At 41.2% G+C, this 71896-nt stretch overlaps 4 protein-coding genes and 2 long non-coding RNA genes across 6 annotated transcripts; 5 read left to right on the forward strand and 1 right to left on the reverse strand.

Annotated features, from left to right (window-relative positions):
- The first annotated feature begins 12589 nt into the window (after nt 1-12589).
- LOC143117575 (B-cell receptor CD22-like) lies at nt 12590-14544 on the forward strand. The gene is made up of 6 exons (XM_076279277.1): nt 12590-12633; nt 12917-12977; nt 13248-13559; nt 13757-13804; nt 13914-14162; nt 14267-14544. Exons 2-6 carry the CDS (start codon nt 12917-12919, stop codon nt 14542-14544), a joined length of 948 nt encoding a protein of 315 aa, XP_076135392.1. The 5' UTR covers nt 12590-12633.
- Nucleotides 14545-17749: 3205 nt separating this feature from the next.
- LOC143123934 (uncharacterized) lies at nt 17750-19276 on the forward strand. The gene is made up of 3 exons (XR_012986960.1): nt 17750-17821; nt 19005-19041; nt 19191-19276. It is a non-coding gene; the product is annotated as an uncharacterized LOC143123934 (long non-coding RNA).
- Nucleotides 19277-36508: 17232 nt separating this feature from the next.
- On the forward strand, nt 36509-40230 carry LOC143123551 (B-cell receptor CD22-like). Its single transcript, XM_076285002.1, has 7 exons — nt 36509-36592; nt 36695-36781; nt 38551-38630; nt 38865-39176; nt 39382-39429; nt 39539-39790; nt 39934-40230. The coding sequence occupies exons 2-7, from the start codon at nt 36771-36773 to the stop codon at nt 40218-40220; spliced, it is 990 nt and encodes a 329-aa protein (XP_076141117.1). The 5' UTR covers nt 36509-36592; nt 36695-36770; the 3' UTR covers nt 40221-40230.
- Nucleotides 40231-40969: 739 nt separating this feature from the next.
- On the forward strand, nt 40970-45364 carry LOC143117591 (cell adhesion molecule 4-like). The gene is made up of 6 exons (XM_076279278.1): nt 40970-40979; nt 41026-41295; nt 41378-41462; nt 41554-41590; nt 41752-42029; nt 45099-45364. Exons 1-6 carry the CDS (start codon nt 40970-40972, stop codon nt 45160-45162), a joined length of 744 nt encoding a protein of 247 aa, XP_076135393.1. The 3' UTR covers nt 45163-45364.
- Nucleotides 45365-49327: 3963 nt separating this feature from the next.
- LOC143123662 (B-cell receptor CD22-like) lies at nt 49328-51998 on the forward strand. The gene is made up of 6 exons (XM_076285010.1): nt 49328-49566; nt 49671-49940; nt 50023-50107; nt 50197-50233; nt 50524-50660; nt 51813-51998. Exons 1-6 carry the CDS (start codon nt 49368-49370, stop codon nt 51874-51876), a joined length of 792 nt encoding a protein of 263 aa, XP_076141125.1. The 5' UTR covers nt 49328-49367; the 3' UTR covers nt 51877-51998.
- Nucleotides 51999-54986: 2988 nt separating this feature from the next.
- LOC143123912 (uncharacterized) lies at nt 54987-59546 on the reverse strand. Its single transcript, XR_012986954.1, has 3 exons — nt 59000-59546; nt 57674-57873; nt 54987-55454 (listed from the first exon to the last, which is right to left on the reverse strand). It is a non-coding gene; the product is annotated as an uncharacterized LOC143123912 (long non-coding RNA).
- Between the last annotated feature and the right edge of the window lie 12350 nt (nt 59547-71896).

The raw sequence follows: 71896 nt of genomic DNA on the forward strand, positions 1-71896 counted from the left end.
ATTATCTTTCTCCAATATCACCTTTGACAGAGAGCAGGCTTCTGTGTGGAGGTCACTGAGATGATGATCAAAACTTTCCTCCTCCTCATAGTCATCCTCCAAGGTTAGCAGTAGTCTCATGTTAGTGGCATCACTTACACATAACATCATTTTGAGATGACACTTTCATTTTTTTTTAATTGAAACTAGTCTTTGAGTTTGTAAATATTGTTTCATGAGAGGTAACACAGACATTCACGGTAAATGGGTGTTTTTCTTGCAGATGTCAATAACAGTGGTGCAGCAGATGAATGGGTGACCCTCCCTGATCAGAACATCTGTGCTCTGAGTGGGTCATCAGTGGTCATGCCCTGCTCATTCACTCATCCATCAGGTCCCACTGTCACTAAAGTGTTCTGGCTGACTGTCAGTCAGTGGACAAATGAAGCCCCTGATCTGAAGTCTAATGTGTCTTACAAGGACCGTGTGCAGTATTTATGGAAAAATGACACCAACTGTGCCCTGCAACTAAACAAAGTGAAAAAGATGGACAGCACAAATTATTATGTGAGGATTGTGACAAATGATGAGCAACATAAATGGCTAAGCAAATCTGCAGTTCAGTTGGCAGTTACAGGTATGTCTCACAGTAATTGTGTATGACAACACACCAACACATTTATTTGCTTTGCCTGTGTGTGATGAATATTTATCTTGTCATTATTTTCATAATTTCTAATGTGTTATTTGTTTACTTGTATCTCACTTTTCCTCCAAGGACTCAGGATTAAGGAGTCAGGATCAATAAATCAGAGGTGATTGAGGGAGGTCAAGTGCAGCTGAACTGTAGCACCACCTGCAGGCCAAATGGAAATCACACAGTGATATGGAGAAAGAATGGACAAGATGTACCCACTGAACAAACAGCCAACAGTGAACTCAAGCTACTGAATGTCAGTGTAGATGATGGTGGCAACTATTCCTGTGCACTGAAAGACCACACAGGACTTCCTTCTACACCAGTGGAGATAACTGTCATGTGTGAGTTTGAAGAAAGCCACTCGTCAGTCAGAATACAGTACTGTAGCTCAGTACTAAATGATACTAAACAAAGAGGCATATTGCTCACAGGGAGTTATTGTTGTTAGTGTTTGTTCTTATGTCCCTGTTGTCCCTGATGGAATGCTCTGTGATCATATTAATCAGATGAGTCTATTAATTTCAATATCTCGTTCAATATCTCCAGTCTCTCCAAAGAACACCTTGGTCTCTACTTCTACTGATGTGATGATTACCAAGGGCAGTTCAGTGACTCTGTCCTGCAGCAGTGATGCCAACCCACCAGTGGAGAACTACATCTGGTTTAAGGTGGATGAGTCCACTCCAGTAGGATCAGGACAGCAGTACACCATCACTAACATCAGATCTGAGGATGGAGGACAGTACTACTGTGTGGCCAGAAATAAATATGGAGCTGGGAACTCATCTGCTGTGTCCATCACAGTCACAGACCTGGGTATTTAACTTTCCCTTTGTGTTTCTGCACCAAGATTAGCTGATACTATTGAGTCATTAATGGAACTGTTTGTCCCTCACAGGAGCCCGTAGTCCTGTATTGTATGTGGTAGCAGGAGTCTCAGTCTGTGGAGCTGCAGGTCTGATCTGTGTGCTGGTCTGGATCAGGTCAGTACTGATCACTCTCACTTTGCCATTTTATTCAGTAAAGTCTCTTCACAAGGTGAGCATCTATTACCTAGGAATTAGGTAATCATAATATGTTGTGTAGTCGTTAGGGCTGAGACAATAAACATTAGACTACATGAGAAACTGTGGAGAGGGAGTAAACAGGTTTCTGTAATGGATACCAACTGGTGACCTAATGTAGTGCAAATTGGTAGCAACATCTTTCATTGTATTGTACGAGACAGAAAATAACCATTAGTTACATAAGACTAAATGATGTGCTTAACTACTTATTACTATTGCTGTGAATTAAAAGCCAAAGATGGACAACCATATACAAACCTATGTGTCCTCATGTATTACACTTCTCAGTGTGTGTGTGTGTGTGTGTGTGTGTGTGTGTGTGTGTGTGTGTGTATGTTCCCACAGGAGGAAGAACAGTACCTCCAGCTCAAACTGTTGGAACACAGACAAGAACACACAGGTGAATATGTACCTGTGTGGAGGGGGGGGGGGGGGGGGTCCTTTGAGACGGTATGTTTGGACACAGCAGTTCAACTTGGGGACAAAATTGCTACCAACACCAATATATTGGGTTAGATACACACAACATGCGCATGCTGATGAACATGTTAATCTATCACCAGTATAATGTTTTGTTATTTTTTTATTATAATGTGAATTGACTATGTTAATAGTGTCTCATTGGAGAGTATCTCTTTCTGTCTTTGTTTTAGGATGATGTGGATGATCCTCGGACAGGACACACTGATGCCATCCAGATGAGATCAGTCCAGAGACCTGATGCAGTCTACCAGACCCTGAACCCCAACACCACCCAACCTGATGCAGTCTACCAGACCCTGAACCCCAACACCACCCAACCTGATGCAGTCTACCAGACCCTGAACCCCAACACCACCCAACCTGATGCAATCTACCAGACCCTGAACCCCAACACCACCCAACCTGATGCAGTCTACGAGACCCTGAACCCCGACACCAACCAACCTGATGCAGTCTACCAGACCCTTAACCCCAACACCACCCAACGTGATGCAGTCTACCAGACCCTGAACCCCAACACCAACCAACCTGATGCAGTACAAGAGCCTTAACCCCAACACTGTGGATTGTGATGGAGTTTACCAAAGTCTGAATGAACTCCCAGCCTAAGTAAATTTATTTTTTTCATTTGTTTTCCCTTAATAACTATTGTGTGTCAAATTTTATTTCATGGTGAATAATTTCTTTCTGATATGTCACTGTATTCATATTCCGAGGGGATAATCTGTGGTCTTCATTGAAGAGGTCTATTACCACATATTGCATATTATATTATTACTTCTAGTCCTTTGACACGTTTTTGTATGATGTGCATTTGCTTGACACCATGTTTGCAAAGCTTGTTGCTTTTTAATATGAGATAGAAAGTCTGATCTAATTTTCATGAAGTATTTTTCAAAAATATGTTATTCACACTTTTGTAATTTGTTTTGTGCATCATGTTGTTGGCCCTGTTCTCAACATTCACAAGTCATTATTGTACAGGTCTGTGCAAGTTTTTGGGTTTGTCAAGTCTCAGAATAAGCTTGAATAAAAAACCTTTGAACTCATAAAGCATTACAGCGGTCTGTTCTTTATTTATTTATAGTCATCAATCAAAAATGCTACAAAATCTAAACATACTTCAACAAACCTTTATGTTGATTACAATTGCACAATTGATAATATATCTATAAAGCATGAGTAAATTAGGTCTTAAAATCATTCAACTGACTGGCTATAGTTAGAGGAAGAGTTGTCTGTGAGCTGTTTATGATTGTGTCATTTCACTTCTAATCCAGCAGAGGGCGCTCTTTATGCTGTACTCTGTAGGTCAGTGGAGGCTCTGTTAGAGTCCCTTGTGTTGCTCCATAAAGGTCAGACGTTAGGGGGCAGCCGTGGCCTACTGGTTAGCACTTGACTGGAGGGACTGGAGAGTTGCCGGTTTGAATCCCGACCAGTAGGCACGGCTGAAGTGCTCTTGAGCAAGGCACCTAACCCCTCACTGTTCCCCGAGCGCCGCTGTTGTTGCAGACAGCTCACTGTGCTGGGATTAGTGTGTGCTTCACCTCACTGTGTGTTCACTGTGTGCTGAGTGTGTTTCACTAATTCACAGATTGGGATAAAGGCAGAGACCAAATTTCCCACACGTGATCAAAAAAGTATATACTTATACATCTTTAGTGAAACATCTTTAGTGATGATCTTTAGGATGACACATACTACTGCTCATGAGGTCCTTTTGAGGGACACGTTCAACTCAAGAATCCTAAAGGTTTTTGTAAGTGGGTTGTAAGTGAGTTATCTTGAACGTCTCATCATGCCCATGATGTCACTCTTGCTTGCCTTCCTGTTTTTGCTTCAGTGACTTGCTAGCTCCTCTTGAGGCACAAACTGGTATTGCGAGGCCAGGGTCATTACAGGCCAGGGTCAGCATGTTTTACTGTAGTAGATGTCACGGAGTAGCACAGCTCAGGTTGGGTTCTTTAGAGAAAATGAATTGGCTCCGCCACAGCAGCACTTAAGTGCAGGATGTTTATTGTAAAAAGTGCACCCGAACGTCCAATAGTGTCCAAGAAAAATTGTGGCATGTAAACAAGACTGGCCAATGACAAAAAAAAATATTCAATAAAGGGAAAAAAACTAATTTTAAAGAGTCCAAAAATAACTGTTTAAGTCCAACAAGACAAGCAAACGAATATTCCAAGGTAATCCAATTACAGCCACAACCTGCAAAAACAACTGTTTACCTGAGCTGGTATTTGTTGCTTCTCCCTCACTCTTTTCCCACAGAATGCTCAGAGCCCAACATTTAAGATGCTCAACCCCTCCCACAGGTCATACTATCTCCACAGTTAACAACAAAAATCACTAATAAACACTTTTAAACATCACCCCCACAGTCAGTAAATAGTTCCTCAAGAATACACTCCATATGTATCATATTCATTTCACTTTTCCCCTTATAACCCTTATTACTACCGTATTTCATGAAAAACCCTGTAAAACATAGTTTGCCCCGCACCCATGCTGCACTGCGCAGACCTGAGGCGCTTGAACTAGCCCTCAGCCCCACTGCTCGGGTTAAGGCCTCGTTATACTCGCCGCACCGGACCGGTAGCGCGAAAACGTGACGTCAAAATGACGTAGATCTCGCTGGCGCGCCAGGGTTTTGGCCGTGTAGCACACGGTAGCGCACCACTCATTTTTTTTCAGACGAGCGCGACCAGGCGGAAACAGGAAGATGGACTAGTTCGAGGGCAAGCCAGTTGCAGTGTTTTGTTACAGTCGTGAATTTTTAATAGTTTGCTGGATAAGTTAACAAAGTTACCAGTGAGAGTTGCAACACATGGAATTAAGAGGAAAGAATAGAAACGATTTATTTTCAAATAAAGGATATCTATTAAGGCCTGAACAAAATCTCTTTCCACTTCAGGAAATTACACAAACTCAGCCAGCTGCTAGCTAGCTAGCCAGCTAACTAAACTGTTTAAATTATTAAAATTTCCCTCGGGAGGATAAAGTACCTATCTATATATCCATCTATCTATCTATTTATCTACCTGTGCACACACCTTGGAAACTACATGATAATGATGATGGTAGTTGTGAATAGTAGCAACCAAAGTCTGAAGTACCATCACAGAGGCTAGCTACTGGTGTTTCTTACTGCAGCTTCTTCTGCTGTGTAAGTAGTTAACGTTAGTCTTTTCACAACAGCGACACCTCTGTTCAGGAGAATATTGCAACTAGTGTCGTGACCACGACGCGCGAGTATAAATGGTTACGGCGCTTCTGTGACGTCACATTGTCGCGCTACAGGTCGGGTGCGTCGAGTATAACCGGGCTTTAAATCAGCTGATGTTCTCTTTTTATTAGGGCCTAAGCAGCAATGCTGTGTAGCAAGCCATTGTGTTTCTACATTTTTGAGAGCCAAGCAGCATAGCTGAGTTCCCATAGTGTTTCTACCTTTTTCTAAATATTAGTGTGTTAGTCTTTCTATATCTAATCACAATATTGATCTTCTTAAATTTACTAATTATACATTTACAGATCTAATATAGTTTCACTCTTTTTTTTGTACTGAATTGTTTTCCACTATTTCATGAATAAAATTAATTCAACTGTGTGTTTAACTGTACTGAGTGTATTTCTTGTTCACTCGGATGTTAATCGGTTGCTAAAGTACATGTGTGCAGCTCTGGAGTATTGGATGAGGGCAGGGAGTGTTTGTGGTCTGACTCTGGAGAGACCACACACACACACCCTCACATGAAGTGTCAGCTTGGGGACAGGCGTGGCCTTTGACACTCTGAGTTGAGAGATGCAAACACTTTAAATATGAGATATTACATTTCAGAACAAAGTGGGATAACGGAAATCACCCAGGCGTGAAATGAGGAACATTTTTAACCCTCTGCACCCTGATTAAAATGGCAGGCAAAATGCAATCTATATCAACAAGCAGTTCTCATACAAGAACTACAACTATTGTGTGGCGTGTTGATGAGCTGACTCATCAATGTCTGCATTTAAGGCTTGATGTATTGTGTAATATGTAGATATTGCCTATAGCTGTTACATTAAATGTAAAAAAAAAACTATTTCACTGTATATGTGTTCATGGTTATTCTCGAAATAGGAGTGTATGGAGGATGGAGGAATTAAGGAGAGACAAAGATGCCCTACCCACTCACACATCACTTCACAGTAATAGACGTCAATTACTGATGATGCGGCAACACATCACCTCAGGCTAGAATAAACAAACCATTGTCAGAATATGAACTTATACCAAAGCCTACTAATACCATGTGAACATGGACTATTCCCAATTATTACAGCACAAGCTGGAGGACTGAGGACTGCAGGGAAAGCCGCTTTGGGATCCACCCTCTGTGTTACACCATCTGACCTCCAGCACTGGCAGTGTCCCCTTCCATCTGGTGGTGAAAGTGAGAAATTGCATCTGGTTACAGAACTTTAAAGGAATACGCCACCCCTAGGTGAAATTGGGTCTCTCCCCGCAGTCCCTAGAGTTGGATGAGTGAGCCAAAGCGTTTTATAGCCGACCCAGCCATTGTCCTAATCTAGAAACGGCCCGGTTAGCTTTAGCTTAGCGTAGTCGCTGTAATCCGGCACTGCCAGCTAGCATGTCGTTGCAAAAGTGAATCAAATAACTCAAGATTTTTTATAATTATTTCTCGTAACCTGTACATTCACATAGTGTACAAATATCAATGCAAATTAACACGAAGGGATTTACTAGACCAATTTAGATTTGGAACTATTTTCGGGCATAGCACCGGCAAAGCACCGATGCCAGGCGCAAAGACATCACGCAGCATATGAAAACCCTCAACTTCCGGCAATACACCAGCGTGATACCAAGTTCTCTGCTACTAGGCTGACACTGACAAGTGGGCTTTCCCTAAGAGTTCTAATGGCGATGAATATGGAAGATTACACGATAGACGAAGATGATGACTTCGACTACCAAGATCCAAGACCCTAACTTTTCTAACCTGAGTTCACTGAAGAGGAGTTGCGAGCTTTGGATCTGGGAAGAGAGAACGTTGCGACTAGTCAAGGCGAGTCGGATGAGAGAACGAGAGCAAACACGAACTGGTGGTGTGAGTGTGGAGTGTGCCAACCCATGCCGACTGAAATGGAGTGTTTGTGCTGTGCAGAGTGGGATAAAATACTGCCATCGATGGTGGGCAACGCTCCCGAAGAGATGCTGCGTGATGTCTTTGCGCCTGGCAGCGGTGCTTTGCCGGTGCTATGCCCACACTTGCTATGCTTTCTGCACAGCACAAACACTCCATTTCAGTCGGCATGGGTTGGCACACTCCACACTCAAACCACCAGTTCGTCTTTGCTCTCGTTATCTCATCCGACTCGCCTTGACTAGTCGCAACGTTCTCTCTTCCCAGATCCAAAGCTCGCAACTCCTCTTCAGTGAACTCAGGTTAGAAAAGTTAGGGTCTTGGATCTTGGTAGTCGAAGTCATCATCTTCGTCTATCGTGTAATCTTCCATATTCATCGCCATTAGAACTCTTAGGGAAAGCCCACTTGTCAGTGTCAGCCTAGTAGCAGAGAACTTGGTAGTCACGCTGGTGTATTGCCGGAAGTTGAGGGTTTTCATATGCTGCGTGATGTCTTTGCGCCTGGCAGCGGTGCTTTGCCGGTGCCAGGGGCGGAGCCAGACATTGTAAACATTCGGGGCTTAGCCCATTTAATTTTTTTTTTTAAATAACCCCCTAAATAATGACTTCTAGTGAATTTTGTGTAAACTAATGGACACATTGAGACTTAAAAAATGTGAAACTAACATTCAACAGATTCAAGGTATCTGACTGGCACAACACTGTGTAAAATTATAGTTTTGGGTCTTTCAAGAGGCAATATCTGTTCATATCTGTTTAGCATGTACTTAGTTAATTAAGCGTTTCTTATGGTTTGTATATTATAGTATTTGTTTATTTTCATTAGGCTATTGTTTGATATGACATTATTGTTTATTATTGCTATTCTCCTTCTTTCTCTTCCCTGATCTCATCTGTGTGACAAATATATAGAATATCTTAAACTATAATATACATAATATTATGATATAATTACAGTATGGCCAGTCATCATGTTACAAGGGTATTTTAGAAGGAATACATTAACATCTTGACATAGGCATTTCTAAATTATATTAATTTTGTAATTTAGCAAGATTATTCATAGGTTTCATCAGGCACCTTTACACAGGTGCATAAAATCAAGCACCTAGATTATGAATGCAGACTGCATGGTGCTTGATTAACACACTTATGGAAAGGGCCCTTTCCTCTCAATATATCATTGTAGCCTAATGTTTTTTTTTTTTTTGTTAATAATTAGTTAGGCAGCCAAAACAACATAACATGACTTTTATATTTATGTGGACTCTTGGATTATAAGATCTGTGGTGGTGGATAGGATATCAACAAGGTTTTAAGGTAGGCTAACAGTTAACATATGACACTGAAAAGTTGACATGGGCAGATAACTGTTAATGGGTTTTTCTGACATTTCAAAACAGTGTAGCCTAATTTATTACAAGACGAGGATCACTTTGTTTTTGGAGCTGGAATTTCTTATTCTGCAGTAGTCTTAGCTAGCCTATGAGAGTATTGAATTTGCCTTTTCCGCCGACGAACGAGGACATTTAACGTTAACGTTAAAAGCATGTTAGGGAGCTAGCCAAGTAGCCTAACGTTAGCCTGCCTAACTGACTAAAAGCTCTTAACGTGAAATCACTAACCTGAAACAAAACCATCCGTCAGTTCACTGGGCGATGCTGTTGCTTGAACGGAGCTGGGTGGTCTTTTGAAAAACTTTCTAATATCCATAACGTTTCAACAACATGTAGCCTACACAAAGTGTTTTATCACAGACTGTAAAAGTGACAGACTTCTGACAGAGGCTTTTTGGAACACCGAAGCCATGACGTAGCGTTGTCAAGGCAGCATTTTCACTGGATCTAAACAAATCAATCTAACCAGATAGCCCAGAGACGTGGCATAGATCGTGTAGCAAGTCAAATTATTTTTCAATATTGGGCTTTGAAAATAAGGGATATATTTCTTCAGTAATAGAGCATTTGGTGACATTTATAGAGAAACCGAGGGGGAGTTATATTGGAAATAAGAGTTGCCGGGAATTTAAAACACTAAAAAAAGATTCGGGGCTTTTGAAAAAAGATTCGGGGCTTAAGCCCCGTAAGCCATCCCCTAGCTCCGCCACTGGCCGGTGCTATGCCCGAAAATAGTTCCAAATCTAAATTGGTCTAGTAAATCCCTTCGTGTTAATTTGCATTGATATTTGTACTCGATGTGAATGTACAGGTTACGAAAAATAATTATAAAAAATCTTGAGTTATTTGATTCACTTTTGGAACGACATGCTAGCTGGCAGTGCCGGATTACAGCGACTACGCTAAACTAAAGCTAACCGGGCCGTTTCTAGATTAGGACAATGGCTGGGTCGGCTATAAAACGCTTTGGCTCACTCATCCAACTCTAGGGACTGCGTGGAGAGACCGAATTTCACCTAGGGGTGGCGTATTCCTTTAATATGTTTTGAGGGCTCCCTCTGTCTGAGAAAGAGATAGAGAGAGAGAGAGAGAGAGAAAGAGAAAGTATGGACATTATCTTACATTCAGCATTTTCTCTTTCTAATCACACTAAACTGTTCAATGCTGTTAATATTGTGTGTAATGTTGAGGCTTTTACTGTAAGCACCCCCCCCCCCCCCCCCACCAACAACTATAAGCGCCATTATTTTCTATTTGTCTACCTTTTCTGAATCTAGTTGCTGTTCTCCTCTGCTCACCCCCCTCCCCATTTCTTTATTGAAGGTTTGTCCATCACACAGGAGCTTATAGGTTAACAGGTACAATATGTTTATCAGCCCTTTTTATTTATGTATATACTGCAACAGCAACTGGGGTGTACCAAAGTGTGATTAAAAAAAGACTAAAGAGACACAAAGACATCATGACACATGACTGCTGAATTGCTGCATGCTGTTGGTTGGGCGTTATGTGTGAGTAAGGCCCGCCCTTCCTGTGTGGACGTTAGAGTTAGCGATGCGGGCAAGGAGTGTTTAAGTGCACATGCGGCCCTCACATTCCCCTTTTAAACACAAATGAATTAAAATGTGTTTCTGCACAGCACTGCTCGCATCAAGTGAAGAAAAGTGCCCCTTCTATTCTCTAGCTGGGTCGAGCTTGCAGCACGGTTTGAGATGCGCATGTAAGGATCCTAATTACCAGGCTGATGATAATCTTTTTAATCATATATGGACTCTTGATCAACTACTAAGTGTGGGCCTATCGTGGGCCTACTGTCACATGTCCACAGGAACAGTTAACTATAGGGACAGGAAATGTAATCAAATGTACCTTGTCATGCCGTGATTGATTCACTCTCACTACAACAATGGTCTCAAATCTCATCAAGCTCCTTTTATTTCCAATATGCTAAATGTGTAGAAATGTAATTCAAGTGTTTGTGAGATTTTTGGAACAGTTCTATGTGATAGAGAATATATTTGGGATTAGCATGGCTCAGTACACTCTGGAATAAAATAACCCCATTCTAAATGTTTATGGTTTTTAATATGAATCTATTTTTATTGCAATAGGGCAACATTATCTGTTAAAAAGAATACACAAAATGCTCTGGATAAGGGGCAGCCGTGGCCCACTGGTTAGCACTCTGGATTTGTAACCGGAGGCTTGCCGGTTCGAGCCCCGACCAGTGGGCTGCGGCTGAAGTGCCCTTGAGCAAGGCACCTAACCCCTCACTGCTCCCCGAGCGCCGCCGTTGAAGCAGGCAGCTCACTGCGCCGGGATTAGTGTGTGCTTCACCTCACTGTGTGTACACTGTGTGCTGTTTGTGTTTCACTAATTCACCGATTGGGTTAAATGCAGAGACCAAATTTCCCTCACGGGATCAAAAAAGTATTTATACTTACTATATAAACTGTATTCAGACTGTTGTTGACTGAGGATGGTGTTCTTACATTTTATGTCCAGCAGAGGTCTCACTTTACTGTGAAGGTGATTGAAGACTCTTGTAGGGACCATTCTGGGTTGATGCATGCATTATTGTGTGTGAGATGACCTTTCTCCATTGTTTTCAACGAACTTGGGTTGATCAAATTACCACAGTCTTGACTCAAACCTGGGTAACCGTGGAAACTGGATGCAGATGCTTCCTCCTTCCATAGAAAGGTAGCTCATGTATACAACTTTTGTAAGTATTTGAAAGGAGAATGTGTAGGCTATGTGTGTGTATAAATCTATGCAGTAAATACACAGATCCCACAGACCCTTTCCACACAACATACAGTCCTATGCAAGACCCAGAGGATGACAACTTGTAAGTAAAACTGAATTTAATTTGGTAGTGCTTGTCAACAGTGTACTTTTTATATCCTAACACGAATGTTTGAACATTTTTAGAAAATTCTGAGAAATTCCATGTCACACTCGGCATAACACATACTCCCACAAACTGCAAAACAGTGTGAAAGCTGCAAGTGCAGACCAATCACCTCTGATGCCACTGGGTGTCTGGAGGGAAGAACGTGTGGTTGTGTGTTGGTGATGTTATCTGGGTGCTGTAGCCTTTATTGGATAGAATAGTGAAGAAATCTAACTTTGCAATAAAAATAACTGTCTGGAGGGAGACAAAGGTGTGACTTGTGTGGTTGGTTGGTGATGTCGTTCTCCACATGTTCAATTTCAATGTTCAATATGTTTGGGTGCTGTAGCCTTTATTGGATTGATAGAATTCACATATTTACATGCAGCGCTGTGTCCATGTTGTTGTGTGTTGTGTACATACTAAAGATCAAGCCTACACCCTTTTTCATAAGCTACAATATGATAAGAAGCGCTGTGTCCATGTTGCTAAGATCAAGCCTACAACATTATCATAAGCTACAATATGATAAGAAGTATCATTATTTAGCCTATAAAACATAATGGTCCCACATACCTTATTGGTGCCTAGAGTATGATGATAGTTCAGAGAATGTAACATAGACGATGCCCCAGAAAACACAATGCATAGAGCAGGAAAAACACACATGCAGATATTCACATCTTTGAAATAATCCCTTACTTGATCAAGAAATGAAACAATCCTGCCACATGTAAGATAATTATTTCAACAATGGTATCAAACATGTGTTTAGAGAATAACCAAAAATAGGAAGTACAAAAAATAGTGTCATAGACATCAGCATTTTAAAAATAGTTTGTTCCTGTACATCAGTTGACCACAGGCATCTGAATATATTAGAGCTTCATGTTTCTACTAATGCTCAGAGCTGCTGTTAGTGTTCCTCATGCACAGTACTGACTGAACTCAACAAGCAGCACGGTAAGTCTCAGGGCCAGTTGTGTCTTATTAATTTGCTAAATTAACTTAACAAGCAGCCTTGTCTTTTATAGCATGGTAAAATTGTAAAAGTGTTAATGGGCATGCATTGATCAAATTCAATTTTGAAATGTTTCATTTCAGTTCTATATATTTCACACACACACACACACACACACACACACACACACAAACACACACACACACACACACACACACACACACACACACACACACACACATTGTGCAAAGGAGCAAACCTTTGTGTGATTATAATATTGTACAGATGATGAAGGCTGGACTCTTTCTCTCTCTGGTAATCCCTCTCATGATTGTCATCATAAAAGGTCAGCACATTTCAAACAGAAGATAAAGACAGTAGAACATTCTTTTTTTTACCTAAACAAAGTGAAGTGATCTTCATAATAAATGTGTGAAAGAAAAGAAAGACATTTTGCATTTTGATTAATGTTATATAATCTACTTGTTCTCTTCATCTCTGTATGAGACAATCATCTTGAAAACAAATGTGTGTGGATTTCTGTATGATTGTGCAAATATGAAATTAAGTGTCCATAAATGTGTCCACATTCAATTGTACATGATGTATATTTCAGATGCCCAGAGTGCAAGCAACACAAAGGACTGGGTACACATGACTCATTACCACATCTGTGCTGTCAGTGGATCATCTGTGGTCATGTCCTGCTCATTCACTCCCCCTGCTGGTCACACGGTGACTAATGTCTTCTGGGTGATTAACCCCAAAGTGGGTGTTGAACCCCCTGATCTCTATGACGACCCATCTTACACAGGCCGTGTTCAGTACTACTGGGATAAGAACAACAATAAGAACAACTGCACATTAAAACTCACTGGAGTGAAGACCACAGACAGCACTGAATATAAAGTGCGGATTATTGCCAATGGTGAGTATGTCATAATTTAACAACCAGCCTTCAATATTAAAAAAGATGAATATACAGTAGTCTTCCAGTAACATTTAATCAAATTACTTTATCCAACTTGAATCTTACTGGATTACTGTACCAGTGGACCATGTAAACAAAAAGTAAGTGGCTGAATGTATCTGATTTCAATCTTACCTTCTGTATTCATATACCAGGCAACACAAACAAATGGCTGAGTCATGGTGTAGGATTGTCAGTCACAGGTGAGTCTTTCACGATTTTCATGATGTTTTCACCAACATTCATCATGACATGCTACATTGTCATCCAGTAACATAAATGTTATTATATAACTCCACTTTTCCCTCTTAGGCCTGACTGTCCTGGTTTCTAAGCCAGTGGTTGAGGGGCGTAAGGGGAAGATGAGCTGCAGTTACACTTGCAAATCAAGCAAACCCACAGTGATATGGAGAAAGGATGGAAAAGTTTTACCTCCTGACCAAATTAAAAACTCTGAGCTTATTTTTACGAGTGTCAGAAAGGATGATGAGGGAAATTATTCCTGTGCTCTAAAAGGCCATGAGGGACATCCATCTAAACCAAGGAAGCTTAATGCCATGTGTGAGTATTCAAAGTTATTCAGTAATTACAGATATACAATATACGTGAAGTAATTGTATCACATTGCTCATTTGTATTGTTTTATTCTACTCCCTTTCATGCAGTCTCTCCTAAGAACATTTCAGTTTCTCTCAGTCCTGCTGGTGAGATACATGAGGGAAGTACAGTGACTCTGACCTGCAGCAGTGATGCCAACCCACCAGTGGAGAACTACACCTGGTTTAAGCTGAATGAGTCCACTCCAGTAGGATCAGGGCAGCAGTACAGCATCACTAACATCAGCTCTGAGGATGGAGGACAGTACTACTGTGAGGCCAGGAACAAATATGGAGCTGAGAAATCATCTGCTGTGTCCATCACAGTCACAGACCTGGGTATTTAACTTTCCCTTTGTGTTTCTGCACCAAGATTAGTTGGGACCAGAGCCATATAAAGGTAGAGTTGCGACAATGGGTGTTCAAAATTCCGTTGGTCACGTGGTTTGTGTAAACCTCAACTAGTTCCCGGAAGTGATTGACAATGGATTAGAATGCATTAAATAGGCTACTGTTCAATAGACAGAGCCACGATTTTGGGTAATTGACAGTCAATAAATGCATTGATATACAATATTTATAACACAGTGTAATTATTGTGTAAACTATGTAGTTATCCTACCATTACAACACTATTAAATTAAATTCCAGACCTTATATCTTAGCCTGCTATATAAGGTGACCTTTTTTTCCGCCCTTTTACGTCAAGTGAGGTCAGTTTTATTTGTATAGCGCATTTAACGTGCACAGAGTGCAACCCAAAGCATGTCACTTAATATTAATTTCTGTACAAAATCAAGACGGGAGATTCTTTAGAAAACGCAATTGCATCCACCCCATAAGTGTATCTAAATTATCGCTATATAAAATAAATCACCTCGTCAATGACTCGAAAAGTGATTGAAGAAGTGTTTTTGAGACTGCGTGTAGCCTACAAAAGCGCATCCTGTGAAGCTCGTTGCAACGAGAAACTGTAACACAGCTAGTCTAACATTACTTGTTTGAGTTTTCTACCCCGCGTTTCCTCTGGTAGTCACTGATCTGAGCTAATGAGCGAATTACCTAGCCAAGCCTAGCCTATCGTCGCGGGACAATAAAAAAAGTTTAAACGTTTTTTAACATCGCCAGTGTAATGGTGGGCATTCTAAGTTAACCGTAGCATTAGGCCTACCTATTAAGTAACCACATGGTAATGCAAGTGATCATAATAAAATATAAAACGTGACATGTAAGTCCTTCGATAAATAACCAGGCTATGAACTCATAAACATGAACAGCATTTTGTCATCGTTTGTCATTCACCGTGCTGTGAACAGCATTAAGATGCTAGGCTAAAGAGCTTGAGATTCAGACAGGTGAGCACCTGGGAATGCAGTGCATCGTGTCAGAAAATAGCAATTTGATTAGTGATCATGCATCATCAGCGCAAGCTTGGTTTGAAACTTTCTGGGGATGGGGATTTCATTTTACACGATCCTTCATCACTGGGCTAGCCATCACTGGGCTAGTGTGCCCTGCTGTGTTAATATGACCGCGCTGATGCTAACAGCAGCTCCCTCAAATCTAGGTTCTCTCATGCATATAAGGCCAGCTTTTGCCAATGAAAATGAATGCAAAATTAAAAAAAAAACAGTCCTGCTCCTAACTGAAGAAACGTTTACCAACAACGTTAACAACAAACTCAGTTGCAAGTACAAAGTTGGCTGTAAATATGCTTAGCCATATTAAATGTTAACGAACCAGCTAGCTTTGTGATAACAAAATCTTACCTTTTATGTGTTTAGTCCACTGAAAGTTATCCACATATCAAACGATTAAATCCACAGTTGTGGGATAAAGTGCAACTGCTTCCCCAAAACAATTCCTCTGCTGCCCTTTTTAAAATGAAACCACTTAAATCCATAGCTTAGATGAGCATTGCGCATTACAACTATGTTGACATGATGGTAAAGCTAAATGCCCAAGACACGTCAAAAGTTGTAGGCTACAAATGCAAAAACTTAATGACAGCTCGTTAGTGGTGTTGCCTAGTGCTGCCTGAAATGGTATAGGCAAGGTTTATCTTATATTAGGTTATTATCTGTGGCACATTTATTGGGCTTTAGCCTCTTTTAATTTATTTGATAATAGGAACTGATAAAAACTGAGCAGCAGAAAAGCTGTCATAGTATACATAAATAGTTTATTATTATAATTAGGTTATTAATACTATTACTTTACTACTATTGCTGTTGTTACTGTTATTATTATTATTCGGATGAGCCAATAATGTAAATCTGAGTCTGAAATGTTGGCTACAAACAGTCTGTAACTGCACTGCTGCTATTATAAATTGTTAACTTTCGGGAACTATTTTACGGAAGCTTATTGCTGCCATACTAAAAGAAATAAAAAGGCTCAGTATTATGTAATTACGTGAAAAGTTTCTTGTTATAACAATATCTTTTTCACGTTTTAACAAGATATGTATCACGTTATTACATGAAATTATCACGTTATTTCATGATAATGATATTTTCACGTTATAACATGAAAATATCATGTTATTTCAAGATATGATTTTTTCACGTTTTTACAAGATATTTATCACGTTTTTACATAAAATTATCACGTTATTTCAAAATAACGAAACTAAACGAAACAAGGCCACGAGAGCTCATGGCTGGCATAAATGATAACTAGTGTCCATGAACTTGCACCCTGACTGCTATTACAGTGCTGCTTGATGAGTGTTTGTTTTTGTGCATGTGTGTATGAGTGTGTAGTCTGTGTGTGTGGTCAATTCCCAGCTGACTGAGGAGCAGCGAAGAGGGATGTGTGTGTATCGGCAGAGAGCTGCTGAAAAGGAGGCCGATAGAGAGGTTCTATGCAGGATAGCCTGCTCACACCATAGACTGTATATATATGGCTCACACAGCCTGATAGTTCTGCTTTATCTTCTTATCAACACAATAAATAAAACTTTCGCTAACTTGACGCAAGAGGGAGAAAGGGCTTTGATAAATATGCAAATCTTCACGCAATGTGGGTGAATGTATAGCCTAGACCGCTCTGGCTCGGTAGCCTGCATGTCAGGTCATCGCTGTCATTTCTAAGGCTGTGGGGAAGGGTCAAAATATCAGTATCTAATCAGTATCATGAAATAACGTGATAATTTCATGTAATAACGTGATAAACATCTTGTTAAAACGTAAAAATATCATATCTTGAAATAACATGATATTTTCACGTTATAACGTGAAAATATCAGTATCATGAAATAACGTGATAATTTCATGTAATAACGTGATAAATATCTTGTTAAAACATGAAAAAGATATTGTTATAACAAGAAACTTTTCACGTAATTACATAATACTGAGCCTTTTTAATTCTTTTAGTGTGGCAGCAATAAGCTTCCGTACTATTTGAGGCTTCCATTAGCCGCCATTGTTGAAAAAAAATGGAACATTAGCGTCAATGGAGTTGTCGCAACTCTACCTTTATATGGCTCTGGTTGGGACTATTGAGTCATTAATGGATCTGTTTGTCCCTCACAGGAGCCCGTAGTGCTGTACTGTATGTGATAGCAGGAGTCTCAGTCTGTGGAGCTGCCGGTCTGATCTGTGTGCTGGTCTGGCGTAGGTCAGTACTGATCCTCATGAGGTTACTGGTCACTTACATTTTGCTATGTGATCCATTAATATGCTGTTAATTCATCACATTTTAACTAGAGATGCACCGATATGGAATTTTAGGGCCGATAACGATAACCGATATTTATTGGTTTGTTGTGGCCGATACCGATACGATAACCGATAATATTACTCTTGAAACAAAATTGTGAAAAGTGATTTGGGGAAAGCATTTAATAAGCATAATTTTATTGCAGTAATTTTACCTACCACCAAATGATGGACAGAACTCATAATAGTCCTCAATAGTACAGCAGTCAACATAACAGTAGCCTAGCCCTACAGTATGTGTGGCTCCTTTAAGTGAACCTGACGTCAGTGAATTGCGAGTGAGTGGCTAGAGAGTATGAATCGTTTTCATTTAGGACTAAACACTCATAAACGGCTCAGCTGGGAATAAGCTACAGTATAGCGACCAAATCAGAGTTTGTGAGGGAAACTTAGGTTTAGTTTCAACTGCGGGTAACTGAATAAAGCTGCAACTCCTCAGACTGTATCTTATGTCCGTCTACTCTGTTGCGCACAACCTGCTGCAGCAGAAATGAAAGGGGTTAGCCCCGAAGGTTTTAATAACTTATTATGATGACCTGTCTGGAACTGAAGCAGGAATGGTTAGCATATTTCTAGGTAATAATACAAAACCCAAGCTAAAGTAATGCAAATATAATACTAAAACACAACTTAGAACTAGGCCTACTTATGTACTCGTCCCACTAACGAGTTTGTTTATTTGTTTCCCCGACCAGCGCGGTAAAGTGCAAACACATCAGAACAAGAAGACTCTAGATAGGTCTGAGCTCCCCTCTGGTAAGGTTAAATGGCGGATAATTCACGAGAGGATTTTGAGATGCACAGATTCCCAAATGAACGCATATCCACAGATTTTGTTAGAGTGGTGAAATACATTCACACCGCTGACATTATATTGAGGAAAAAGTATAGCCAACCAAGCTCAAGTAGCTCAGTGTAGCCAGATGGACCTTACGTAGGCCTAAATTAGGACTTTAAAAAATATCGGCGCAAATTATCGGCCATAATTCTGTTATCGGACCGATAATAATATTTTAATTTTTTCACTTATCGGCCAATAATATATCGGCCGCCGATATATTGTGCATCCCTAATTTTAACAGATACCACAAGACCAACACACAAGCCAGCAAGAAAGAGGTGAGGTGATTTATATCATTGTAAAATATATCAATTATATTTTCTTTGTTGCACTTATTTGTAAAACGTCTCAATTTGGCAGTGTTTATGCTGATCCATGTTTGTTAGTGTTACAATTACTTTGACTGATACATTTCACCTCTAACTAGCATGACAAAGATATTCACGATCAGGATGTTCAGTGCTCCAATACTGACCTCCTGAAGTCAGATCAGAGCAGAGCAACTGGTCCCCCCAGTGCTGAGGATGCAGAAGGAGCAGAGGATGATGGTCACTATGCCACCATCCAGTCCACACAGACTGCACAAGCTCAGGGGGATGATGTCCAGTATGCCAGTGTCCAGCCCAAACGCTCCAGACAGACTGCAGGAACTCAGGGGGACAACGTCCACTACGCCAGTGTCCAGTTCAAGAAGGCCGGAGCTGGGTGAGTCTATGGGTGTGTTCCAAACGGGTAAAGTTGCTGCCTTTTAAGATATCTAACTGGGGAGCAAGGCAGCAAGTGCGGTTCGAAACCGAAAAAAACAAATTCTGCTGCCTTTTAAGATATCTTAGAATTCCCAAATAAGAATTCCATTTTTGAAGGCAGCATCGATGCACACTTCATGCTCCCTCCTACCCATAATCCCTTGCGGCAACGTCTGAAACAGCTGTGAAAGGTAAACAAACATGGCGGATGACATCGGTAATGGCTGCTGAATCTGTTTAAAATGTCATTTGTGTGACCTTATTTTGCTTAGATTTGTAGATAAGAGATGAAAAATAAACAACTTACTATCTGATTATGCCATTGTTGTAACCATTAATAGCGTCTGGTCTGATATATCTGCCGGCCGTGAAAACTAATTTATACCGTTAGCCTGCTAGCTTACGTAAGCTAATTTAGTTTAACGTCAGGCCTTTGCTAACGTCATACCGTAGTGTTAACCAAAGATTCTAGAGTGCTACGCTCATTTTTAAAAGATGCATTTAATCCAAAGTCATGTCTAGTGAGACAGCTCTCTATGTAGGGAGGGAGGCAGTAGGCAGCTGTCTCCCGTTTCGAACACACCCTATGACTTTCAAGGATCAGAAAAACACTACAATCAGACTTTAAAGGAACACACCACCAATTTATGAAATTGGATTATTCACCATCTCCCCTAGAGTTAGATAAGTGAGAAAAGGCATTTTTGTTTCTGTGCATACATTGCATATTCACAACCAGTATAAATGGCAATGCAGATTAAGATGAGGCGATCTTCTAGGCAGATATTGACTTCGGACTATATTGGGGTGAATCACTGCTACTTGGGAACAGAGATATCACGCAACACATGAAAACCTTGTTTCACTAGCCACAGCATGGACAATATCTGTGCCCAAGTAGCAGTGTCTGTGCTTCACCCCAATATAGTCCCAAGTCAATACCTGCCTAGAAAACCTTTTCGTCTTAATATGCATTGTCATTTTTACTCGTTGTAAATACTAGATGCTATGTTGGGGTAAATTCAAACTATACTCAGTACATTTTTGGATAATAAATAAATAGATAAAATAAAAAACAAATCCTCTCTGTCATTGTACTGTCTGTCTTCCTGTAGTTCTCCTGACCAACCAGAGGGGGAGCTCTCCATGATCTACAGCAGTGTGGAAACAAGAGCCTGGGGAAGCTGTGCTGAATCAAAGTCCTTTTAGGCAAGTCCCTTCACTCGGCGGCCATATTGCAACGCTTTTTTCGGGCACTTATCAGGCATCTATTTTAGAACTGCGCGTGCGCAATGCTTCACGAATCGCAACACACCAACCTCGCTCCAGTGTAGCTGAGTACCCATAGTGTTTGTACCTTTTTCTTAATATTAGTGTGCTTGCTATATCAAAGCACAATATTGATCTTCTTAAATTTACTATCTCTATGTTTACATATCTAATATATTTTCGCTGTTTTTTGTACTGAATTGTTTTCCACTTTTTTGTGAATAAAATTAATTCAACTAAAACTGTGTGTTTAACTGCACTGAGCACTGTATTTCTTGTTAACAAGGATGACTGTTAAGTAGAGTAAGCATGTAATTCCTTTGTATCTGTTCCACTGCATTGCAATCTGCATTACTGTATACTGTGTATATTATCATCATGCATAACAGGACCTGTAGTTCCTAGTGGGGCTTAGTGTGTTTACAGCAAATGTCCACTAGGGGGCTTTCATCACTGTGACTGCTGTTCTCCTCCTCTGCTCTCCTGTCTGATCACCCTCTGTTCTTGTTCCTCTCTCTCTTCGTGAAGACTGTTGCCTCTGATCCTTCTCTTACGTTCCAGTTAGTTAGGGGTTAGTAATGAGGGCAGGGAGTGAGTTAGCTGTAGACCCGCTGTGGTAGATCGGTTGCTCTGCAGCCAGATACTATTGGATGAGGGCAGGGAGTGTTTGCGGTCTGACTCTGGAGAGACCACACACACGTGGCCTTTGAAACTTTGAAGCTTGAAGCTGACTCATCAATGTCTGCATTTAAGGCTTGATGTATTGTGTAATATGAGTAATTAGATATTGTCTAGCTATTACATTAAATATAAAATATATGTATGTGTATATATAATATATGTATGTGTATATATATATATATATTTCACTGTATATGTGTTCATGGTTATTCTCCTTCTAATTCATGTTGTGAATGAAGGAGGAGGAATTAAGGAGACAGATATGAGAAATGAGATGTCCTGCCCACTCACACATCACTTTAACAGACGTCCATTACTGATGATGCGGCAAAGCATCGCCTCTTAGGCTAGAATAAACAAACCATTGTCACACACAAATTGCAGAGAATATGAACTTATACCAAAGCCTACTAATACCAGGTGAACATGGACTATTCCCAATTATTACAGCACAAGCTGGAGGACTGAGGACAGCAGGAAGAAGCCGCTTTGGGATCCACCCTCTGTGTTACACCATCTGACCTCCAGCACTGGCAGTGTCCCCTTCCATCTGGTGGTGAAAGTGAGAAATTGCATCTGGTCACAGAAATTTAATACGTTTTGTAGTTTATGTCCAGGAGAGGGCTCCCTCTGTCTGAGAAAGAGAGAGATAGAGAGAGAGAGAGAGAGATTGTATGTCCTGTTGGAATGTTGTATATTCTATTCTCTAACTGGGTCAAGTTTGCAGCACGGTTTGAGGTGTGCATATGACGGAGGCAGCGTGGCTGCTGTATTTGTCTTCCCTTTCTGAGTCTAGTTGCTGTTCTCCTCCTCTGCTTTCCCCCCTCTTCTCTTTTTCCTCTGATTATTCTCTACTGCCCCCCCCCTTCTCTAAGGTTTGTCCATCATGCATTTATCAGCCCTTTTTTATTTATGTATATACTGCAACAGCAACTGGGGTGTACCAAAGTGTGATTAAAAAAAGACTAAAGAGACACAAAGACATCATGACACATGACTGCTGAATTGCTGCATGCTGTTGGTTGGGCGTTACGTGTGAGTTAGGCCCGCCCTTCCTGTGTGGACTTCGTTACAGTTAGCGATGTGGGCAAGGAGTGTTTAGAGTGCACATGCGGCCCTCACATCCCCCTTTTACAGTAAACACAAATTAGTTAAAATGTGTTTCTGCACAGAACGGCTCACGTCAAGTGAAGAAAAATGCCCCTTCTCTTCTCTAGCTGGGTCGAGCTTGCAGCACGGTTTGAGATGCGCATATGACAGGAGGCAGTGTGGCTGCTGTAACCGCCTAAATGGAAATTACTATAACACCCAACGGAGCCCATCCACACACCTGACAGAGGAAATGTGTTCAAGTCAAATGAGAGTATGGACATTATCTTACATTGAGCAATTGGCCTTTACATTCACACTAAATCAATCACACTGTTTAATGTTGTTAACGTTGTGGAATATAATGTTGACGCTTTTACTGACAGTACCCCCCCCCCCCCCCCCCCAGGACTATAAGCCTTATTGTGGCCTATTTGTCCTCCTTTTCTGAGTCTAGTTGGTGTGTGTGTGTGTGTGTGTCTGTGTGTGTGTTTCTCCATGTGTGCTAGAATAAACAGTGAACATCTAAAATAACGTGCAGTAAAAGAGGAACTTCACAGAGACGGCTCTGCCGAGTTCCTCGTTAACTCACTGTCACTGCTGAGGGTGAAGGCAGAGACCACAGCAAACCAAATGACACTTCTTCTAGCCCATGTTCATTTCACTCAAAATGCATTTTGATATTTCTTTTCAGTAATCTATTTCATGTAGATCTCTGTTTTGGTGCGTCATCGCTTGGCGATTCTGCAATTTTAAAACATTAAATGTAACGTAATTAAGCAGCACACACCAGTGACCCCAGCATGTGGCTCAAAGGCACCACCCTCCACCAAACAACACTTTTATTTCACCCAACATTCATTTCACTCAAAATACATTTCATTACTTTGTACTAACCATCAGTTACCTATTTCATGTAAATCCCTGTTTTTGTGTATCACTGGACTAGAAGTTATAGGCATTCTCCAAAATCAAAACATTTTATTCATTTGCTAATCATCCATTGATGTCCCTGCTTGTTGATTGTCAATCATTGATTGTCGATAACATTTTGGCCTACAAGGCCTTCATCAGATCGCTGAAACGCTATTTTTTCATGAACTCTGAGTGTGCGGCACCTTCTTTCTCTTACAATGTCCTTCTCCTAACAGGCCTGAAGGAGAAGTTGATAGGAAGCTAAATGGAAACTAAGACAGCTGTGAGATTTGTTCAACAAAAAGGTGATAAAAAGCTGAAATTAAATTGTGCATTCCGATATCAACATCAGTTCTGTTGACATCACATGACTTCTGTGTCAATGTAGAGAGACATGGGTGGAGAGACCACAGCATGAGAGAATGCACATAAAGTCAGACTGTCCTGTTCAATTTATTTTAAAAGTAGTCCATAAACATATGATCCAAACAAATCCTTTTTAAAAAAAAGAAAAAAGAAAAACACTTTGAGAAAGTTACAACCATTTTGCTGACACATTGTGAAGTCTTGCCATGATGGTAAAGAAAAATCATCACTCCAAATGCGTCAGCAAGCTCGCTAATTTCTGTGTGACTGCTGGCGAGATTCCTCTTTCACTCTTTGCTGAGCCTGATGCTTATAAGCTGACCTGCAACGGACCACAGTAAGTGTCTCTCCCAGACCTCTTGCAGAGCTTTTAAAAAGAATCTGAAAGCAATTTCTTTAAATTGAGCGTTTACTCCCCTCTCACAACAAACATTGTTTTTAACAGTCTGGAACAAAAAGAAAATACAATGCTTGTCTGGCACTAAACATATTCACTGTTTTCTATGTTCTGCTATCTCTCTTGAGTCTCTATCTTCTGAGTGTTACTTACTCTGAGTGTTACTGATATGCAAGATAGTTTGATAATGTTGTATTTTAGTTTTGACCAAATAAATGAGCAGTTTGGCAGTTTTAGCAGTTTTGTTCCAAAGGTTTTTGTGATCACAGTGTTTGTGGTGGTGACAACGACCACCTCACCCTCTCATTGTATTAAAAACGCAGGGTGTCAAAACAAATTTCAGGTCAACAATGTACTCTCTAATCTATCACATTTTGCAGGCTACGTGTGGATGTATTCGGGATGATGAAGGCTGCACTTTTGCGTGTTCTGGGTCTGCTTTTCCTTCTGGTCATCATGCCCTGTAAGTAGATTTCACTCGAAATATGAAATTAAAAAAAAAAATCTATTTAAGCAAGCTTAGATTTTGCCATCAGGAAGAGATTATCACAATAATGTCGTTGATCTTCAGATATCGTCAGTGTTAGTGGTTTAGACGATTAGGAAACTTTGTCTCGTAACTACATCTGTGCCGTGACTGGATCATCAGTGGTCATGCCCTGCTCATTCACTCCCCCTGCTGGTCATACGGTTACTGAAGTCTAATACATCTTCTCTCTCTCTCTCTCTCTCTCTCACACACACACACACCCTCTCTCTCTGTATCTGTCTTCAGTAAAGCAACTTCCTCTGTGTTAATCATCCTCTCAGCTCATTAGTAAAAAGAATGTAACGTGAACATGTGACTCCCTTTATGAAATTAATCAATGTTCAATGAGAGGACGATTGTGTGTGTGTGTGTGTGTGTGTGTGTGTGTGTGTGTGTGTGTGTGTGTGTGTGTGTGTTTGTGTGTAGGTGTTCTTCCTGTGGAGTCTGTGATCCAGGTGACTGGATATGTAGGCAAATCAGAAGTGATCAGATGCCCCTATGATAGAGGATATGAGGGATATTTCAAGTACTTCTACAGTTCAGACTATCATGTCCAGACTAAAGCAGGTCAGACCAAAGCAATCAATGGAAGATTCTCTCTGCATGATAACACCACTGCTAGAGTCTTCACTGTGACCATCACTGGACTGACTGCAGAGGATTCTGGGAAGTACTGGTGTGGAGTTGAAAAAACTGGTAGAGACCTGTACACTGAAGTGGACATAAACGTTACAAAAGGTCATCAAATATCAAGACCTATCTTTGCATAACATGTATTTTAATGTAATGTGCCTTAACCATTTACCTTATTCTCTCTCTCTCTCTCTCTCTCTCTCTCTCTCTCTCTCTCTTTCTCTCTGTCTCTCTCTCTCTGTATATTTCAGGTCCCCCTCCCACCCCAAACCCAGCACGTGTGTCCTCCACTGAACACCAAACTGTCTCATCATCTTCATTTTCACCTCCACCTTCCAACACCTCCCAGTCTGGAAACGATACAACCACTAGTGGTTAGTGTTCACCTCCAAGATTTCTAAATGTTTGAACATATTTTTAAAAAAGACATTGTATCATCATATGGGTCAATTCTTGATTTCCACTTCTCCCTTAAAGTGTCATTCCGGCGATAATTGACCCAAAGGTGTTTTTCGGCATTAAAACACATCAAATAAGCCATGGAGACAGTATTTTGTGTTAATCAGCCACTACAGGGCATTTACGCCTCCCATTGACTTCCATTCTACACATGTAAACAATGGGGGAGCCGTAAATCGTTAATAACGGTGACCAAAGAATTTCTCCGGATAGCGTGACAGTTGGTAAATTTTCAATTTTATTAACAATATCACTGGTTAAAAAATGCTATTTGGGAAGCCCTTAGCTAATCCACTGTTTGTGATTTGGGGCTATAGCATATACCAGGCCAAGCTCTGTAGTGTTTTTCTTTTTTTTTCCGCATGTCCAAATTTCCGTCAAGGATTCCCGGGACACTGAAAGACCGGGGTACACGAAACTTGGTGGGCATGTAACCCCACATGGATAGCATGGAACCATCGCTTTTCGTTTTGATCTGTAGCCCCCTCCGCTGGACTGGACCCCCCGAAAGGAGGGTAGGGCAGACACAGTTTTCTGTGAATATCTTGAGAACCGTAGGGCCTAGGATGACCAATTTTGTCCATATGTTTGCCTCCAGGGGTCATCTTAACCCATTCCATGTGCACACATGTGCATAGATACACACGCACACACATACGTTCACAGTAATCATATGTATGACATACTCACACAGACATATGTACGCATGCATGCACATGCACAAAAACAGGCACATACGCAGGCACACACACACAAGCACACACACACACACACACACACACACACACATAAACATAAACATAAACATGTACACGCACACATGCTCAAGAATTTCTCAGAATTATGAACAGGCAAGATGGCGGTGGGGTTGTATAAAATGAATTTTACATGTGAAATCTATGAACTAATCATGTTTTGGTACTTGTTGTCTAGCAGATACCAGTGAGAATTGAGGGTGGATAATGCAATTTAGTGAGACAGTTAGAATCATATAGGCCTTTCAGCGTGATTTATTTTTGTGGAAAAAATGTGCTGGACTGGGCGGCGGTCATATTTTGTACCGCTCTGCGGTACATCTAGTTTGATGTGTTTTAATGCAGAAAAACACCCTTGGGTCAATTTCCGCCGGAACTACACTTTACTGTAATGTGTCTGGTGTCTGTCATTCCTTTCTGTAGTAATTAATTTCCACATTTTAGCATCTGTGTTACTGTAAACATGTAAGAAGCATTCATGCAGAGTTTAATGTTCATATGTTCGCCTTATAGATATACATATAATAATAATAATAATAATAATAATAACTAGATGTACCGCAGAACGGTACAAAATATGACCGCCGCCCAGTCCACAAAAATAAGTCACGCTTGGCAAATTGTGTTCATTTCCTCCTTTGTTCCTGCTTAGCTTCAGTAATTCAGCAAAGTCAGGGTATCTGCTGGTCTGGCTGCTGGCTAAAAACAAAAGGTGAAAGGCATATATGATTCTAACTGTCTCACTGAATTGCATTATGCACACTCAATTATCACTGGTATCTGCTAGACAACAAGTACCAAAACATGATTAGTTCATAGATTTCACATGTAAAATACATGTTATACAACCCCACCCCCATCTTGCCTGTTCATAATTCTGAGACATTTCTTGAATTGAGTGCAAGTGCGTGTACATGTTCATGTTTGTGTGTGTGTGTGTGTGTGTGTGTGTGTGCGTGCTTGTTCTTGTGTGTGTGCCTGTGTATGTGCCTGTGTGTGTGTGCATGTGCATGCATGCGTACATATGTCTACTGTGTGAGTATGTGTCATACGTATGATTACTGTGAATGTGTGTGTGTGTGTATCTGTTTATACACATGTGTGCATATGGAATGGGTTAACATGACCCCTGGAGGCAAACATATGCAAAAAATTGGTCATCCTAGGCCCTCTGTTGGTGTACGGTCACTAAATGTACACATAAATTATTTTATTGTAAGGCCCCCCATGAACGTAATTCCATGAAACTTGGCGTGCATTCAGAGGGTGTCATAATGGTCCTACACTTCCAATTTCGTGCAGTTTTTTCAAAAAGGAACCTGGAATACGTCCCTGGGGAGTCGAGGTGGTGCAGAATGAATTGCAGTCTCATATTGACGGCATCATCCGCCGACCTGTTTTCCCTGTAGGCAAACTGCAGTGGGTCCAGCAGGGGTCCTGTAACGTCCTTCAGTCTTTCAAAAGATTTCATGACCACAGACGTCAGGGCGACAGGCCTGTAGTTATTGGGGGCAGCCGTGGCCTACTTTGGGGGTAGCCGTGGCCTGCTGGTTAGTGCTTTGGACTTGTAACCGGAGGGCGCCGGTTGGAACCCCGACCAGTAGGAACGGCTGAAGTGCCCTTGCTGAAGTGCCCTTGAGCAAGGCACCTAACCACTCATTGCTCTCCGAGCGCCAGGATTAGTGTGTGCTTCACCTCACTGTGTTCACTGTGTGCTGAGTGTGTTTCACTAATTCACAGATTGGGATAAATGCAGAGACCAAATTTCCCTCATGGGATCAAAAGAGTATATATACTTATACTTACTTAATATTTAATCCTGTGATGGAGGGTTTTTGGGGATTGGGATGATGGTGGAGCTTTTGAAGCAGGGGGGCACTTCACACAGCTCCAGACACTGGTTAAAGATCCTAAATTACTGCGTGACCCTCACCAATCAATATACCTGTGCCGTGACCATGTGTGTGGATAATCTGTGGATATGCCCTGCTCTCTTACCCCTCCTACTGGTCATATATATATATATATATATGTATATATATATATATATATATAGAGAGAGAGAGAGAGAGAGAGAGAGAGAGAGAGAGAGAGAGAGAGATGTCATTGTATCCAACAACAGGTTTAAGCTTGCATTTTCTCTTAGAAATATGGGGGCTTACTAATCGGCTTGTGGCACTAGCAAAATACATGAACAATACTGAACAATTCATGGTAGAGCCTTAAGAAATGTAAGAGATTGTTCGATACTTTTTAAATGTATTTTCTTATGTTGAATATTTTCCATAGACCCTCCAAAGAATACTTCAGTTTCTGTCAGTCCTGCTGGTGTGATACTAGAGAACACTTCAGTGACTCTGAGCTGCAGCAGTGATGCCAACCCACCAGTGGAGAACTACAGTTGGTATGAGAGGAGTGAAACAGCGCCATCTCTGGTGGGATCAGAACAGATTTACAGAATCAACAAGATCATCTCTGAACACACTGGCTATTACTACTGTGTGGCGGAGAACCAACATGGTGGCCGTAATTCTACTGCTGTTTTCCTGGATGTTCAGTGTGAGTAGAAAACGCAGTCAGCAGAAATATTTAATTGGCATTTGTTGGAGATCTGTTACATATCTTATTCTAATCATACAATTTAAATAATGTAGGCTACCATAGTCAACTTGCTGGGCAGTTGTTTGTTTTTTTATTCATTAGCTTGATATAGATATTTTCTTTGGTGGACTTCTGTAACAGATGCTCCCAAAACTATCTCAACATTTAAGTGATTGTTCAACAAAAAATTAAGAGATTGTTCGATACTTTTTAAATGTATTTTCTTATGTTGAATATTTTCCATAGACCCTCCAAAGAATACTTCAGTTTCTGTCAGTCCTGCTGGTGTGATACTAGAGAACACTTCAGTGACTCTGAGCTGCAGCAGTGATGCCAACCCACCAGTGGAGAACTACAGTTGGTATGAGAGGAGTGAAACAGCGCCATCTCTGGTGAGATCAGAGCAGATTTACAGAATCAACGAGATCACCTCTGGACACACTGGCTATTACTACTGTGTGGTGAAGAACCAACATGGTGGCCGTGAATCTACTGCTGTTTACCTGGATGTTCAATGTGAGTAGAAAACACAGTCAGCAGAAATAATTAATTGGCATTTTTTGGAGATCTGTTACATATCTTATTCTAATCATATCAAATAAATAATAATCAACTTGCCGGGCAGTTCTTTGTTTTTTAATACATTAGTTTATTATATATGTTTTCTTTGGTGGACTTCTGAAACAGATGCTCCCAAAACCATCTCAACATTTAAGCGATTGTTGAACAAAAATTTAAGAGATTGTTCAACACTTTTTAAATGTATTTTCTTATGTTGAATATTTTCCATAGACCCTCCAAAGAATACTTCAGTTTCTGTCAGTCCTGCTGGTGAGATACTAGAGGGCACTTCAGTGACTCTGACCTGCAGCAGTGATGCCAACCCACCAGTGGAGAACTACAGTTGGTATGAGAGGAGTGAAACAGCGCCATCTCTGGTGGGATCAGAACAGATTTACAGAATCAACAAGATCATCTCTGAACACACTGGCTATTACTACTGTGTGGCGGAGAACCAACATGGTGACCGTAATTCTACTGCTGTTTTCCTGGATGTTCAGTGTGAGTAGAAAACACAGTCAGCAGAAATAATTAATTGGATTTTGTTGGAGATCTGTTACATATCTTATTCTAATCTTACCAATTAAATAATGTAGGCTACCATAGTCAACTTGCCGGCCAGTTTTTTTTTTTTTTATTCATTAGCTTGATATAGATATTTTCTTTGGTGGACTTCTGTAACAGATGCTCCCAAAACTATCTCAACATTTAAGTGATTGTTCAACAAAAAATTAAGAGATTGTTCGATACTTTTTAAATGTATTTTCTTATGTTGAATATTTTCCATAGACCCTCCAAAGAATACTTCAGTTTCTGTCAGTCCTGCTGGTGTGATACTAGAGAACACTTCAGTGACTCTGAGCTGCAGCAGTGATGCCAACCCACCAGTGGATAGCTACAGGTGGTATAAGAAGAGGGAAACATCGCCATCTCTGGTGAGATCAGAGCAGATTTACAGAATCAACGAGATCACCTCTGGACACACTGGCTATTACTACTGTGTGGTGAAGAACCAACATGGTGGCCGTGAATCTACTGCTGTTTACCTGGATGTTCAGTGTGAGTAGAAAACACAGTCAGCAGAAATAATTAATTGGCATTTTTTGGAGATCTGTTACATATCTTATTCTAATCATATCAAATAAATAATAATCAACTTGCCGGGCAGTTCTTTGTTTTTTAATACATTAGTTTATTATATATGTTTTCTTTGGTGGACTTCTGAAACAGATGCTCCCAAAACCATCTCAACATTTAAGCAATTGTTGAACAAAAATGTAAGAGATTTTTCAACACTTTTTAAATGTATTTTCTTATGTTGAATATTTCCCATAGACCCTCCAAAGAATACTTCAGTTTCTGTCAGTCCTGCTGGTGAGATACTAGAGGGCACTTCAGTGACTCTGAGCTGCAGCAGTGATGCCAACCCACCAGTGGAGAACTACAGTTGGTATGAGAGGAGTGAAACAGCGCCATCTCTGGTGGGATCAGAACAGATTTACAGAATCAACAAGATCATCTCTGAACACACTGGCTATTACTACTGTGTGGCGGAGAACCAACATGGTGGCCGTAATTCTACTGCTGTTTTCCTGGATGTTCAGTGTGAGTAGAAAACACAGTCAGCAGAAATATTTAAATGGCATGTGTTGGAGATCTGTTACATATTATTCTAATCATACCAATTAAATAATGTAGGCTACCATAGTCAACTTGCCGGCCAGTTGTTTTTTTTTTTATTCATTAGCTTGATATAGATATTTTCTTTGGTGGACTTCTGTAACAGATGCTCCCAAAACTATCTCAACATTTAAGCGATTGTTCAACAAAAATTTAAGAGATTGTTCGACACTTTTAAAATGTATTTTCTTATGTTAAATATTTTCCATAGACACTCCAAAGAATAATTCAGTTTCTGTCAGTCCTGCTGGTGAGATATTTGAGGGCACTTCAGTGACTCTGACCTGCAGCAGTGATGCCAACCCACCAGTGGAGAGCTACACCTGGTATAAGAGGAGTGAAACAGCGCCATCTCTGGTGGGATCAGAACACATTTACAGAATCAACAAGATCACTTCTGGAGACACTGGCCATTACTACTGTGTGGTGAAGAACCAACATGGTAGCAGTGAATCTACTGCTGTTTTCCTGGATGTTCAGTGTGAGTAGAAAACACATTCAGCAGACATATTTAATTGGTATTTTTTGGAGATCTGTTACATATCTTATTCTAATCATACCAATTAAATAATAATTTTACGATTGTACGATTGTAATAAGTACCATAACTTACGGGGCGGTTGTTTGTTTTTTTATTCATTAGTTTGATATGTATCTTTTCTTTTGTGTATTTGTGTAACAGATGCTCCCAGAACCATCGTGTTCTGTCAAACTGAATGTACTATATTTTTCTCATTTGTAAGGGTTTGGGTGGCAGAAATCTGCTCTGTTTGCATTTGTGGGCCTAGTGCCAGCTGTGATCATAACACTTGGACTCGGACTCATCTACTGGAGGAGGTAAATAAACAACAACACCGACTGGTGATATGAATTCTGCAGATGGGCTCATTCATCAGAGCAGCAGCCTTTGACAAAGCACACACAGACCTGCTCGTATGATGTCATTGTTCTAAAATGGTTAAGGGCTACAAAAAAGATAACATGCTGCTGACATACAGTACATACACATACATACACATACACAGTGTGGTGTTAATGTATGTGTTGCTGATATACATTCCACATACATACTCATACACATACACAGTGTGGTGTTAATGTACGTGTTGCTGACATACATTACACACACATACTCATACACATACACAGTGTGGTGTTAATATACTGTACGTGTTGCTGACATACATTACACATACACATACTCATACACATACACAGTGTGGTGTTAATATACTGTACGTGTTGCTGACGTACATTACACATACACATACACATACACATACACAGTGTGGTGTTAATATACTGTATGTGTTGCTGACATACACTACATTTTTTATGTTCCCACAGGAGGAAGGCCACCACCAACTTTGAGTCAACAGGCAACACAGACACGAACCGACAGGTGACTGTGTTTGATTATGTCTGTGGAGTCAGCAAGACTTACATACTTATGTTTGTAGACATAACGCGCATGGGAGTGATAGCAAGGGAATGTGTGGATGGCTGATGAACATGTATGTTAACACTACACTGTAAAATGCTTTGTACCCTTTGCTAATTCACGATTGTTAAGGTCTCATTGACATCTATCTATTTCTGTCTTTGGGTGATGTGGACAATGTGAATGATTATCAGAGAGGAAACCCTGGTTCTGTCCAGATGAGTTCACACTACGAGAGCTTGAACCCCAACACCATCCAACCTGATGATGTCTATCAGAGCCTGAACCCCAACACCACCCAAGCTGATGCAGTAGACCAGAGCCTGAACCCCAACACCATCCAACCAGATGCAGTTGACCAGACCCTGAAACCCAACACGACCCAACCTGATGATGTTTACCAGAACTTCAATCCCACCACCAAACAACCCAAGTGAAGTGGCATTTCAGTGTAAATCTGCTTTGTCCATTGTAACTTCTTAGATTTGTGTCCAGAATTCTATTCACTAGTGCAGTGCCCGTTCAAACATGTCATTCCTAAAGAAAACCCGTAGCCCAATTAAATGCCCACAGGTATGCCTGCTTTAAAAATAGGATGATAGGGAAACATCATTCCAGCTAAGCATTCAATGATGAATACTGAATATATAATACATTAGCCTATAATTAGTGTGGCCTCTAATAAACGTGTAATAAATTTAGGCATGCTGCATGTGACATTTTAGATCAGAATGACATAAGCCTAACAACTGTTCTGAGTTAAGGCTAAATGTGTGCTGAATAACTTCCTAATACTGAAGACAAACCATTTTGTGGAATGATGCATCATTGTTTGACATTTGCAACGTGGAATGATGCCTCATTGTTTGAAATTTGCAATGATGTGACTTTAGCATAAGTGACGTCGCTCAGTCTGCCACTTGTTGTCTATGTGGCATTAGCCTATCGCTCGTTTCAATTTGGGACCTTGCAGTCGGAATTGTCGTTTGTTTAGACAAAGTCTCAAGTCCAAAGTAGCCTGGGCTATTCAAAGCGTCAGTTTATTACTTTTATTTTGAGTGGTCACTACACTGGTCCCTTTGGAAACAGTGCAGTGCAGTGATTAACGTCCTACGTAAATAAGCATATTTTGAAATATGTATTCAGAAATCTTCAAAATCGAGAGTGCACACCTTTGTGCCACGCGTGAGCCACATACGAAATCTTAGGTCAATCTGACAAACGGTCAGCGAGATATGCGTGCCACAGACACACACGCAGACGCTTCTTGCTTTATAGATAGATAGATATTCCTGCAGTCTTTAAAATAAGTGTGTTGCATGATTATTATAACTGTATATATATGTAGGTGATGTGATGAGTTTTGATATGTATGAGTGTTAAATTAGTTTGCCTGCCATGGCTTTTGCTGTCATATAGTTATTGCATCTTAATACTGATCAGAGGTTAAACATTATTTCAAATGGTTGTAAACATGGTTTAAAATTGTTGAGGTTCTTCACAGTTTCAATTTACTGTCTTGTGTGCACCATATTGTAGGCTAGAAATAAACTGTCTGCATGCCATGCTGTCATTTCCCCTGTGAGAAGAGTGTCTGTAACTGCTCTGTGAGAAGCTGATGAATAACATGTCTCTGTTTGAATTATATTTTCATATTCACAAAAAAACATTGCAGTGGACTGTTTGTTTTTAAAATACTCATCCATCATAAACCCTCTACCCAATTGTAATGTGCTTGAATATAACTTATTTTGATAAAGATGAAAATTTCCCCTCTAAACGTGGTCAGAGAAAAAAATATATCTATAAAAAAAATCTGTGGTCTGTGGCTAAGTGCTGACAGAGAATTCACTTCAGACTTTAGATATGAAGTGAATCACATCAGCATGAGAGAGTAGCCATATGTTTTTTTTATTGCACTGATATTTCATTATTAGAATTCTCTTTTTTCAGCACCCCACTATTTTTCAATGTACCCTCTACCTCCATCTGGTGGTAGTATACAGTTAAGCAAGTGGCAAGGGATAATATGTGCAGTGTGTTAACAGTAACATTATAAGAGTAGTAAAAAGTAAGACAGTGCAGTATTAACAATATATATATATATATATATATATATATATATATGTATAGTTGATTATGGAGTATAGTCTACAGTATGATAGCAGTAACATTATAAGAGCAGTAGAATATTGGTATGCATAAGTGTAGTTACAGTATGTACATTATGTAAATATTAATAGAATGCTATGAGTGGGATAGGGTAATGCCACCTCCCTGTTGTCCCTGTCAAGTGATCCATCGTGGTGGTGGTGGTGGTGGAGGTGCAGAGTTAGTGTTCAGTAGGGTGACAGCCGCAGGGAAGAAGCTTCCTCGTGTGGAGAGACTTGTACGCTTCCTGGAGGGGAGTGGGGTGAACAGTCTGTGGTTGGGTACCTCTCTTCCAAAGTGTTTCATCCTTCACGCTAGGATGTAGTTCACCTATCAGGACTCAGAAAATGCGTGACGCCTTGGGGCAGTCGTGGCCTACTGGTTAGCGCTTCGGACTTGTAACCGGAGGGTTGCCGGTTTGAACCCCGACCAGTAGGAACGGCTGAGGTGCCCTTGAGCAAGGCACCTAACCCCTCACTGCTCCCCGAGCGCCGCTGTTGTTGCAGGCAGCTCACTGCGTTGGGATTAGTGTGTGCTTCACCTCACTGTGTGTTTCACTAATTCACGGATTGGGATAAATGCAGAGACCAAATTTCCCTCACGGGATCAAAATATATATATAAGTATAAGTATACTTATATAAAGTCAGACTAGGATGTAGTTCACCTGTCAGGAGTCAGAAAAATACCTGACGCCGTTTCTATAAAGTTAGAGAGTTGCAGTAATTCCTGAGACATACAGAGCAAGCTCTCACATTAGATTAGATTAGATTCAACTTTATTGTCATTGTGGAGAGTACAAGTACAGAGACAACGAAATGCAGTTTGCGTCTAACCAGAAGTGTAAAAAAGCAGAAAAGTGCAATGTGATATACAAAGTAGGTGGTGCATAGACAGGACAAAAGATATAGTGCAGTGTAGACAGTAGTATACAGTTGTTGTCAGAAGGTGGTTTAGAGTAGTATAAAATAAATATAAGTATATGCAGTGTATCAGCGGTTACCTTATAAGAGCAGAATAAATATGGCTATGTAATATGAACAATGTATGAACAACATGTACAGATTTGTGCAATGTAGTGGTGGTACCATTATAGTAGTAGTAAGAACATATTAATATAGATATATTCAGTATATTAACAGGATATATTACAGAAAAACTGAATAAAATGCGATTAGGATATGCAAGCAAACATGCATCCAGGTGTGGACCAAGACAATTACTTTATCTTATTGAAATTGTTTGTTTGTTTTTGTTTTCTGTTGTATAACTAACTGCATTTATGCAACTTCAAGCAACTAGCATCAGTAACAGAGAGAAAGGAAGTACAGAAATAGACCTGCTGGCAGCTAATACCACATATGCTGCTGTGGTGAGGCAGTTTCAGTTTCCTGACTGAGACTTGTGGACAGGCATATGAAAAGTAGGTCACGCTGAAACCCAGGAGCTCACATTAGTGCAAAATGTAACACTGGCCAAAGATACATGTACATGAGGAGCATCCAGAACAACTCATTTTTAAAGTGGCAGAAAATTGTATAAAGTTGCGGCATAAATGTGTGTGTTTAGCTTTCCAGAATTCAATTTAATGATCTGTGTGTGTTGCGTGTGTCTTCTGCTGTTCATTGTTGTTGTTTTTTTTTTTTTTTTTGTTTGCAGCAGCAACAGCAAAACCAGCACCTATAAGAGCCATTGTGTTGAGCATTACATCTGACCAGGACTAAGATTTGTCTGTATGTTCATAAGGTAGGACAACAAATGATTTACATGCAACATAATAATGTAGATAAATTAACATTTCTAATGATAAGTTCAGTAGAAGAAGCTCATGAAGTTCAGTATATCATTCTCCTGTTACATTACATTGCAAGCTAAGCTATGATGTACTATCAGTATAGCTATAACCACCTGAACCTTTGCTCTAAACAAGACATGCAGCCAATATAAGTTGATTGCCTATGTAGCCTAATGGTAAAATAAGAGGTGAGTGAACTATGGATTATGTGATCATGTTAAAGTGGACTGTGCCATGCAGTATCGGATTTTTAAAAAAAGCACTCAGAACATGTTTGATGACGATTGAGGTTATTGTCCAATGTTTATAACAATACCAATGGTATTAAATGGTTCCTAGAGTGTTGACAAGTGTATACATTGTGAATGTGGATAATACTTTTGAGAGGTGGATAAACTCATTTGGTTTATCATTTATCAACCGAGCATACAATCCAGCGTGAATCTGAACGCAGAAATCATTTTACTACGGGGCTCACGTGTGATTCATGAAGCGTTCATTAATCCAGCCTAAGAATAAACGTGTACGCCTATTGATACATGTGGCAGCTGGAAATACGCATAATTTAAATATCATATATGCTCATTGTAAAGGCCTCGCCCCAAGAATTTACAACATGGAGGTGCATTATAGAGTACGTCCAAAAGAGAAACATGTGTGACCTCGACCACAGTGATGTTGAAAGTCCAGCTGAACCATGCTTATTTTGATAGCCAGAAAAGTGTCATCAAGAAAACCAGGACACTACTGTATAACGATGCAACAGACATTATTTTTGCAGAGAGAACACATCATACTACTAATATATTCATTAGGCTACAAAACCATACAACATTGCCATTTGTCCCTTAAAAATAGCAGTGACTGAATTCATGACTGTTGCGCTTTCCAAAGAGAAAGTAATTCTCTCCACATAGCCTATATGGCTATCCTAAGCCATCAGATGTGTCAACATAAGCTACATTATTATAGCAAGTAGCCTAAAAGTGTGCAGGAAAAGTCTTAGATACAAGATATTCCATGCTGAATGACTTTACAATCCTCCGACGATTTACCCTGGAAAATCCAGAGTTCTTGCAATGAGCACAATTTGAATTGTCTCTGCAAGACACTCTGGCAATGAATAATGATGCACATTACTTTTACCACTTGTATCGCAGGGAGCCAATGACATCGGTGTATCTGATATAGGTGGGCCAAAGGCGAGCTACTGTAAACAGATGACAGTCATAGTGTTATCCAATTGTGTTGAAATCCGGAATCAGTCCGTAAACATTGGTCGTATAGTCTTATCCAATTGCGTGCAATGACATTTTCAAATGCATGCTTGGTGCCGCCCCTCGAGTTGGGCCATTAAATTATTTGTGGCCAGACCCTTAATCTTTCTAGATGACCAGGGTCTGGAATCTCCAGGCTACCGACGATTTACTGTTACACCATGAATATGCTACGGTGGTCCAGACGACTTGAATTAATTTCCGTTGTGGGTTCATATTCATATATAGCCATATTCATATATCACTTTTCGCTGTGCTGTTGCTAATATATGAGTTGAGTCTTGACGTGAGATTCAAGCGTAGCCACCGCTCACGTTCAAATGATAAAAAATGTCATGCTTTGCATGTAAATGAGTGTACGCCTGTCCTACGCCTGTTGTTCATTTCATAAGTAAGGGCCATTGTATCAAAAGCAAAGGAGCAAAGCTTTGTGTTTTTTACAGGCTATATGTAAAATATATTGGGATGATGGCTGGACTTTTACACACTCTGGCTAAACTGCTCATGTTTGTCATCTTAAAGGGTGAGTAGATTCGTCTTGAAATATGAATGCCAGAACACAATGTTTGAAAGTTAAGAAGATATATGATGATGTATTTTGATTAATGTTATATCATATACATTTTATCTTCCTCTCCTAAAGCTTGTCCGTCTTAGTATCTATATCAACCTCTGCATGATTGTGATTGTATGTGGTATATGACAACTAATATGTAACATAGTGTGTTCATATTCATTTTAATATGATGTATTTCAGATGCTCAGAGTGCAATCAATAAGAAAGACTGGGTCAACATCACTCATCAACACATCTGTGCTCTGACTGGATCATCAGTGGTCATGCCCTGCTCTCTTATCCCCCCTGCTGGTCAAACTGTTACTAAAGTCTTCTGGGTGATTTACCCCAAAGAGGGTGTTGAACCCCCTGATCTCTATGGCAACCCATCTTACACAGGCCGTGTTCAGTACTACTGGGATAAGAACACCAATAAGAACAACTGCACATTAAAACTCACTGGAGTGAAGGGGACAGACAGCTCTGAATATAAAGTGAGAATTATAGCCAAAGGTGAGTATGCCATAATTTAACAACCAACCTTGAATATTAAAAAAATATTAATATGATATCTCTACCTGCATCCAGTAACATTTGTTATAATTACTTTATCCAACTTGAATCTTACTGGATTACTGTACCAGTGGACCATGTAAACAAAAAGCAAGTGGCTGAATGTTATCTGATTTCAATCTTACCTTCTGTATTCATATACCAGGGCACAATAACAAGTGGCTGAGTCATGGTGTAGGATTGTCAGTCACAGGTGAGTCTTTCACGATTTTCATGATGTTTTCACCAACATTCATCATGACATGCTACATTGTCATCCAGTAACATAAATGTTATTATATAACTCCACTTTTCCCTCTTAGGCCTGACTGTCCAGGTTCCTGATTCAGTGGTTGAGGGTTGTGATGTGAAGATGAGCTGCAGGAACAACTGCACATGGAAAAGCAAACCCACAGTGATATGGAGAAAGGATGGAACAGATTTACCTCCTGACCGAATAAAAAACTCTGAGCTTCTTTTTACGAGTGTCAGAAAAGATGATGAGGGAAATTATTCCTGTGCTCTAAAAGGCCATGAGGGACATCCATCTAAACCAAGGAAGCTTATTGTCATGTGTGAGTATTCAAAGTTATTCAGTAATTACAGATAAACAATGTCGATGTTAGCTTATTTAATCACATCATGATATTTGGTATTGTCTTGTTTTCTTCTCCTTCATGCTCATTTGTATTGTTTTATTCTACTCCCTTTCATGTAGTCTCTCCTAAGAACATTTCAGTTTCTTTCAGTCCTGCTGGTGAGACACTAGAGGGCGCTTCAGTGACTCTGACCTGCAGCAGTGATGCCAACCCACCAGTGGAGAACTACACCTGGTTTAAGGTGAATGAGTCCACTGCAGTAGGATCAGGACAGCAGTACAGCATCACTAACATCAGATCTGAGGATGGAGGACAGTACTACTGTGAGGCCAGGAACAAATATGGAGCTGAAAACTCTACTGCTGTTTTGATCACAGTTGTAGGTATGGGTATCCCATTATTATGACCGCCACGTAGCGAAGTCACATAGGTTTAGTCAGATTTTTCTTTTTTTCTTTTCTTTTTCGTATGCCCAAATTTCCGTCAATGATTCCCGGGACACTGAAAGACCGGGGTACACGAAACTTGGTGGGCATGTAACCCCACATGGATAGCATGGAACCATCGTTTTTCGTTTTGATCTGTAGCCCCCCCGCTGGACTGGACCCCCCGAAAGGAGGGTAGGGCAGACAGTTCTCTGTGAATATCTTGAGAACTGTAGGGCCTAGGATGACCATTTTTTTCCGTATGTTTGCCTCCAGGGGTCATGTTAACCCATTTCATGTGCACACATGTGCACAAACAGATACACACGCACACACATACATTCACAGTAATCATACGTATGACACATACTCACACAGTAGACATACACACACACACACACATAACATAACATAAACATGTACATGCACACATGCACACAATTCAAGAATTTCTCAGAATTATGAACAGGCAAGATGGAGGTGGGGTTGTATAAAATGAATTTTACATGTGAAATCTATGAACTAATCATGTTTTGGTACTTGTTGTCTAGCAGATACCAGTGAGAATTGAGTGTGGATAATGCAATTTAGTGAGACAGTTAGAATCCTATAGGCCTTTCAGCGTGATTTATTTTTGTGGAAAAAATGTGCTGGACTGGGCGGCGGTCATATTTTGTACCGCTCTGCGGTACAACTTGTTCTTCTTACCCTTGCCTTTCTTTATCTTTGTATGTTTGTGTGTGGGTGTGTGTTGGGTATTGATTCATTTTAATCCCATTTCTCCAGTCCCTCCAGCAAACACCTCAGTGTCTGTCAGACCTGATGTGAATGTAATCAAGGGCAGTTCAGTGACTCTGACCTGCAGCAGCAATGCCAACCCACCAGTGGAGAACTACACCTGGTTTAAGGTGAATGAGTCCACTCCAGTAGGATCAGGACAGCAGTACAGCATCACTAACATCAGATCTGAGGATGGAGGACAGTACTACTGTGAGGCCAGAAATAAACATGGAGCTGGGAACTCATCTGCTGTGTCCATCACAGTCACAGACCTGGGTACACAACTTTCCCTTTGTGTTTCTGCACAAAGATTAGCTGGGACTATTGAGTCATTAATGGAACTGTTTGTCCCTCACAGGAGCCCGTAGTCCTGTACTGTATGTGGTAGCAGGAGTCTCAGTCTGGGGAGCTGCAGGTCTGATCTGTGTGCTGGTCTGGATCAGGTCAGTACTGATCCTCATGAGGTACTTACTGGTCACTTACACTTTGCTATGTGATCCATTAATATATTGTTAATTCATCACATTTTAACAGATACCACAAGACCAACACACAAGCCAGCAAGAAAGAGGTGAGGTGATTTATGTTATTGTAAAATATATAAATGATATGTTCTTAGTTGCACTGGTTGGCAAAACGTCTCATTGCTGTAAACAATTTGGCAGTGTTTATGCTGATCCATGTTTGTTAGTGTTACAATTACTTTGACTGATACATTTCACCTCTAACTAGCATGACAAAGATGTTCACGGTCAGGATGTTCAGTGTTCCAATGCAGACCTCCTGAAGTCCGGCCAGAGCAGAGCAACAAGTCCCCCCAGTGCTGAGGCAGCAGGAGGAGCAGAGGATGATGGTCACTACTCCACCATCCAGCCCCACGGCTCTGGACAGACTGCAGGAGGAGCAGAGGATGATGGTCACTACTCCACCATCCAGCCCACACAGACTGCACGAGCTCAGGGGGACGACATCCTGTACACCAGTGTCCAGTTCAAGAAGGCTGGAGCTGGGTGAGTCTATGACTTTCAAGGATCAGAAAAACACTATAATCAGACTTTAAAGAAACACACCACCGATTTATGAAATTTAATTATTCACCATCTCCCCTAGAGTTAGATAAGTGAGAAAAGGCATTTTTGTTTCTGTGCATACATTGCGTATTCACAACCAGTATAAATGGCAATGCAGATTAAGATGAGGCGATCTCCTAGGCAGATATTGACTTGGGACTATATTGGGGTGAATCACTGCTACAGAGATATCACGCAACGCATGAGAACCTTGTTTCACTAGCCACAGCACGGACAATCTCTGTGCCCAAGTAGCAGTGTCTGTGCTTCACCCCAATATAGTCCTAAGTCAATACCTGAAAACCTTTTCGTCTTAATCAGATTCTCTGTGTCTCTCCTGGATAACCCAGCAGCTCCTCCTCCGATAATTTCGTTCCGGCGTAATCTCAGAAGCCTCTCAAGTGACCATTTTGCAACATTAGTAACATCTGCTTTACCTACTCCTATAGCTCATTCTTGGCACTTGAGGTTAATGACGCTACAGAGACTCTCTGCTCTACACTGGCATCTTGTCTGAATGCAGCATGTCCTCTTTCCTCAAGACCTACTCGTTCTAAACCTCGCCATCCATGGCTGACGAACAGTATAGTCTCAGTACGAAAGGAACTTAGAGCTGCTGAGAGGAAATGGCGTAAATCCAGAGATGGAAATGATCTTAGTAACTACCAGTCTTTGCTGTCATCCTTTTCATCCACTGTTACACTTGCAAAAAAGGCATTCTATCAAAGCAAGATTGAGAGCGCCACTGACAGTAGACAACTTTTTTCTACTTTCAAATCTCTCCTCAATCCTCCACCACCACCATCAACTACTTCACTGTCAGCAAATGACTTTGCAACATTTTTCACTGAAAAAGTTGCTAAAATAAGTGCTCAGTTTGATGCTCCTATAAGGAGGGCTTTGCCTTGTGTTAGTATGACCCCATCATTTGACTCTTTCTCTCCTCTTGATGAGGAAGCAGTCTCTCAATTGCTTCAGCGATGTCGTCCAACAACATGCCCATTAGATCCTGTCCCGTCCACTCTTCTACAGTCTATCTCACCCGCTGTTCTACCAGCAGTCACACATGTATTTAATGCTTCACTCAGTTCTGGAATAGTTCCTTATTCTTTTAAACAGGCTAGGGTTACACCTCTGCTAAAGAAAAGTACACTTAATCCAACTGAGGTGAAGAACTACAGACCTGTCTCCCTTCTTCCTTTCTTGTCAAAGGTTTTGGAGAAAGTGGTCTTCAAGCAAGTTTGTGACTTTCTTCATCAGAATAATCTACTAGACCCTATGCAGTCTGGTTTCAAGAGTGGTCATTCTACTGAAACTGCTCTTCTGTCTGTGACTGAAGCATTGAGAGTAGCTAAGTCCTTTGCTCAGTCATTAGTATTAATTCTACTAGATTTATCTGCAGCCTTTGATACTGTTAACCATGACATTCTCCTATCTATACTATCTGAACTGGGAATTTCTGGAAAAGCTCTTGACTGGTTGGAATCTTACCTTAAAGGGCGTTCTTTCAACGTGTCTTGGCAGGGACAAGTATCTAAGTCTCATGCCCTCACCACAGGTGTGCCTCAGGGATCAGTATTAGGACCCTTGCTTTTCTCTATTTACACCACTTCCTTAGGTGATACCATTCGCTCCCATGGATTTGACTATCACTGTTATGCAGACGACACTCAACTTTACCTGTCTTTCCCACCTGATGACTCTAGTGTTTCCCACCGGATTTCTGCATGCCTTAAGGATATTTCAGCCTGGATGAAAGATCGGCACCTTCAGCTTAATCTCTCAAAAACAGAGTTTTTGGTGTTTCCAGCTAAAACAGCTATTCCCCAACAGATTAACATCCAGCTTGACTCAACTTCACTGACCCCAACTAGATCGGCACGAAACTTGGGCGTTGTAATTGATGACCGACTTAACTTCTCTGAGCATATAGCTTCTATTGCAAAATCATGCCGGTTTATGCTTTACAACATTAGGAAGATCAGACCTTATCTGACACAAGATTCCACACAACTTCTTGTTCAGACCATGGTCATCTCTAAGCTGGACTATTGTAATTCACTATTAGCTGGCTTACCCGCTTGTGTAACAAGATCATTACAGCTGATTCAAAATGCTGGAGCACGCCTGGTCTTCAATCAGCCAAAGAGGACACATGTAACTCCTCTCCTAGTTACTCTCCATTGGCTCCCTATAGTAGCCAGAATTAAATTTAAATCTCTCACTTTGGCCTATAGGACACTAACTAGATCTGCTCCTAGTTATTTTAATTCAATAATCAAGCCTTACATCCCCAACCGCCCACTGCGGTCTTCTGGTGAGCGTATGTTGTGTCGACCAGTCATAAAAACTGGGTCTAATTCCAGACTCTTTTCTTCAGTGGTTCCATGTTGGTGGAATGAACTGCCCAGTGGTCTCCGTTCCTGTGGTAGTTTTGGGTCGTTTAAGAGGGGTCTAAAGACATTCCTATTCAACATATACTTAGTTGTTTAAGCGCTTATGTGTTATGGTTTATATAATGTTGTTTTATTTTAATTGGGCTGTTAATTAATTTGACATTATTGTTTATTATTGATATTCTCCTTAATGTAGTCTTAGCATGTTATTGTTTTTATATTATTGATTGAATTGACATTATTGTTTTATTATTGCCTTTCCCCTTTTTTACATTGCTTTTTTTATTAGGCTATTGATTGAATTGATATTATTGTGTACTACAACTATTCTCCTTACTATATTTGACCTAGATTTTAATCTGTTCCCTGTTCATTTTTAAATATTATTATGTTGTTTTGTATTTATATGTCGCTTTGGACAAAGGCGTCTGCTAAATCCATAACCATAACCATAACCATAATATGCATTGTCATTTTTACTCGTTGTGAATACTAGATGCTATATTGGGGTAAATTCAAACTATACTCAGTACATTTTTGGATAATAAATAAATAAATAAATAAAATAAAAAAACAAATCCACTCTGTCATTGTACTGTCTGTCTTTCTGTAGTTCTCCTGACCAACCAGAGGGGGAGCTCTCCGTGATCTACAGCAGTGTGGAAACAAGAGCCTAGGGAAGCCTGACTAAATCAGCTGATGTTCTCTTTTTATTAGGGCCTAAGCAGCAAGGCTGTGTAGCAAGCCATTGTGTTTCTACATTTTTGAGAGCCAAGCAGCATAGCTGAGTTCCCATAGTGTTTCTACCTTTTTCTAAATATTAGTGTGTTAGTCTTTCTATATCTAATCACAATATTGATCTTCTTAAATGTACTAATTATATATTTACAAATCTAATATAGTTTCACTCTTTTTTTTGTACTGAATTGTTTTCCACTATTTCATGAATAAAATGAATTCAACTGTGTGTTTAACTGTACTGAGTGTATTTCTTGTTCACTCGGATGAAAGTTAATCGGTTGCTAAAGTACATGTGTGCGGCTCTGCAGCCAGATACTATTGGATGAGGGCAGGGAGTGTGTGTGGTCTGACTCTGGAGAGACCACACACACACACACACCCTCTCATGAAGTGTCAGCTTGGGGACAGGCGTGGCCTTTGACACTCTGAGTTGAGAGATGTAAACACTTTAAATATGAGATATTACATTTCAGAACAAAGTGGGATAACGGAAATCCCCCAGGCGTGAAATGAGGAACACTTTTAACCCTCTGCACCCTGATTAAAATGGCAGGCAAAATGCAATCTATATCAACAAACAGTTCTCATACAAGAACTACAACTATTGTGTGGCGTGTTGAGGAGCTGACTCATCAATGTCTGCATTTAAGGCTTGATGTATTGTGTAATATAAAAAGTAGATATTGCCTATAGCTGTTACATTAAATGTAAAAAAAAAAAACTATTTCACTGTATATGTGTTCATGGTTATTCTCAAAATAGGAGAGTATGGAGGATGGAGGAATTAAGGAGAGACAGAGATGCCCTACCCACTCACACATCACTTCACAGTAATAGACGTCAATTACTGATGATGCGGCAACGCATCACCTCAGGCTAGAATAAACAAACCATTGTCACACACAAATTGCAGAGAATATGAACTTATACCAAAGCCTACTAATACCATGTGAACATGGACTATTCACAATTATTATAGCACAAGCTGGAGGACCGCATGGAAAGTCGCTTTGGGATCCATCCTCTGTGTTACACCATCTGACCTCCAGCACTGGCAGTGGCCCCTTCCATCTGGTGGTGAAAGTGAGAAATTGCATCTGGTCACAGAAGTTTAATATGTTTTGTAGTTTATGACCAGTAGAGGGCTCCCTCTGTCTGAGAAAGAGAGAGAGACAGAGAGAGAGAGAGACAGAGAGAGAGAGAGAGAGAGAGAGAGAGAAAGTATCGACCTTATCTTACATTGAGCATTTTCTCTTTCTAATCACACTAAACTGTTCAATGCTGTTAATATTGTGTGTAATGTTGAGGCTTTTACTGTAAGCACCCCCCCCACCAACAACTATAAGCGCCATTATTTTCTATTTGTCTACCTTTTCTGAATCTAGTTGCTGTTCTCCTCTGCTCACCCCCCTCCCCATTTCTTTATTGAAGGTTTGTCCAACACACAGGAGCTTATAGGTACAATGTGTTTATCAACCCTTTTTATTTATGTATATACTGCTATAAAAGACTAAAGAGACACAAAGACATCATGACACATGACTGCTGAATTGCTGCATGCTGTTGGTTGGGTGTTATGTGTGAGTAAGGTCCGCCCTTCCTGTGTGGACGTTAGAGTTAGCGATGCGGGCAAGGAGTGTTTAAGTGCACATGCGGCCCTCACATTCCCCTTTTAAAAACAAATGAATTAAAATGTGTTTCTGCACAGAACTGCTCACATCAAGTGAAGAAAAGTGCCCCTTCTATTCTCTAGCTGGGTCGAGCTTGCAGCACGGTTTGAGATGCGCATGTAAGGATCCTAATTACCAGGCTGATGATAATCTTTTCAATCATATATGGACTCTTGATCAACTACTAAGTGTGGGCCTATCGTGGGCCTACTGTCACATGTCTACAGGAACAGTTAACTATAGGGACAGGAAATGTAATCAAATGTACCTTGTCATGCCGTGATTGATTCACTCTCACTACAACAATGGTCTCAAATCTCATCAAGCTCCTTTTATTTCCAATATGCTAAATGTGTATAAATGTAATTCAAGTGTTTGTGAGATTTTTGGACCAGTTCTATGTGATAGAGAGTATATTTGGGATTAACATGTCTCAGTACACTCTTTAAATAAAATAACCCCATTCTAAAATGTTTATGGTTTTTAATATGAATCTATTTTTATTGCAATAGGGCAACATTATCTGTTAAAAAGAATACACAAAATGCTCTGGATAAGGGGCAGCCGTGGCCCACTGGTTAGCACTCTGGACTTGTAACCGGAGGGTTGGCGGTTCGAGCCCCGACCAGTGGGCTGCGGCTGAAGTGCCCTTGAGCAAGGCACCTAACCCCTCACTGCTCCCCGAGCGCCGCCGTTGTAGCAGGCAGCTCACTGCGCCGGGATTAGTGTGTGCTTCACCTCACTGTGTGTACACTGTGTGCTGTTTTGTGTTTCACTAATTCACCGATTGGGTTAAATGCAGAGACCAAATTTCCCTCACGGGATCAAAAAAGTATATATACTTATACTTACTATATAAACTGTATTCAGACTGTTGTTGACTGAGGATGGTGTTCTTGCATTTTATGTCCAGCAGAGGTCTCACTTTACTGTGAAGGTGATTGAAGACTCTTGTAGGGACCATTCTGGGTTGATGCATGCATTATTGTGTGTGAGATGACCTTTCTCCATTGTTTTCAACGAACTTGGGTTGATCAAATTACCACAGTCTTGACTCAAACCTGGGTAACCGTGGAAACTGGATGCAGATGCTTCCTCCTTCCATAGAAAGGTAGCTCATATATACAACTTTTGTAAGTATTTGAAAGGAGAATGTGTAGGCTATGTGTGTGTATAAATCTATGCAGTAAATACACAGATCCCATAGACCCTTTCCACACAACATACAGTCCTATGCAAGACCCAGAGGATGACAACTTGTAAGTAGAACTGAATATAATTTGGTAGTGCTTGTCAACTGTGTACTTTTTATATCCTAACACGAATGTTTGAACATTTTTAGAAAATTCTGAGAAATTCCATGTCACACTCGGCATAACACATACTCCCACAAACTGCAAAACAGTGTGAAAGCTGCAAGTGCAGACCCATCACCTCTGATACCACTGGGTGTCTGGAGGGAAGAATGTGTGGTTGTGTGTTGGTGATGTTATCTGGGTGCTGTAGCCTTTATTGGATAGAATAGTGAAGAAATCTAACTTTGCAATAAAAATAACTGTCTGGAGGGAGACAAAGGTGTGACTTGTGTGGTTGGTTGGTGATGTCGTTCTCCACATGTTCAATTTCAATGTTCAATATGTTTGGGTGCTGTAGCCTTTATTGGATAGATAGAATTCACATATTTACATGCAGCGCTGTGTCCATGTTGTTGTGTGTTGTGTCCATACCAAAGCTAAGATCAAGCCTACACCCTTTATCATAAGCTACAATATGATAAGAAGCACTGTGTCCATGTTGCTAAGATCAAGCCTACAACATTATCATAAGCTACAATATGATAAGAAGTATCATTATTTAGCCTATAAAACATAATGGTCCCACATACCTTATTGGTGCCTAGAGTATGATGATAGTTCAGAGAATGTAACATAGACGATGCCCCAGAAAACACAATGCACAGAGCAGGAAAAACACGCATGCAGATATTCACATCTTTGAAATAATCCCTTACTTGATCAACAAATGAAACAATCCTGCAACATGTAAGATAATTATTTCAACAATGGTATCAAACATGTGTTTAGAGAATAACCAAAAATAGAAAGTACAAAAAATTGTGTCATTCCAGATAATGACATCAGCATTTTAAAAATAGTTTGTTCCTGTACATCAGTTGACCACAGGCATCTGAATATATTAGAGCTTCATGTTTCTACTAATGCTCAGAGCTGCTGTTAGTGTTCCTCATGCACAGTACTGACTGAACTCAACAAGCAGCACGGTGAGTCATGGTGTAGGATTATCAGTCACAGGTGAGTCTTTCACGATTTTCATGATGTTTTCACCAACATTCATCATGACATGCTACATTGTCATCCAGTAACATAAATGTTATTATATAACTCCACTTTTCCCTCTTAGGCCTGACTGTCCTGGTTTCTAAGCCAGTGGTTGAGGGGCGTAAGGGGAAGATGAGCTGCAGTTACACTTGCAAATCAAGCAAACCCACAGTGATATGGAGAAAGGATGGAAAAGTTTTACCTCCTGACCAAATTAAAAACTCTGAGCTTCTTTTTACGAGTGTCAGAAAGGATGATGAGGGAAATTATTCCTGTGCTCTAAAAGGCCATGAGGGACATCCATCTAAACCAAGGAAGCTTAATGCCATGTGTGAGTATTCAAAGTTATTCAGTAATTACAGATATACAATATACGTGAAGTAATTGTATCACATTGCTCATTTGTATTGTTTTATTCTACTCCCTTTCATGCAGTCTCTCCTAAGAACATTTCAGTTTCTCTCAGTCCTGCTGGTGAGATACATGAGGGAAGTACAGTGACTCTGACCTGCAGCAGTGATGCCAACCCACCAGTGGAGAACTACACCTGGTTTAAGCTGAATGAGTCCACTCCAGTAGGATCAGGGCAGCAGTACAGCATCACTAACATCAGCTCTGAGGATGGAGGACAGTACTACTGTGAGGCCAGGAACAAATATGGAGCTGAGAAATCATCTGCTGTGTCCATCACAGTCACAGACCTGGGTATTTAACTTTCCCTTTGTGTTTCTGCACCAAGATTAGTTGGGACTATTGAGTCATTAATGGATCTGTTTGTCCCTCACAGGAGCCCGTAGTGCTGTACTGTATGTGATAGCAGGAGTCTCAGTCTGTGGAGCTGCCGGTCTGATCTGTGTGCTGGTCTGGCGTAGGTCAGTACTGGTCCTCATGAGGTACTTACTGGTCACTTACACTTTGCTGTGATCCATTAATATGCTGTTAATTCATCACATTTTAACAGATACCACAAGACCAACACACAAGCCAGCAAGAAAGAGGTGAGGTGATTTATATCATTGTAAAATATATAAATGATATTTTCTTTGTTGCACTTATTTGTAAAACGTCTCAATTTGGCAGTGTTTATGCTGATCCATGTTTGTTAGTGTTACAATTACTTTGACTGATACATTTCACCTCTAACTAGCATGACAAAGATTTTCACGATCAGGATGTTCAGTGCTCCAATACTGACCTCCTGAAGTCAGATCAGAGCAGAGCAACTGGTCCCCCCAGTGCTGAGGATGCAGAAGGAGCAGAGGATGATGGTCACTATGCCACCATCCAGTCCACACAGACTGCACGAGCTCAGGGGGATGATGTCCAGTATGCCAGTGTCCAGCCCAAACGCTCCAGACAGACTGCAGGAACTCAGGGGGACAACGTCCACTACGCCAGTGTCCAGTTCAAGAAGGCCGGAGCTGGGTGAGTCTATGGGTGTGTTCCAAACGGGTAAAGTTGCTGCCTTTTAAGATATCTAACTGGGGAGCAAGGCAGCAAGTGCGGTTCGAAACCGAAAAAACAAATTCTGCTGCCTTTTAAGATATCTTAGAATTCCAAAATAACGGTCATTTTTGAAGGCAGCATCGATGCACACTTCATGCTCCCTCCTACCCATAATCCCTTGCGGCAACGTCTGAAACAGCTGTGAAAGGTAAACAAACATGGCGGATGACATCGGTAATGGCTGCTGAATCTGTTTAAAATGTCATTTGTGTGACCTTATTTTGCTTAGATTTGTAGATAAGAGATGAAAAATAAACAACTTACTATCTGATTATGCCATTGTTGTAACCATTAATAGCGTCTGGTCTGATATATCTGCCGGCCGTAAAACTAATTTATACCGTTAGCCTGCTAGCTTACGTAAGCTAATTTAGTTTAACGTCAGGCCTTTGCTAACGTCATACTGTAGTGTTAACCAAAGATTCTAGAGTGCTACGCTCATTTTTAAAAGATGCATTTAATCCAAAGTCATGTCTAGTGAGACAGCTCTCTATGTAGGGAGGGAGGCAGTAGGCAGCTGTCTCCCGTTTCAAACACACCCTATGACTTTCAAGGATCAGAAAAACACTATAGTCATACTTTAAAGGAACACACCACTGATTTATGAAATTGTATTATTCACCATCTCCCCTAGAGTTTGATAAGTGAGGAAAGGCATTTTTGTTTCTGTGCATACATTGCGTATTTACAACCAGTATAAATGGCAATGCAGATTAAGATGAGGCTATCTTCTAGGCAGATATTGACTTCGGACTATATTGGGGTGAATCACTGCTACTTGGGAACAGAGATATCACGCAACACATGAAAACCTTGTTTCACTAGCCACAGCATGGACAATCTCTGTGCCCAAGTAGCAGTGTCTGTGCTTCACCCCAATATAGTCCCAAGTCAATACCTGCCTAGAAAACCTTTTCGTCTTAATATGCATTGTCATTTTTACTTGTTGTAAATACTAGATGCTATATTGGGGTAAATTCAAACTATACTCAGTACATTTTTGGATAATAAATAAATAGATAAAATAAAAAACAAATCCTCTCTGTCATTGTACTGTCTGTCTTCCTGTAGTTCTCCTGACCAACCAGAGGGGGAGCTCTCCGTGATCTACAGCAGTGTGGAAACAAGATCCTAGGGAAGCCGTGCTGAATCAAAGTCCTTTTAGGCAAGTCCCTTCACTCGGCGGCCATATTGCAATGCTTTTTTCGGGCACTTATCAGGCATCTATTTTAGAACTGCGCGTGTGCAATGCTTCACGAATCGCACCAACCTCGCTCCAGTGTAGCTGAGTTCCCATAGTGTTTGTACCTTTTTCTTAATATTAGTGTGCTTGCTATATCAAAGCACAATATTGATCTTCTTAAATTTACTATCTCTATGTTTACATATCTAATATATTTTCGCTCTTTTTTGTACTAAATTGTTTTCCACTTTTTTGTGAATAAAATTAATTGAACTAAAACTGTGTGTTTAACTGCACTGAGTGTATTTCTTGTTCACACGGATGACTGTTAAGTAGAGTAAGCATGTAATTCCTTTGTATCTGTTCCACTGCATTGCAATCTGCATTACTGTATACTGTGTATATTATCATCATGCATAACAGGACCTGTAGTTCCTAGTGGGGCTTAGTGTGTTTACAATAAATGTCCACTAGGGGGCTTTCATCACTGTGACTGCTGTTCTCCTCTGCTCTCCTGTCTGATCACCCTCTGTTCTTGTTCCTCTCTCTCTTCGTGAAGACTGTTGCCTCTGATCCTTCTCTTACGTTCCAGTCAGTTAGGGGTTAGTAATGAGGGCAGGAAGTGAGTTAGCTGTAGACCCGCTGTGGTAGATCAGTGGTGGTAGATTGGTTGCTCTGCAGCCAGATACTATTGGATGAGGGCAGGGAGTGTTTGCGGTCTGACTCTGGGGAGACCACACACACGTGGCCTTTGAAACTTTGAAGCTTGAAGCTGACTCATCAATGTCTGCATTTAAGGCTTGATGTATTGTGTAATATGAGTAATTAGATATTGTCTAGCTATTACATTAAATATAAAATATATGTATGTGTATATATAATATATGTATGTGTATATATATATATATATATTTCACTGTATATGTGTTCATGGTTATTCTCCTTCTAATTCATGTTGTGAATGAAGGAGGAGGAATTAAGGAGACAGATATGAGAAATGAGATGTCCTGCCCACTCACACATCACTTTAACAGACGTCCATTACTGATGATGCGGCAAAGCATCGCCTCTTAGGCTAGAATAAACAAACCATTGTCACACACAAATTGCAGAGAATATGAACTTATACCAAAGCCTACTAATACCAGGTGAACATGGACTATTCCCAATTATTACAGCACAAGCTGGAGGACTGAGGACAGCAGGAAGAAGCCGCTTTGGGATCCACCCTCTGTGTTACACCATCTGACCTCCAGCACTGGCAGTGTCCCCTTCCATCTGGTGGTGAAAGTGAGAAATTGCATCTGGTCACAGAAATTTAATACGTTTTGTAGTTTATGTTCAGGAGAGGGCTCCCTCTGTCTGAGAGAGAGATAGAGAGAGAGAGAGAGAGAGAGAGAGAGAGAGAGAGAGAGAGAGATTGTATGTCCTGTTGGAATGTTGTATATTATATTCTCTAACTGGGTCGAGTTTGCAGCACGGTTTGAGGTGTGCATATGACGGAGGCAGCGTGGCTGCTGTAAGAGCCGACGACTCTAAGTGTCATTCTTTTCTATTTGTCTTCCCTTTATAAATCTAGTTGCTGTTCTCCTCCTCTGCTTTCCCCCCTCTTCTCTTTTTCCTCTGATTATTCTCTACTGCCCCCCCCCCCTTCTCTAAGGTTTGTCCATCATGCATTTATCAGCCCTTTTTTATTTATGTATATACTGCAACAGCAACTGGGGTGTACCAAAGTGTGATTAAAAAAAGACTAAAGAGACACAAAGACATCATGACACATGACTGCTAAATTGCTGCATGCTGTTGGTTGGGCGTTACGTGTGAGTAAGGCCCGCCCTTCCTGTGTGGACTTCGTTAGAGTTAGCGATGCGGGCAAGGAGTGTTTAAGTGCACATGCGGCCCTCACATCCCCCTTTTACTGTAAACACAAATTAGTTAAAATGTGTTTCTGCACAGAACGGCTCACGTCAAGTGAAGAAAAATGGCCCTTCTCTTCTCTAGCTGGGTCGAGCTAGCAGCACGGTTTGAGATGCGCATATGACAGGAGGCAGTGTGGCTGCTGTAACCGCCTAAATGGAAATTACTGTAACACCCAACGGAGCCCATCCACACACCTGACAGAGGAAATGTGTTCAAGTCAAATGAGAGTATGGACATTATCTTACATTGAGCAATTGGCCTTTACATTCACACCAAATCAATCACACTGTTTAATGTTGTTAACGTTGTGGAATATAATGTTGACGCTTTTACTGACAGTACCCCCCCCCCCCCCCCCCAGGACTATAAGCCTTATTGTGGCCTATTTGTCCTCCTTTTCTGAGTCTAGTTGGTGTGTGTGTGTGTGTGTGTGTGTGTGTCTGTGTGTGTGTGTGTGTTTCTCCATGTGTGCTAGAATAAACAGTGAACATCTAAAATAACGTGCAGTAAAAGAGGAACTTCACAGAGACGGCTGTGTTCTGTTTTCCTACCTACTGCAAACCACATGGCCGTTCTCTGCCGAGTTCCTCGTTAACTCACTGTCACTCTGCTGAGGGTGAAGGCAGAGACCACAGCAAACCAAATGACACTTCTTCTAGCCCATGTTCATTTCACTCAAAATGCATTTTGATATTTCTTTTCAGTAATCTATTTCATGTAGATCTCTGTTTTGGTGCGTCATCGCTTGGCGATTCTGCAATTTTAAAACATTAAATGTAACGTAATTAAGCAGCACACACCAGTGACCCCAGCATGTGGCTCAAAGGCACCACCCTCCACCAAACAACACTTTTATTTCACCCAACATTCATTTCACTCAAAATACATTTCATTACTTTGTACTAACCATCAGTTACCTATTTCATGTAAATCCCTGTTTTTGTGTATCACTGGACTAGAAGTTATAGGCATTCTCCAAAATCAAAACATTTTATTCATTTGCTAATCATCCATTGATGTCCCTGCTTGTTGATTGTCAATCATTGATTGTCGATAACGTTTTGGCCTACAAGGCCTTCATCAGATCGCTGATGAAGGCCTTGTAGGCCGAAACGCTATTTTTTCATGAACTCTGAGTGTGCGGCACCTTCTTTCTCTTACAATGTCCTTCTCCTAACAGGCCTGAAGGATAAGTTGATAGGAAGCTAAATGGAAACTAAGACAGCTGTGAGATTTGTTCAACAAAAAGGTGATAAAAAGCTGAAATTAAATTGTGCATTCCGATATCAACATCAGTTCTGTTGACATCACATGACTTCTGTGTCAATGTAGAGAGACATGGGTGGAGAGACCACAGCATGAGAGAATGCACATAAAGTCAGACTGTCCTGTTCAATTTATTTTAAAAGTAGTCCATAAACAAATGATCCAAACAAATCCTTTTTAAAAAAAAGAATAAAGAAAAACACTTTGAGAAAGTTACAACCATTTTGCTGACACATTGTGAAGTCTTGCCATGATGGTAAAGAAAAATCATCACTCCAAATGCGTCAGCAAGCTCGCTAATTTCTGTGTGACTGCTGGCGAGATTTCCTTCTGGTCATCATGCCCTGTAAGTAGATTTCACTCGAAATATGAAATAAAAAAACAAAATCTATTTAAGCAAGCTTAGATTTTGCCATCAGGAAGAGATTATCACAATAATGTCGTTGATCTTCAGATATCGTCAGTGTTAGTGGTTCAGACGATTAGGAAACTTTGTCTCGTAACTACATCTGTGCCGTGACTGGATCATCAGTGGTCATGCCCTGCTCATTCACTCCCCCTGCTGGTCATACGGTTACTGAAGTCTAATACATCTTCTCTCTCTCTCTCTCTCTCTCACACACACACACACACCCTCTCTCTCTGTATCTGTCTTCAGTAAAGCAACTTCCTCTGTGTTAATCATCCTCTCAGCTCATTAGTAAAAAGAATGTAACGTGAACATGTGACTCCCTTTATGAAATTAATCAATGTTCAATGAGAGGACGATTGTGTGTGTGTGTGTGTGTGTGTGTGTGTGTGTGTGTGTGTGTGTGTGTGTGTGTGTGTGTGTGTGTGTGTCTGTTTGTGTGTAGGTGTTCTTCCTGTGGAGTCTGTGATCCAGGTGACTGGATATGTAGGCAAATCAGAAGTGATCAGATGCCCCTATGATAGAGGATATGAGGGATATTTCAAGTACTTCTACAGTTCAGACTATCATGTCCAGACTAAAGCAGGTCAGACCAAAGCAATCAATGGAAGATTCTCTCTGCATGATAACACCACTGCTAGAGTCTTCACTGTGACCATCACTGGACTGACTGCAGATGATTCTGGGCAATACTGGTGTGGGGTTGAAAAAACTGGTAGAGACCTGTACACTGAAGTGGACATAAACGTTACAAAAGGTCATCAAATATCAAGACCTATCTTAGCATAACATGTATTTTAATGTAATGTGCCTTAACCATTTCCTTATACATCCTCTCTCTCTCTCTCTCTCTTTCTCTCTCTCTCTGTGTCTGTATCTTCCAGGTCCCCCTCCCACCCCAAACCCAGCACGTGTGTCCTCCACTGAAGACCAAACTGTCTCATCATCACCTTCATTTTCACCTCCACCTTCCAACACCTCCCAGTCTGGAAACGATACAACCACTAGTGGTTAGTGTTCACCTCCAAGATTTCTAAATGTTTGAACATATTTTTAAAAAAGACATTGTATCATCATATGGGTCAATTCTTGATTTCCACTTCTCCCTTAAAGTGTCATTCCGGCGATAATTGACCCAAAGGTTTTTTTCAGCCACTACAGAGCTTGGCATTTACGGCTCCCATTGACTTCCATTCTACACATGTAAACAATGGGGGAGCCGTAAATCGTTAATAACGGTGACCAAAGAATTTCTCCGGATAGCGTTGGTAAATTTTCAATTTTATTAACAATATCACTGGTGCTATTTGGGAATGCTATTTGGGAAGCCCTTAGCTAATCCACTGTTTGGGATTTGGGGCTATAGCATATACCAGACCAACCTCTGTAGTGGTTGACAAATGAAAAATACTGTCTCCACGGCTTATTATAACCGCAAACGATGGTTCCATGCTATCCATGTGGGGTTACATGCCCACCAAGTTTCGTGTACCCCGGTCTTTCAGTGTCCCGGGAATCCTTGTTGGTGTACGGTCACTAAATGTACACATAAATTATTTTATTTTAAGGCCCCCCACGAACGTAATTACACGAAACTTGGCGTGCATTCAGAGGGTGTCATAATGGTCCTACACTTCCAATTTCGTGCAGTTTTTTCAAAAATGAACCTGGAATACGTCCCTGGGGAGTCGAGGTGGTGCAGAATGAATTGCAGTCTTATATTGACGGCATCATCCGCCGATCTGTTTTCCCTGTAGGCAAACTGCAGTGGGTCCAGCAGGGGTCCTGTAACGTCCTTCAGTCTTTCAAAAGATTTCATGACCACAGACGTCAGGGCGACGGGCCTGTAGTTATTGGGGGCAGCCGTGGCCTACTTTGGGGGTAGCCGTGGCCTGCTGGTTAGCGCTTTGGACTTGTAACCGGAGGGCGCCGGTTGGAACCCCGACCAGTAGGAAAGGCTGAAGTGCCCTTGCTGAAGTGCCCTTGAGCAAGGCACCTAACCACTCATTGCTCTCCGAGCGCCAGGATTAGTGTGTGCTTCACCTCACTGTGTTCACTGTGTGCTGAGTGTGTTTCACTAATTCACAGATTGGGATAAATGCAGAGACCAAATTTCCCTCATGGGATAAAAAGAGTATATATACTTATACTTACTTAATATTTAATCCTGTGATGGAGGGTTTTTGGGGATTGGGATGATGGTGGAGCTTTTGAAGCAGGGGGGGCACTTCACACAGCTCCAGACACTGGTTAAAGATCTGAAATTACTGCGTGACCCTCACCAATCAATGTACCTGTGCCGTGACCATGTGTGTGTGGATCATCTGTGGATATGCCCTGCTCTCTTACCCCTCCTACTGGTCATATATATATATATATATATATATATATATATATATATATAGAGAGAGAGAGAGAGAGAGAGAGAGAGAGAGATGTCATTGTATCCAACAACAGGTTTAAGCTTGCATTTTCTCTTAGAAATATGGGTGCTTACTAATCGGCTTGTGGCACTAGCAAAATACATGAACAATACTGAACAATTCATGGTAGATCCTTAAGAAATGTAAGAGATTTGTTGCGTTTTGTGTCCACTCTGGTGTCTACGGGGCTCCCGTAACACAGTAGAGATCGCTACTCCTGTAGGTGTGGGTGCGCTCGTCTTCGGACTGTGAGGATTTCACAGGGTAAAAGAGGAGGTATGCGTTTTGTGACTACTCTGGTGTCTAAAGGGATTGATTCCCTTTAACACAGTTGAGATCGCTACTCCTGTGTGTAATTGTCTTCGGACTGTGATAATATCACAGGGTAAAAGAGGAAGTATCTTTCAGTGTATGTGTCTCATGCGAGGGCCCCTTTTCAACGGGTTTAGGATGTACGATAGGGTTGACTTTGTTGAGAGGTTTTCTCTATCTGAATCAAATTCCCTAATTTGGGGTTTGGGGGCTAAGGAAGGTGGACTACTTCAGAGTCACTTTCTATCTCTTAGTCGCTGTTCCCTATTCCCTTGGTTCGTACTTCAATATGTGGTTAACTTCACTAAAAGAGGAAGAAATTCAGAGCTGTATTTGCAAGAGTTGTTTGTCATCAAAATCTGAGAGAGGTCAGAAACTCACTACGGACGTTCATCTGGCCGTCCAGATTTGAGAGAAAATCAACTACCCTATTATTTGGGGATTCCTGTCAAAATTAAATCAAAGCTCCTTTTTATGATTTTAGATTTCCGTATCCTCGCTTGGGTGTGTGATGTGCGTTTAGACCACAACGGGTCCTAGACCTTAGTTTCACAAACAATTTTCTTACAACAAATAAATTTGCTAACAAAGCCTATTTGGTTTTTTGTTTGCCCTGGAGCATAGGACTTTCCTTCCTAAATGCCTGGCTGAGTTCTCTACTCCTGTGTGTGTCAGTGCGTGTGCAGTATATTTTTGCCCATATACAGTGTCTTAGAAAGTAGCCCTCAAACGGACGCTTACTCACCCGGAGCGAAGATTTTTTGGGCAGAGCCCCTGTTGTAAGGCGTCCGGGGTTCTCAGCAACACAGGAGAGGCAGAAAAATACGAGAAAACGCTAGACGGCCTTTTTACAAACCCCTAATCAAAGGTTAGGATTTTGACTTTTATTAAATACAAATAAAAAAAAATACAAAGAAAGAAAACTGTCTAAGTCTAAAAGCAAAATGCTCGATCCAAAGAAAAAAAGAAGATCAAAAAGCCCTGAACAAGGGGCCGTTCTCTTTTTATACCCTTCTCGGTCAGATAGAACATGTCCAAATTTGGTATTGTGTCTTGCCATGAAATATTGGTTCTGCTTTTTGGTTTTTGTTTGGTTGCCAGTCAGCTTTTTGTTTTGCTGACAGTTTCTTACAGCTGGTACATTATGTTCTTACATTCTGTCTTTACATTTTGTTCAAAGCACATCTCATTTAGCATACAGTAACACACTTTAATTCTAACACAACCTTTTCATATCTAAGCAAACACATTTTATGTAGCAAAACATTTTAAGTTTTATAAGCAAACTTTCTTATATATATTTAAGAAAAAACACCCTTTAAGTTTAAGCAAAATCATAACAGATTATTCTAGAAAAAAACAATTTATGCTTTTAATTAAGAAAACACACTTCAATTCTAAGCTTCTAAGTTTTTAAACATTATAAGTCTAACTTGTTTCACACTGGTTGTCTATCACTATCTTGCAGCATTTGCACATTTTTATTTGTTTTAGAGCAAGCTGGATTTAAGCAGTAATATGACAAAAAATATTTTAATAGCAAATTATGATTCTCATTGTTAATTATTATCACATCTTCACATTTGTAAAGTCACGCTACACCCTCCGCTTGGAGATGTGATAATTCCGGTCCTGTTGGTCACGACGATCCGTTTGGTCCCGCCGGTCAGGGGAAAAGTCCAATAGAGGCTTAATGGTGTCAAGTCCGTTGTTCATTTGGCTGGGGTCGAGGATGATGATGGCATGTGGGTCCATTTCCTCTGGTCAGCTATGTTTGCACCATCCTGCGTTCTTGATGTCCCGCCTTGTGATGGGTTTGTGTGTGTCAGCGGTGACCCGCTCCAAGAATCTTGCCATAAAGACAATAGGGTTTCCCGTTTATGCACTCTGGCTTGCTTATCGCACTCCAGCGTGCCCTGTCATGCATCTATAAATTCTCAGACACTGAGCGTACACTGGCTGTCATGTAAGTTGACATTCTACCGTCCTTCCCTATTGAAAATCAGGACAGAATCTTGATACATCTCCTGTCGTTTCTTTTAAGTCCATTTGGCCTCAAGCTAAGGGACTCCCTTAATTCTGGGTTTCATGTGGGATATCAATCTCCAGTTGTTCGGATCTTTCAAGGCCCCTAATGGTCAGTTTGTGTGTTCTATGTTCCTCATCTGCCCATAGGTAACACCTTCTCATTTCTCTCGCTTCAATAGGACTTAGTTCTCCCCCCACAGGCTCAGCTCACGCTGTAGAGGCTAAACTGTGTCCTCTAATTGTTGCATGTACAGGCATCGCCTGTTCTTCTATCTCCATCATGTCTGCAGTCTGTACAGACTCTTTTTGCACTTTGACAGTCATCGGTTGCATTATTTCTGCTTTCATCATCATAGTTTCTCCCTCCGCCTCCACCATTGGAGCGTATCGGCCACTATTGCCATCTATTATGTTCACCCATTCTTGTACCGGGTGTGTTGCAGTATCTTGTCTGGTAACTAAATCGTTAACAGCAATGGATTCATCAAGGAAAGTGCTATAAAAGCTAATATTGAATTTCTGCGCCATATGGGGTTGATCAAATTCATCCCCTGCGTTCTACTCAATGACTGGTTGTGGGGGGGTCCATCTGTCTCTGAGCGGATCCAGGCCCTTCAGCCAAATCGGGGGACTGGTCACTATGGATGTCTACAAGGGTGCGTGGTCTGATCTTGTATTCTTTCCCCTTCTTCCTTTTCCCTGCCATGTTTTGTGAGTCACCGTTTGTAGGGGCTGGCTCTAGAGAGCGGCTTCTCTTTGGTGCACTGGAGATCCCAGCCTCTTGTTCCGTAGACCTGGCTTTTGTTTTATCCTATGATCATGGACATCATATAAAATGAATATTATTTCTATGTTCATGGCTCTATGCTACTTTCATTCACCATCTCTGAATTTGAGGAGGTGTAAGGGGAGTGGAAAAAGAGAAAAAATAATTAAATTAAATAAATGAATAAACAAAACAAAAATATGAAAAAGAGAAAAGGGGAAAAGGGTCTTATTCGATTCTCACAGAAGGCCATGGTGCCCTCTATCCAGGCCCAATTCTTGCTATTATGCAGGTGTTTGAGAAAAAAGTATAGTCGCCGGCTTTTCATTCCGCCGTTGGCTATAACGTCTCCCTATAGGGGAGGACAGTCTGCTTTGGTTAGCCTTCCCTACGGTGTAATACACATATGCACACATAAGTATGCCCAGTACGTCAAGCACAGCACATGTTATTGTCAATCCTATAATCTGGGCGCCGATAAACAGTATCTCACCCTTGAGGTTGACTGTTTTCATAGTTGAGGCTATTGTGACAAAATACATCATCAATATCAACAAGTCTGTGATAAACGGGGCCCACCATGCTTCAGGGAAGTAATATTTCATCACATCATTTGTCAGCCCTATCAACATCATTATGGCATTAATGGTTGTCCAACCAGGGAGGCCTGTCTTTTTGACGCCTAAGCCCATGAAAACAATTGTTGCACTAGGTATAGTCTTGCCTAGCATGTACAGTCTGCCTAGATTAATTGCTGCATACAACGTACTTCCAATAAAGTAGTATATGAGGTTTGGCAGCAGAAAACACGTCATCATTGTTGAAATTAAAAAGGTGCCTACCGGCTGGGTCCCCACAGGGAAAGGAGCAGTCGAAGAGTTGATGTTCAAAGAGTTGTCGGATAAATTCATTTTGTTTGCGGAGAATCAGAGGTCTTGTCTTAAAGTCTGATGATCTTGGAGTGATTTTTAGTCTAGCCCTTCTGCTCGTGTTATGTATCAGCAAAGGTCAGATTCACAGTTCATCTCGGGTGTCTTGGTTTGTGGTTTCGTTGAACCAGCCAGCTTACGCGACTGTTCAACTGTCACAGCAATACACATATTTGTCTGTCAGTTTTCCACGTACTTCCCTTTTTCTCTCTCACTTGTTTCTGAAGTAGCTATTTTCTATCTTACTGGTTTGTTCTGGGATGATAATTCGAGTAGTAAGCAATAGGATAATTTCACCAATACAACTATTGCTACAACTCCAAGTGTGAATAGGAGATACTTCTTCTTGTTCCAGTGATATATTTGGATGCATGTTGACCATCATGGTCAGGATTTCTGAGTATTCAGGTATACTGCAGCTCATTTTTTCTTTAGTTGGATGTTGTTGACATGAGCAGTTCTCATATCAGGACGGTCCTCTCTACTTGTTTCTAAAGTCCAGGGGTTTGTGGTTATCCCATGTGCTATAAAGCTAGCGCAGGTGAGAACATTCAAGTTTACATATTGTCTTGTGCATTTGAAGATTATTATGGCTCTGAGCTCTCTCCCCTCTCCAGTGTACACGTCTCTGTTTACACTAATGCATGAGGAGTTGAGTTCAGGTGACTTTATTCTTTCAAACAAGTCTAAAAAAATTTTCCAATTCCATTGCTCATGCTGGAATTGATCATACCATGTAGGCTGGTAGAGGGCCTATCATAGGGGCCCGTTATACTGCTTCCACTGATCGCTTTCACAGTCCAGTGATGCTCTGTTTTCTTGTGGTTTGTAGCCTGTGGTATTCGAGCCTGGCCTCAGAAGGCTTCAGGCATTTTTATTAGTTCTCTCTTATTTCTGACAATCAGGCAGAGTGGTGCAGTAAGCACGTTGCAAATACTGACTAATAGCAGTGTCTGTGTAACCGGTGTGGCTAAAAAAAAAAATCCTAATCGCCCGTTCAGGGGTTTCAGATTGGAATTGCTCGGGATTAGGCCATAGAATCCCTCCTTAAAACAGTTCCCAGTCAGGACATGATCCATACTGTAGATAGTTATAGAGTCTGCCCTGTCCATCTAGACAGGACATGCATAGTCAAGACAGGACAATACTGTCACAATTTGTTTTGTATTTCTTCAGTTTGGGCAGGCTGCCCCTAAGTCTTCGTACACCTTTCCAGTGGAGCACGGTACACTGTACTCCACAGTGAGCACACTCTCCTGGTGTATAAGCTGTCCATCTGAGCGGTGCTTCAGCTGGGTCCGATGGGTCACCTCGCCCCAGCCGATCGAGCCCTCCCCTGTGTGGTTGAGACAATAGGCAGTCCTCGGGCAAGACACATGGGCATTAGTGTTGTGGGTGTTGTCATGTTTGTAAACGTATGTGTGAGAGATGTACCCTGCCTGTTCTCGCTAAGGTCACCACGTTGTCTTCTACGTTCACTACTACGTCCCCACCTTCGTTTGTGTGTTTGACACCTTGGCCTCTTGTCGCCTGTTGTCTGTTGACCCAGACTCTCTGTCCGATCTGTGTAACAGAACATGAGTGCTTAGGGTCGTTATTTATGGGTGGTTTGTCGGTTACCGGGAGCTTAGGTTGTGATAAGTATTCATTTAGTAACATCAGCTGCCTGGGCTTGTCCCAGTCTGCAGTCGAGTTTGATTTAATGTACTCCTTTGCCGATCTCACTCCGCGTTCCGCCAACCCATTTGTTTGTGGTTTGTATGCCATTGAGAATACTGCTTGGACGCCTATTTCTTCTAGTAATTCTAATACTATCTTGTTTTTGAAATGAGTGGCATTGTCCATTCTCAATGACAGTGAGTTTTTGTGGGTGAAGTATTGTGCAATACGATCTGCAATAACTCTTGCTGCATTGTCAGTAATAATAAGAAAATATTTATTTCCTAATGAAGGGGTAGGCAGAGGCCCCGCGATGTCAGCAGAGTAGCACTCCCCTGGCTTTTTAATGGCTATGGGGTACATCTTTCCCTTCGGAATGGGACCTCCTCCTTTGTTGGCACAGCTTTCGCAGTTGCTTTTTATTTTTCCAAATAGTGGGTTCAAACCTGCTATCTGTATTTTGTTTTTGGTCAACCAAGCACGAGTCCGCATCAGACCACTATGTCCTATTGCGTTGTGTATTTTGGTTAACACTCTCTCTCCTTCTCCTTTGGGGATGCATATAAACCCTTCTCTTTCCCATGCTTCAGGAAAAACACATAATGCATTGCTTAGAATACCTGCCGCAGAGACCGGGTAGTCTGCCCTATCCTGCGCCAATCTGTCTACTTCTGCATTTCCTCTGTGTTCAAAGTCCTGTAGCTGTGTGTGGCTATTTACATGCTTCACCAGTATGTGTTTTTTCTTGCGTAGCTCAGCTATTATAGCCCACTCATGAGCGTGTTGGAGCTCTTTTCCTTTGTAGTTCTGAAACTCTCTCTGTTCCCAAAACTCCAAGTCCTCTGTAACTCCATTATAACAATACTGACTATCCGTCACTATTTGTATGATTTTTCTTTTTCTGGAGTCAGCCCAGGCTAACGCTTCTCTCAATGCGGTCACTTCACCTGTTTGTGCTGATCCTTCTACATAGCCTGACTTCTGATATAGGTGTTTCCCTTCAGGAGTTTTAGCTATTATGGCCCATTTGGCAAGGTTTTCATCAACTCGCTTCGAACCGTCAGTAAATATAACTGCTTGTGGTATCACTTCTGCTTTTGGCTTGTTCGTTTCTGGTATGGAGGATTTTGGTCTCTGGCATCTGAACTTGACTCTATGATCAGTCATCATGATTTGCCACTTCCCCCATCTAGAGGACAGAGCCCTGCTGCCCTGTACTGTGTCTTTTGATGCTTCTGATAGAAGAGTGTTTTGGGTCAAAAACAACACTTCAGGAGGGGATCCTAAATTAACAATTGTTGGATAAAATCGGAATGCTAGAGTCAGTAATTTCTCTTCCTCTGTGTATCGAGACTCGGCAGGGGACCAGGTCATAGACATCAACAAACAAGGTTTCTTGGATGAATAATTTCTGGCCTCTATCAAGCCACCTTTCTCGGAGATGTGTAAGTAAGCTTCTAATGGGGAAGCGAGTACTCTCTTTTCTAGCTCCAATGTATTGCCCTCACAATGTCTTTTTAGGTCATCAAGAGCCATCTTTTCATCGGGTCTTAAGGGGGAGTCCACGTGTTTTCTTCGCTTTCCCTTTTCCATCACCCTGAGTCTTCCTTTGGCTGCATGCAAAGGAGCAGCTCTATTGGCTGTAGTTTGGTATGTGTGCTGATACGTATTCTAGTTTTCCTAACAGTACTTCAAGGGCCTTCACCCCAGTGATCGGGTTGGCCCAGGCTCCTTCCATGTATCCTTCTAAGGGGGCCTTTCCTTCACTGGTTAATGCAAACCCTAAGTATTTGACCTTATGCTGTCCCATTTCACATTTCTTGAGTCCTATTTTCAGACCAGCTTCTTTCAGTCTGTGTATGACTTCTGCTAGGCAATCTAGGTGTTCGTCTTCGCTGTCATGGGTGATAAAAATATCGTCCACATACACCTGCACTTCCAGTCCCTCCAGGATCTTTTCCATTACGGTTTGAAATTGATTTGCGCTATTGCATAGCCCTTGGGGAAGTCTCCCCCACCTATATCCCTGTCCTTCAAATGTGAAACACGTTTTCAATGAACTGGACTCGTCTAGGGGTACGGACCAGTATCCGTTTGCCAGGTCGAGACATGTCTTGAACTTTTTGTTAGGTATTTGTGTCAGGGTTCTATAGGGGTTGATAAGGCTTCGTCTGTCTTTCACTGTTCTTCGATTCAATTCCCTAAGGTCGTGGACCATGCGCCACGTGCCGTCTGGTTTGGCTATTGCCTGAATAGGCATTGAACATGGGGGGTTGGGTTCGGGTATAATCACCTTCAAGGCCGTCAGTTCCTGTATTGTCTGACATATTTCTTCCCTTGCATCTTTGTTTATTGGATATTGGCTTTCACACCCTGGCATTCCTCCCCTGATTGTATACACTTCTTTCACCAGCCCTACATCATTTTTAAATTCTGAATACAATCCTTGTTGTAATATTTCCCTCAATCGGTCGATGTTAGTTAGGTCAGTGTTCTCTATTATCCCTTCTAACACTTTGTCATTGTTGATTTCTTTCAACCATCCTATGTGTGGCAGGGCTTTGTCTAAATCTTTCAATCCTAACAGATTTTTCTTCCCTGAAATTCCCTGTAAGTCTCCTACAGCTCTATTTTGAGCCAAAGCTATGGTCCCATCGGCTAGCTGTATTTGTGTTTTTCCCTTAATTACTTTGCCATCGGTATCAGATATGACAGAAAGGTCAGCTCCAGTGTCGATTATGAACTCTGTTTTCGTCTTGTTTGTTACTTCCCTTTTTTTTTTTCTCTTTAGGCTTCGTGCCAGGAAATGTTCAGACTATTATTCTCTGTTTCCTTACTGATACTGATATATCTGGGAAGTATTTAGTGGGCAGAAGGCTGCACCTTCATTGGTTGATCATACAGGTGGTTTACATGGGGGCATTGTGGTCCTGCACACCATATATGACTGGCTGTAATCTTCTATTTTCCCTTCTATGTACTGTACTGCGTCGTTGTGAGACGCAGATTGCACAATGGGGGGGGGGGGGGTTCCTGCTCTATATGAGTCAGCATGGTGTGATCCCTGTTGAACTCTAGGGGAGCAGAGTTTTGTAATCATGACCCTTCATATTGAAGGCCAATAGGGTTTTCTCCCTGAGGAGAGGGTCTGGGTGTTTGCAGATTTGCGTATTTCTGAGTCTGCTTCTTCTTGCTCTTTTACTTCCTCCTCCGTTGTGGTTGGAAGTGTGGTGATAATCTGAGAGGCCCCTTCTGGGCTGCATGCATATGCCTGTCTCATCAGACTTTCTAAAAAGGCTTAGTTTTCTCCTATATCAACTACGAACCTTATAGTCAGGTTACTCGTGGCGGTTCCCATTTGCACTGCGGAGTACCACTCACTAAGAGACCCTGGGGTGTTCAGTCTCACCATTTGCTCTTGTTTGGGCTCTCCTATGCTGATGGCCACTGTACTACGAGCTATACGGTATCTAGCTGAACTGAATGTCCTCCTTACTTTAGCTTCTTCGGGAGGGTCTGTCATAATGTCAACTTGTCTTAACATGGTTAAGGCTCCCATGATAACAGAGGGCACCTGATCTGGTGGTGCTGCTAAGAATATCATTTTTTCTCCCCCTATTCTCTTGGCCTAGGGGGGTCTGGGAATTCAAACTCTATTGAGTCTGTATTTGGGGCTGTTCTAGCCGTTTAAGCCGCCATGGGCTCTAATGCCGGAGCTAGAGTGTCTGGCAGTGGAGGCGTGAGGTCGGTTAACAAGGGTGCCATAGGGATGCTTGTCACACTACTCTTTGTCTCCTTTTGAATTGCAGGGGCTTGAGCCATGGGTTTTCTTAATGCTGTATTTAGTTTTTGGAAGGCTTCTTCTGTGAACGCTACTACTACAAACTTTTTCCCTGAATTTAATAGTATTACGTTCCTGAGTGCTTCCGCTGCTGCTGTTGCATCATAACAGAAAACCCCATCACCAAATGGTGTGGTTGTTATTGACCCTGATGCCGCTAATACGGCTTTCTGCAGTAATGTTTGTAAGTATTGTACTTGCTGGTTGTGGTTCATTGTCCCATCATGAGCCTCATAAGCCACATGTAGGACGGTGCTAACTTGTGGATCAGTTATGATTTTCTGTCACCACTATTCCCGACTTCAGCGGGAGTTGGGGTAGTAAGAGGGCCCTATTGTTTCGGGTCTCTTTGCTCCATCGTCCTTCCACTGCAGCAGCTACTCCTGCTGAGTGTGACAGTTGGATGTTTGCCGGGTTAAGGAATGTGCTCCTGTCAGTGCCGAGGTCTAAATCTAACACACTTTCAAGGCTCAACCTGCAATTCTGTGTGGGATTAGATGTGCTTGTCGGTTGACGGAGCCGTCTCCTACCACCCGGGCTTTGCTGGCGGGCTATGGCATCTCTTATTGCTTGCATGTTAAATGGTCTTGCACGTTGTCGGCTTCTTCGGCATGATCTGCGTCATCCGTCCATTCACTATCTGCAGCTGCATTGGCCATGTCACCCTAGTCTCGGCTGTTTAAAATCTGTTCCTCTTTGTTAAGGGTTTGTAGGTGCGGTTCCTTGTGGGTAGTCGTCACTCCCCACTTCACTATGTGCTCTGAGCTCTCTTTCCGGATACAGTCAGTGACACCTAAGATATACCTTATCTACGGATACAGTCAGCCTCTGTCGGCTTCAGTGATCGACTTGGTTTGCCAGTAATTATATGGCCAGGATTTATAAGAGCCGGTACCTTATTGTCCTTCTTTGTCCTTTACTGGGCCGATTTGCGCCTGCGCTATTATTTTATCAAGACTTTCCTGCGCTTTTTTCGAGCTTCCAGATTCACCGGTGCGCTCTCCGGGTTTTATCTAAAGTGCTCTTCTGCCTGATCGTACCTTATATACACTCTTTCTGGGTATATTGGGTTCGGGCGCTTAGACTGTATAAGCCTACCCCATACACTCTTTCTGGGTATGTTGGGTTCTTGCGCTTAGGCTGTGTGGTCGTTCCCTATACTCTCGTGGGTATTTGGGTCCGAGCGCTCAGGCTAGTGTGGTGACTTGTCCGTCTAACTCAATCACTGCCTACACGTTGGGCGCCATGTTGCGTTTTGTGTCCACTCTGGTGTCTACGGGGCTCCCGTAACACAGTAGAGATCGCTACTCCTGTAGGTGTGGGTGCGCTCGTCTTCGGACTGTGAGGATTTCACAGGGTAAAAGAGGAGGTATGCGTTTTGTGACTACTCTGGTGTCTAAAGGGATTGATTCCCTTTAACACAGTTGAGATCGCTACTCCTGTGTGTAATTGTCTTCGGACTGTGATAATATCACAGGGTAAAAGAGGAAGTATCTTTCAGTGTATGTGTCTCATGCGAGGGCCCCTTTTCAACGGGTTTAGGATGTACGATAGGGTTGACTTTGTTGAGAGGTTTTCTCTATCTGAATCAAATTCCCTAATTTGGGGTTTGGGGGCTAAGGAAGGTGGACTACTTCAGAGTCACTTTCTATCTCTTAGTCGCTGTTCCCTATTCCCTTGGTTCGTACTTCAATATGTGGTTAACTTCACTAAAAGAGGAAGAAATTCAGAGCTGTATTTGCAAGAGTTGTTTGTCATCAAAATCTGAGAGAGGTCAGAAACTCACTACGGACGTTCATCTGGCCGTCCAGATTTGAGAGAAAATCAACTACCCTATTATTTGGGGATTCTTGTCAAAATTAAATCAAAGCTCCTTTTTATGATTTTAGATTTCCATATCCTCGCTTGGGTGTGTGATGTGCGTTTAGACCACAACGGGTCCTAGACCTTAGTTTCACAAACAATTTTCTTACAACAAACAAATTTGCTAACAAAGCCTATTTGGTTTTTTGTTTGCCCTGGAGCATAGGACTTTCCTTCCTAAATGCCTGGCTGAGTTCTCTACTCCTGTGTGTGTCAGTGCGTGTGCAGTATATTTTTGCCCATATACAGTGTCTTAGAAAGTAGCCCTCAAACGGACGCTTACTCACCCGGAGCGAAGATTTTTGGGGCAGAGCCCCTGTTGTAAGGCGTCCGGGGTTCTCAGCAACACAGGAGAGGCAGAAAAATACGAGAAAACGCTAGACGGCCTTTTTACAAACCCCTAATCAAAGGTTAGGATTTTGACTTTTATTAAATACAAATAAAAAAAAATACAAAGAAAGAAAACTGTCTAAGTCTAAAAGCAAAATGCTCGATCCAAAGAAAAAAAGAAGATCAAAAAGCCCTGAACAAGGGGCCGTTCTCTTTTTATACCCTTCTCGGTCAGATAGAACATGTCCAAATTTGGTATTGTGTCTTGCCATGAAATATTGGTTCTGCTTTTTGGTTTTTGTTTGGTTGCCAGTCAGCTTTTTGTTTTGCTGACAGTTTCTTACAGCTGGTACATTATGTTCTTACATTCTGTCTTTACATTTTGTTCAAAGCACATCTCATTTAGCATACAGTAACACACTTTAATTCTAACACAACCTTTTCATATCTAAGCAAACACATTTTATGTAGCAAAACATTTTAAGTTTTATAAGCAAACTTTCTTATATATATTTAAGAAAAAACACCCTTTAAGTTTAAGCAAAATCATAACAGATTATTCTAGAAAAAAACAATTTATGCTTTTAATTAAGAAAACACACTTCAATTCTAAGCTTCTAAGTTTTTAAACATTATAAGTCTAACTTGTTTCACACTGGTTGTCTATCACTATCTTGCAGCATTTGCACATTTTTATTTGTTTTAGAGCAAGCTGGATTTAAGCAGTAATATGACAAAAAATATTTTAATAGCAAATTATGATTCTCATTGTTAATTATTATCACATCTTCACATTTGTAAAGTCACGCTACAGATTGTTCGATACTTTTTAAATGTATTTTCTTATGTTGAATATTTTCCATAGACCCTCCAAAGAAACCTTCAGTTTCTGTCAGTCCTGCTGGTGAGATACTAGAGGACACTTCAGTGACTCTGAGCTGCAGCAGTGATGCCAACCCACCAGTGGAGAACTACAGTTGGTATGAGAGGAGTGAAACAGTGCCATCTCTGGTGGGATCAGAACAGATTTACAGAATCAACAAGATCACATCTGGACACACTGGCCATTACTACTGTGTGGCGGAGAACCAACATGGTGACCGTAATTCTACAGCTGTTTTCCTGGATGTTCAGTGTGAGTAGAAAACACTAGCCTGGTGTTACCATCCTACGTACTTCTGGCCAAAATTTGATTTCAGCCTCGCACGTAGTCTGGCCCAACCTACAGTATACGGCTCGCGTACGGCCTCGCCAATCAGCGAACAATTGAGTGATGACGCGGAACTTGCCTGCCGAGTTGCTTGTTGTCCAGCGAAGCTTGTAGTTCAACAGCACAGCAACAATGGCGACGGAGGAAGAGACAGTAGAAGCTATCCGCGAAGTAGTCTCAACTCTCGAGGGCATCACGCAATTAAAGCAGGAACAAGAGGCTTGTCTTGTCAATTTTATAAATGGCAAGGACGTCTTATTACTCTCCTTCCAACTGGCTTTGGGAAAAGTTTGATTTATCAGATGGTGATAGCTAAACCTAAACGCACAAGTGTACTACATGCATCACTACTTATCATGTTTTCAAATAAACGTTGCTGCTCGTTATTCTCCCCCCTACTCTCAAATTACCTTAACAAAATCAATGCGGCATAGGCCTACTTAAGGAATGGAATGTTAGCTACTAGCTACCCTACCGAGCGGGGCTCAAGGCGAGGCGGTGTGTCTTGACGTGAGCTAGCCGGTTATCGAGCGGAGCTCAAGGCAAGGCTGCTGTGATTGCGCTTTACTGGGACTAGCGGTTACCGAGCTGGGCTCAAGGTAAACCGCTCCATGTTTGACAGAGGCTAGTGTGGCCGAGCTGGGCTCCAGGCGAGCTCCTATCGTGCTTGTGGACAGTAACGTTAGCCTGTCACCGAGCGTGGCTCAAGGTAGGCTGCGTTGTTTTATGCCGAACAACTGTTAGTTTAACTGAGCAAGCTTCAGGTTAAATAACACGTAGGTCGTCAGTACAATCCAATTTATCCGAGAGTGTAATCTGAACAGCCCGTGGAGAACTAAGTAAGCTCCGACGAAGTCTCTGGGCTGCGTAGAACAACAATCGTCTGATAAGCGGCGAGAAGAGATAAGAGGGAAAACTGGCGTGTGACAAGAGCTGATATAATCTCGGCGACGTGACGCATTTGGTATACAACTCTCGGTCTGTGGCTGGCGCAAGTTAGAGATATATCCACTACG

Source organism: Alosa pseudoharengus, unplaced genomic scaffold, assembly GCF_046254945.1.
Source record: "Alosa pseudoharengus isolate Yale_2024_CS ecotype anadromous, Long Island Sound unplaced genomic scaffold, YU_APseudo_1.1 YU_APseudo_1.1_scf_1, whole genome shotgun sequence".
NCBI classification, from domain to species: domain Eukaryota; kingdom Metazoa; phylum Chordata; class Actinopteri; order Clupeiformes; family Clupeidae; genus Alosa; species Alosa pseudoharengus.

Excerpts from the sequence above, each read along its gene's own strand:
- LOC143117575 (XM_076279277.1), top strand. The coding sequence starts at position 12,917 with ATGATGAAGGCTGGACTCTTTCTCTCTCTGGTAATCCCTCTCATGATT. Across the intron at positions 13,805-13,913 it reads TGTAGGATTGTCAGTCACAG|GCCTGACTGTCCTGGTTTCT; the intron begins GTGAGTCTTTCA and ends TTTCCCTCTTAG. Across the intron at positions 14,163-14,266 it reads AAGGAAGCTTAATGCCATGT|TCTCTCCTAAGAACATTTCA; the intron begins GTGAGTATTCAA and ends CCTTTCATGCAG.
- LOC143123551 (XM_076285002.1), top strand. Across the intron at positions 38,631-38,864 it reads CATGTTTGTCATCTTAAAGG|ATGCTCAGAGTGCAATCAAT; the intron begins GTGAGTAGATTC and ends GATGTATTTCAG. Across the intron at positions 39,430-39,538 it reads TGTAGGATTGTCAGTCACAG|GCCTGACTGTCCAGGTTCCT; the intron begins GTGAGTCTTTCA and ends TTTCCCTCTTAG.
- LOC143117591 (XM_076279278.1), top strand. Across the intron at positions 41,296-41,377 it reads CATCACAGTCACAGACCTGG|GAGCCCGTAGTCCTGTACTG; the intron begins GTACACAACTTT and ends TGTCCCTCACAG. Across the intron at positions 42,030-45,098 it reads TTCAAGAAGGCTGGAGCTGG|TTCTCCTGACCAACCAGAGG; the intron begins GTGAGTCTATGA and ends GTCTTTCTGTAG.
- LOC143123662 (XM_076285010.1), top strand. The coding sequence starts at position 49,368 with ATGAGCTGCAGTTACACTTGCAAATCAAGCAAACCCACAGTGATATGG. Across the intron at positions 49,567-49,670 it reads AAGGAAGCTTAATGCCATGT|TCTCTCCTAAGAACATTTCA; the intron begins GTGAGTATTCAA and ends CCTTTCATGCAG. Across the intron at positions 50,661-51,812 it reads TTCAAGAAGGCCGGAGCTGG|TTCTCCTGACCAACCAGAGG; the intron begins GTGAGTCTATGG and ends GTCTTCCTGTAG.